The sequence below is a fragment of the Triturus cristatus genome, chromosome 7 (genome assembly GCF_964204655.1).
Source record: "Triturus cristatus chromosome 7, aTriCri1.1, whole genome shotgun sequence".
Taxonomy (NCBI): Eukaryota; Metazoa; Chordata; class Amphibia; order Caudata; family Salamandridae; genus Triturus; species Triturus cristatus.
This window is the reverse complement of record NC_140590.1, coordinates 34,050,849-34,122,937: the sequence shown is the minus strand read 5'-3', so window position 1 is coordinate 34,122,937 and position 72,089 is coordinate 34,050,849.

Genomic DNA, 72,089 nt, shown 5'->3' with positions numbered 1-72,089 from the left:
CTGCAGAATTCAGAATGCAGCACATATAGAAAGAGGAACAAACGAGGAGAGATTAAGATAGACCTCCTCGTTACGCCTCACCTGGGGAGGTGTAAGATGTTGAAGCATTCAAAGCTTTACAAGTCTTGTAAATATGGGAATGAATCAAGAACCACAGGAGTTCAGTAGGAACACCCACCACAATGCCCACTGAACGCCTCCCTAGCACCGAGAGAGGCAGCACGGTTATTTGAGCTGCGTTGCAGTACTCCAATGGCTTTGTGTGGCTTAATAAATTTGACATAAAGGCTTGTGTCACTGTGGAAATGTGGATTTCCCTGATCAGTTATGTCCCCTATCTTGGACCCCAACGGTTCCATATGCATGTTACAAGTACATGTATGTTCTCTCCAGTTCCAGTTTCGAAGACGCAAACACATGTGCGTCCACCGTCAACATGTCCTCTGTCAGATCCGCCATCAATGGGCTGGATATTCGCTTCCTAAGTAGGAAAGGCCACCGACTTTATATGGCTCAGTTACTCCATTTTTACAGTTCAGGCGAAGTAGGCCCGATTCTGTCCTCAAAGCCTTTCCCTGCTCTCTGTCTCTGACAAGCGTCAGCTTGAGCTCGCATCTGTATCCATGAACTTTGTCCTATTTCCTGTGCAGCTAACGGTGCCTGCCTCGGCCAGTTTTCGCCTGCCTGCCAAGAAGCTGTATTTCACCTTCAAATTATCTCCTTTGCTCTTCAGCCGATGCATTCCTGTCTAGTGATTTAGGTAAACATTTCCTTTAGCTCTCGAGCAAAGGGCTGTCCCCCTGCAAGTAATTCATAGTCCAGCTGCCATGGAAAGTTTTCTGCCTCTTGCATTTTACATAGACACTTAGACGCTTGTGCACGCACATACAGTCAGTATAGAATAGATTCTGTTCGAAAGTCCTTCAGTCCTTCCTTGTGGATAACATAGTTCTTTAAACATAGGATGTTAGATATGATTTGGGATTAGGTTGACTTGACCCCCTAGACTTTTCGTCTCCACATGTAGAGTTAATGTCAAGCCCCCTTCACCCCCTAGTTACACGTCAATTACACGTCATGCTGCTGCGCGCGCATCTATGCCAAGTATTATCTTATAGAACCACCTATATATGATAACTCTAACCAATTATGTTTCTTTTTATTCCTTATTACGCCTAGTTTCGTTTACGTAATTACTATGTCACTTTTCATATCAATTGTTACGCCTCCTACATTCATTTCATTGTAATGTACTTACTATAAAAATGCATGTCTGTCAATAAAGTATCGTACTTCACTTCCTGAACCTTTTCGGTGACGGAACCTGAAGGCCGCGACTCGAGTCGGCCATTTTGGAATAAAGCCCATTCAGAAACCTCTTATACCACGGATTCTGCCTCTTATTATTCTGAGCTATTTGTTTAAAGTTCCAGTATGAAATTCAGTTCGGTAAAGAAGATTTTATTTACCACATAATGGTGCCCGAATAGGGACACTTTCTCATCTCACGCGCCGGCGGTGCGTTGCAGGCCCGGTCTCCTGCCACAGCTGGACGGACCATAACGCGTACCAGCAGGATTTCCTGTAGCTCCCTCCGGTCAAGCGGGTGCGACTGAGGCTGCGATCAACCCAGACGAGGCGGTGAGAAGCGCGAAGTATCCCGACCAGAGCCTAGCTGAGAGAGCAAGATCCGAGGTATACAGAGGCCCACCAGGTTTCCGAAGTCCCGATGTCCAGAGGGTCCGATGTCCGAAATCGAGTTCAGTTTCCGAGGCCTTTCGTTGTGAGCTACTCGGTGAGTACCATCGCCGGGGAGGCGTGTTGACGTGCACATAGGTTGTGCCGGTCAAGACGGATTTGGGTACACAAATCCGGTCTGCACTGTTTAGCAGTGTATATGTACGGTTTAGCCGTATATCAAGTATTCCGAAGTATCTAGTTATTGTCAAGAATTCTGCTTGGTGATTAGTTATGCAGACTGTCATCATTGTTGGTCATTTTTAAAATGTTTAGTGTTTTATTTTTAATGTGTTAAAATGTCCTGCATATTGTGGTATGAATGATTGTTTTATTGTGCTTTGTTCATTATTGTGTTTTTCGTACTAAGTGTGTTCAAGACTAAGTATCAGATCAGTTGTGTTCAAGAGTAAGTACCAGATTAGTTGTCAATATGCCGCTCTTTTCGAAGTTAAGACAGATCACTACTAGAAAAGGGGTGCTTGAAGAGGCAGTTCCTATTCCTCCTAGGGACACTCCAGGGCATTTTATGTACCACAAACATGGCTTAGACGCCATATTATTCCTAGATCTATGGGTGGACTACACCAAAGAGTTACCAGAGAATCAGAGATGGCCCGTAGCTGGGACCTGGGATGCAGACTGTATCATGAAAGTAGAAGAAGAGTTGTGGAAGAGGAAAGCCAGACAGTCACAGAAAGACGCTATTGAATTATGGCGTAAAGAATCGCATAGGCGCACCGAAAAGGCGCTAAGACAGGAAGAGAGAAGTAAAGAAAGTGCAAATAAGGTTCGAGAGAAGCAGTTGATTGAAGAAGGTACACGAGTACAAGCAGAACAAACAGAGAGACAAAGAAATGCCCTTATGAAAGGGATGTATCCCCTTCTGGCCGAAGGATTGCCCCAAGCCACTGCGGCCATACCAAAGGACTTGCCACCCCCATTGTTTCCAATAAAGGTACATCCTACAGGACATCCTAGAACGGCAGAAGATATTTTTCTTTCCTCATATTTAGATGATACAGTTCCCGAATATGCTAACCCCGCACCACATAGACCGGCTGCTGGGGGGGTTCAACGACAAGAGCAGGTATCTGTCCCGGTACCACAGCAAGCTCCGACACAAGTTACGACACAAGCTTCGGCAAGCACATCTGCTTCCGCGTCTGTCCCCGCAACTGATTCTACAGCCGTGTCTACACCTATAGTGGCTGTAGCACGTTCAACGAATCCTTTCACGTCTGACACCTCAGAGCGGGCTACTGGAGGTGCTACTAGCCTTCATTTCACGCCACCCCGAGGGAGTAAATTTTCTTTCCAAGAATCAGTACATGCACGTACGCCCAAACTTATAAATAACCGTACGCTTAAGGATCTTATGGTAGATTGCAGATATGACCCGGTGCCTGGTAAAGAGGATGAAATGATTATAACATCATTACGTATTAGACGAGCTGCGTCGTTTTTAGGAAGGCTACCAGGAATGGCCGCGCATTTAGATAACATATATCATTTTGTCCAAACAGGAAAAGATCCTGAATGCATTAACAGAGCTATGGAGTATCAGAAAGTAGAGATACAGGGAGAATTGTTACGTTTTTTTGTAAATTGTGTGATCAGAAATCAAGACCGACCAGGGGTAGACCCGGAAATAATGCAAACTCTTACTAAATGGAGTCAGAATATATCCGATGGAAAACATGATAGACAGGGAAGTATAGTGGCCATGTGCCGAAAAATCAGGAAAGAAGTAGAACACATACATGCAGAGAGATTGGAAACAGACGAGTTCGAGCAGGATGAAGAGTCCGAATTAGGAGATTCAGGAAGACAGCCAGACACCATAGCCTATGTGGGCAGAGGAAGGTCCTGTAATAATACCGGAGGTTTTTCTGATCCGATACACTCTATACGTCCAACAATAATAAATATGAAATCTCCCGAGCGTTTGTTTCAAGCCGCAGATAAAATACTCCGGGAACGAAGGGGTTACCACCTCCTCGATTCTATGGACGAACAAGAATTAGCAAGGGCAGCTGTTCATTGGATGGACAGTCCCGGTAAATATGGTGATGTAACAGTCGCACACGCGTTTTTGAACCTCAGTCCAGACGAACAACGTTTAGCTGGGATTTATATGATCCAGCAACTTCTTATACAATATAAGAGCCAACATGCTGATCCTGGTCCCTTACCCGATATGTTAACCGAACTACTCACGAATAGATGGAGAGGTTCCAGTAACAAGTTAATCAAAGAAATACTAATGTCACGTAAACAGTACGTTCTTTTTGTAAACGCGGATCCTTTCTCGATCCCCAGCAAAGAAGGAACACCGTACTACATGGATAGACAGAATCCCTTACGAGAAGTGCACCCAATAAAGGGCGATGACAATGAGTTTCATCGTGTATTTGTCTACACACCCATATCAAAAATGGAATTATTAGAAATGAAGAAAGTAGTACCCAGTCATGACAAAGACCCAGCGGGTTTCCACCGAGAAATTAAAGACATGTTACTCATGGGAGAGTACACCTTTCCTGATATCATGACGATACTAAAGGTGCTTTTGCCTGCTGGCATTTATGAAAAACTGAAAGAAAAAGAGTGGGAAGTGGGAGACCAAAAGATAGATTGGTCAGCATTAGCAGAAGAAGAAAGGGCCCGAGCTGCAGGTTCAGGGCTCGGGGATAAAGTTAAACTGTTACCAGGTTTACTAGTACAGGTACTACCACGTTTATTAACTACTAAAAAGGAAGATTGGGGTGCAATCACAGCCTGCAAACAAAAGCAAGATGAAGACACAAGTGATTATTATGCCCGTTTTGAAAAATGTTTTGGTATAAACAGTGGTATAAAAGCAAGTAGTGACTCATATCCACATTTATTTGTGACAAAATTGGTGGAAAATGCATTGCCTCCAGTGAAGAATAGAATATTAAAATTCGAGAGTACTTGGCAAAGTAACACTCCGTCACAAATGCTACAAATGTTACAGTATCATCACAATAGAATTAGGGATGAACAAGAACACGAGCATAGACGCATGAAGGATACTAAAATGAAAATGCTAGTTTCTCAGACAGTACCAGCGGATGGTCACAAAAAGGGTGTGACACATTCAGGAGAATCTGCAGTTCCTGTAAAAGGAACCTGCAATTACTGTAAACAGCCAGGCCATTATGTACACGATTGTCAAGTCCTGAAACGTAATATAGCTACAGGTATTGCAAAAGAGAGACCACGATTAGTTAGACAAGATCAGAATGAACCAGGAGCTATGCAGCATGGACAGTCCATGCCAGTTCAGCAACAGTCTATGCCAGCCGCACAACAGCCCATACAGTTTGTGCCAGCTGCACCACCGTTGCCTGCTGCTGCCACACAAGTAACTTCACGACAAATGTATCAGACCGCACAGTATGAATACCCTGAGTATCAACGTTACGCATGAACCAGCCTAGAGAGGGAAGTTGACTTACCCCTTATCGAGATTCCAGTAGACCAAGAAGGACCTTATGTACATAGCGAATTATTAGGTCAAGACAGAAAATTCCTACTCGATACAGGGGCAAGTCGAACAACCATAAAACGTAGTGAAGTTCCAGGGGCACCCCTCTCAGGCTCTCAAAATGTTTCCCTTGGTTTTTCAGGAAAGCCTATTGTTAATGAAGTAACACAGCCACTTCCGCTTACGATTGGTCCCTTGACACGAACTACTGATTTATTGCTTACCAAATCATGTCCAGAAAACTTGTTAGGTATAAAGACATTGAAAGCCCTAGGGGCTATTATCTGTTGTTCTCCGGAAGGAGTAAGATTGTTTTTACGTGATTTTAAAGGTCACTATGTATCCAGAGACATGGATTCCCGACTACAGAACTTACCAGCGCATCTATGGGCACAAGGCCCTACTGATGTTGGTTGCATGAACATTACACCATATCGAGTCACATTAAAGCAAGGAGTGGTATTGCCACGAATGCGGCAATACAAGTTACCACAAGATGCTGTAGCGGCTTTACTGAAAATAATTGACGAACTTGTTGCCCAAGGAGTGGTTGTGGAAACCAACTCCAATGTATGTAATTCACCGATAATTCCGATTCTTAAACGAACTGATCCTATGGCCCCGCCAGTATATCGATTAGTTATTGATTTGCGTGAATTAAACAAATGCATTGTGCCACAATTTCCTGTGGTTCCTGATATCTCATCATTATTGACAGCTATTGATTCTCAAGCCACATTCTTTACTGTAATTGATCTCAAGAATGCCTTTTTCAGCGTCCCAATAGATCCGGAAAGCCAATATTTATTCGGATTTAGTTTGAATGGACGAAGCTTTAAATTCACCCGCGCTCCTCAAGGATTTACAGAAAGCCCCAGCATCTATAGCCAAGCACTGAAGCGAGAACTTGACAGTATACACATGCCAGTTGACACAGCACTGCTTCAATATGTCGATGATCTGCTGATCACCGCCCGAAGCGAACCCGAATGTGAAAAAGCTTCACTGACAGTTTTACATTTTCTAGCCGACAAAGGGCACAAGGTGTCTCCTTCTAAGCTGCAATTCTGTGTCCAGCGAGTTATCTATCTCGGTCACTCGCTGTCCAAGGAGGGAAGGCAGCTTACACCCGACCGCATCCAGTTAATTGCAAACATGCCAATACCCGAGACACAAAAGGAAGTGCGGGCTTTCATAGGCCTCACTTCATACTGTAGGCAGTGGATCCCTCAATATGCATTTCTAGCGAAGCCACTCATTCAGTTGACAACACAGGAGGCAGCCACGTCGACTGTCCTCCCTTGGACTCAGGAACACACACTAGCTTTTGAAAGCTTGAAGAAAGCCCTATGTCAAGCACCTGTTCTAGCGACACCATGTTACAGCAAACATTTTACAGGCAGCTTACACCCGACCGCATCCAGTTAATTGCAAACATGCCAATACCCGAGACACAAAAGGAAGTGCGGGCTTTCATAGGCCTCACTTCATACTGTAGGCAGTGGATCCCTCAATATGCATTTCTAGCGAAGCCACTCATTCAGTTGACAACACAGGAGGCAGCCACGTCGACTGTCCTCCCTTGGACTCAGGAACACACACTAGCTTTTGAAAGCTTGAAGAAAGCCCTATGTCAAGCACCTGTTCTAGCGACACCATGTTACAGCAAACATTTTACACTTTTTGTTACAGAGCGTGCAGGTACTGCCTTGTCAGTACTCACTCAAGAACAAGCGGAATCATGTAAGCCTTGTGCTTATTTCTCCAGTACATTGGATCCCGTAGCTCAGGCTTTGCCTGCGTGTCTGAAATCAGTGGCAGCAACAGCTTTAGCAATCAGACAAAGCGATGCCATAGTGTTAGGACATTCATTGATAGTACAAGTACCACATGCAGTAGAGGTTCTTGTGAATCGAACGCAAACACAACACTTGACCATAGCAAGACTTACTGGTTATGAACTGACATTGTTTCAGCCCCATATAGAAATCAGACGTTGTAATACACTGAATCCTGCTACACTTTTACCCGTGAGTGGAACAGATCCACTAGCTCATGATTGTGTTGAAGTTATTGAAATAAAGACAAAACCCAGACAAGACTTAACAGACGTTCCATTGTTAGATCCAGACCTGACGTTGTATGTAGATGGTTCGTGCATGAGAACAAGTACAGGAAATTTAGTTGCCGCATACGCAGTCACTACTGACACCGAAGTTATTGAAACAAACTGTATAGATACTTTGTCAGCCCAAGCAGCAGAGCTTATTGCTCTAACCCAAGCCTGTATTCAAGCCACAGACAAGAAAGTCAACATATATACTGATTCACGTTATGCATTCGGAGTCGTACATGACTTCGGGGTGCTTTGGAGAGAGAGGGGTTATTTAACTTCTCATGGAACCCATATTCAGCACGGGTCCCTCATTCATGCTTTGTTAGACGCAATTCATTTACCGACTGCAATATCGATTATGAAATGCAAAGCACACACGAAGGTCACTGATATCATTTCACAAGGCAATGATTTAGCTGACAGAACAGCTAAACAGACTGCTCAGACTCGTACATCCGACATGACAAAGCCAATAGTTCAGACACCAACACAGTGTATGACGATTAAGGATCCCGCACTTGACGTAATTGACATACAGACACATGCCACAGAGGAAGAAATAAAGAAGTGGACTGAACTAGGAGGGATCCAGACAGATCAAGGATGGATGACGAAGGAGAAATCTGTGTGGTTTCTCCCTGATTCCATGGTTCAAGCCATTATAGCTACAGTTCACAGTCCAGCACATTTAGGAGAGAAGGCTATGTTAGACAGCATTCAGCACATTTGGTTTAACAAACATTTACGAGCAGCAGCTAAACAAAAGGTTCGTACCTGTATGATATGTTGTCAGTTTAATCCAGGAAAGAGTGTCCCCGTAGAGCAGGGTGGATTTCAGCCTCCTGATCATCCTTTTGAAGTCCTCCAGATGGATTATATTCAGATGGAACGTTGTCGAGGATTCAAATATGTTCTCGTAGTTGTCTGCGCTCTCTCCCGTTGGACAGAGGCGTACCCTGTATCAGATTACACTGCCCCGACTACTGCCAAGCAGCTAGTTCGAGAATTCTTCCCACGGTACGGTTTACCACGTGTTGTATATTCAGATAACGGCCAACCTTTCTCATCCGAATTAATGAAACATGTTTCACTCTTGCTAGGATATGAGTGGAAATTCCATTGTGTCCGACACCCCGAGGCAGCAGGTCTCGTGGAACGACATAATCAACTTTTGAAAATCAGATTGTCTAAAATATGTCAGGAAAAAGGTGTTGACTGGATAGTAGCCTTACCAGTTGCACTATTTTATATGAGAATGGTAGCACACTCTCGAACAGGGCTATCCCCGTATGAGGTGGTCTTTGGCAGACCACCGAATATGTGGGGGACGCCTATACCACGTAAAATAACTGATGTTGACTGTAATATGCTGACAGATTACCTGGCTTCCTTGATGTCTGCACTACAATCTTGTCGTTCACAGGTAGTCGCAGCCTTTCCTGACAACACTGAGGTGAAACCCCATGACGTGGTTCCCGGTGATTTTGTGCTCGTCAGGAATTTTGATCGGAAAACCCAGCTGGAGCCCAGGTGGAAACTTCCTAAGCTGGTCCTGCTGACAACCAGAACAGCCGTGAAGATCGAAGGGAGAAAGGGCTGGGTTCACTCCAGCCACATCAAGAAATTTCATGGACTTCCTCCTGACACGAACAGTCCTCCCCGTGTGTCTTCCCCCATTGACTCAAAGCTACCTTTGGCTGAGGCCAGTAGCACCGAACTCTATAAGCAAAAACTCAGGTACAGACCTAAACTGTCGGACGATTTGATTGTTTAAGTCCTCTCCAAGGTGAAGCGGTTGAATCTGTCCCGACATGTATCCCTTAGGTCTGAATCATGCAGAGTCCAGAACCATAATGAAACGACATGCTTACTGTAAAGTACTGCGTAGCCACTGTATTGTGACTTTATTAATTTTGTTTTTCTTGAGTCTTATAATAGTTACTGCAAGTATATTGTTGCATATGTATTATCCTGTTTCCAGACGTGCTTTCAATATAACTGATGAACATTCTTTTAGTGACTTACCCCCACATGAGTTGTCCTATAGACTTGCGCTGCGTAATAACACTTTCATTAGTATGTTACATCATTCTCATCAGACTAGTAATGCCACAAATTGTTGGGTGTGTGGTCGACTCCCTCCCTATCAGAATAACAAAGGAGTTCTGCCTTTCTTTCCACATCCGTTCACATATAATGGCACCTGTGGAGCATGGTTTAGTTTATTGAATTCCATAGATTCAAACACAGCAGTTTATCAACACCATTGGATATGGGGAAATCTGAATATAGTGTTATACAAAGTCTGTCACCCTGACAAGGAGGGTCACCCCAGTAGAACAGGAACTGATCTAGAAAATGAAGTGTATAGATTAGGTAATTTTACACCTAATCTCATGATTCTGAATGTCGAATCCGAAGTTGAGCTAATTTTGCCCACCATGTCAGTATTCCCAGTTAAAGGTGAATTATGTGTAAGAAAAGTTGGTTCCATACATATGGGCCATAGCAAATGTGTTACTACAGTAGAATATAGTGATCAAGGTAAATCTTCATTTAGAGCTTCTCGCCATTCCTACTTTATATGTGGTCAGACGGCATATATGCGTCTACCTCTAGATTGGGATGGTACCTGTTACATTGCATTCCTTCTGCCACCTGTTTTCTTAGCTCCTCCTGATTATTATCGAAATACTCCTTTAGTACACAATAGAGAGCGAAGAGATCTCCCAGTTGTCGATTATACTGAGACGGCATGGGACAAGTATGTAGATTTCAATAAAGGTATTTTTCCATATATAGGTACAATTTCAAATAGTAAGCTGATACGTAGACTAACCAAGACTCTTGAAGCTGTAGTGAATGAGACTATAGCCGCCCTAGGCAATCTGACAGAGGAACAATCAGTGATGAGGATTGTTGTCCTTCAAAATCGTCTTGTCCTTGACGTCATCCTGGCCGATAGGGGCGGAGCTTGTAGGGTCATCGGATCCAGCTGCTGCGTATTCATACCAGAAAATTCGCCATCTGTATATAAAGCTATAACACGCCTTCATAAGATTGTGAGCCAGATACACGAGGATCCAGGCACTTGGACTTGGTCCGGGTGGTTTTGGAGTCTGATATCAGCCTGGGGATGGAGAGTTCTATCCTTCTTAGGTATTGGCCTTCTTATACTATTCAGTTGCTGCTTATGCCTGCAATGTGGACCAGCGATTTGTGGTTTGTGTGCCACATCGTGTATTCCGCATCAAGGTTTTCGTTCAAGATCCCGGAAGAAGAAAGAAGAAGAAATGATGCTCCATGAGCAAATCGATAGATTAATGAAGATTGATGTTTCTTGACGGGCAAGTAGGGGACAAGGAGGGAATGTGGAAATGTGGATTTCCCTGATCAGTTATGTCCCCTATCTTGGACCCCAACGGTTCCATATGCATGTTACAAGTACATGTATGTTCTCTCCAGTTCCAGTTTCGAAGACGCAAACACATGTGCGTCCACCGTCAACATGTCCTCTGTCAGATCCGCCATCAATGGGCTGGATATTCGCTTCCTAAGTAGGAAAGGCCACCGACTTTATATGGCTCAGTTACTCCATTTTTACAGTTCAGGCGAAGTAGGCCCGATTCTGTCCTCAAAGCCTTTCCCTGCTCTCTGTCTCTGACAAGCGTCAGCTTGAGCTCGCATCTGTATCCATGAACTTTGTCCTATTTCCTGTGCAGCTAACGGTGCCTGCCTCGGCCAGTTTTCGCCTGCCTGCCAAGAAGCTGTATTTCACCTTCAAATTATCTCCTTTGCTCTTCAGCCGATGCATTCCTGTCTAGTGATTTAGGTAAACATTTCCTTTAGCTCTCGAGCAAAGGGCTGTCCCCCTGCAAGTAATTCATAGTCCAGCTGCCATGGAAAGTTTTCTGCCTCTTGCATTTTACATAGACACTTAGACGCTTGTGCACGCACATACAGTCAGTATAGAATAGATTCTGTTCGAAAGTCCTTCAGTCCTTCCTTGTGGATAACATAGTTCTTTAAACATAGGATGTTAGATATGATTTGGGATTAGGTTGACTTGACCCCCTAGACTTTTCGTCTCCACATGTAGAGTTAATGTCAAGCCCCCTTCACCCCCTAGTTACACGTCAATTACACGTCATGCTGCTGCGCGCGCATCTATGCCAAGTATTATCTTATAGAACCACCTATATATGATAACTCTAACCAATTATGTTTCTTTTTATTCCTTATTACGCCTAGTTTCGTTTACGTAATTACTATGTCACTTTTCATATCAATTGTTACGCCTCCTACATTCATTTCATTGTAATGTACTTACTATAAAAATGCATGTCTGTCAATAAAGTATCGTACTTCACTTCCTGAACCTTTTCGGTGACGGAACCTGAAGGCCGCGACTCGAGTCGGCCATTTTGGAATAAAGCCCATTCAGAAACCTCTTATACCACGGATTCTGCCTCTTATTATTCTGAGCTATTTGTTTAAAGTTCCAGTATGAAATTCAGTTCGGTAAAGAAGATTTTATTTACCACATCACGCATGTACTACTTTGCGTGGTGCAAACGTGATGCAACACTCACATTAATTTGCCCCTGAGTACTTTAGGCTAATCATTTATTCATGTAAGTTCAATGTAGGCTTTCATCTCTACACCCCATGAAGGTAGGGAATGGAGCCTCATTTACAAGCGTATAGTTACTGTTTGTAACTTTTCACAATTAGCAGAAAATCTTCACTACTGGCGCAGAGATCTCCCTATGTGAAAGTATAGGGGATAGTTTAATAGTTTATAAAAGTTTAAAAATAATTAGTAAAAATATTTTAAATATAAATAATAGTGTCAGGAAATTTTACATATTTAATTTACATGTACAACAAAATAAAAAATAAAAAATACTACAGCACCATAAAATTAATTTTAAATTGACTATGTAATTCATTTAAATATATTAAATATCATTTAAATTATTTGTTATAAGCTTCATTAACAAAAATACCTAAAGTAAAATTTGTATATTTCATTATTATATATTATAAATAGACAATAAAGAAATAATTGTTTTTATGTATAAATTGTTTAACATTTAAGAACAATAACATATGTTTTTGAGAAGATCAAATAAAGTCTTATATTTTAACATTATTTCTTATGGGTTGTATTTTAAGTGCCTACTATCAATATTTTAAATGTGAGGCTGTTGCAGTGACAATGGTTGGCCAGAATACATTTAGTACTAGTGTAATCCTTTTGACTGTAGTATCTTTAGAAGTGCAGCATGTGAATAGCGATGGGCTTACTCTTTTGTGGGTGGGTGTATGCTCCTTCCAAGACCCCTCCTTAGCCCTTCCTGAATCCCTCCTTGATCCTCCCAAAGACCCTCTCTTCTAGTAGTAAGTATTCACCAGTTTCCAGCCACTGCCTCCGTCTCCTTCACATTTACTACTAAAAAACAGACGTAAGAGCGCGGAGATCTCTCCACAGAAAGGATAGAAGAGGCAGAGGCGGCGCCTGCTCATGAAGGGTTGAGACTCGTATTTTGTAGAACGTGAGCAGAACTACTAAATATACTACAAAATGCAGTTTGTGAATAGGCCCCATCCTGGGTGATTTACGCTTGGGCCGGTGGTTTTACATATTCACAAACAGTATTGCGCTGAGGTTAGCACTGATGAAAATGCTGAACGACTCACTAATCGTGCACACGTCTGTTTGGAACAGCCGCGTAGCACCAGCTTTTAGTTGTCTGTCACTCTGAGCAACAGGCAAAAAAGTGGAGCAATAAATAAAGAATCATGCAGCAAAGCTGCTCCACACATTGCTCTGCACCTTTTACTCATTTCTGTAAACTGAGTACAAACAAAAATCCGGTGTCAAATGCAATTGTTATTAAAGCCGGGCTGCTATTACAGGTTGTATGTGACCCTGATGCTGCTCAGCACGCTGGCCTTTCTGCAGTGGACTCCATATAATTGCACGTGGCAGTGGACGGTGCAATATCTGCACAGAGACCCTCACAATCAAGAAGTGCACTGGTGCCAGTGGCGTAGCATTAGCCCCCGCAGACACCGCTGCCCCCACAGCCTCCGCGGTGTGGGGGTCTCTGAGTTCCAGGGGGCCTCCTGCTGCCCAATGTGCGGGCAGCGGGCTCCTAGCCTGAGAACTCCTGACTGGGTCCACGGCGTGGGGGTCCCCTTCATGGTTCAGAGCATGAGGGGCCCCTCCATAGTCCAGAACGTGGGGGGCCCCTCAATGCACTTTGCATTGGACCCCCTCAAGTTGCGTTAAGCCACTGATTGCTGCTGCACAATCTCCCACATTAGTTGCTCATTTCATTCCATGGACGCAGACAGAGGTTCAACTGGGCCTGATCAATGGGGAACCACTTGACCATGCTTATTTTTAATTTTACAAAAACAGTTTCCCTAAATGGTGTTTAAAAAAGTCCCTGAATGGTTAACTTCCACTTTGAGGTGCCTCCACTCATCTGGTCTCCAATGCCAGGAAGCCAAGGGAGGGACATAGACCTAAATAAGAAGCATGCCTCCTCATCAGGGCGCGTGCTACATGAAAGAAATGCAAATGTGTGCCAGGGGCTGATCTCCAAATACAAAGCATGCTTGGGAGCCATTAGACCCTTTAAATGATGGGTTCACTCAAAGCTTGAAGCTGAAAAGAGTTTTTTAGAAGTAATGTAAGGGTGTTCCCAGCTGAGTTCTCAAGTGCCTCCTTTCAATGACACTTACAGACAATGTCTGTACTTGGTACAGTCCAATGGCATATTACTAAAATATATTCTTTGATAGTACTTGCTTTATCTTAAATGCTAGGGGCCATATGTATGCACATCTAGTCACAAAATACTGGTCTCAAATTGCCAGTAGATTTTCCACTAGTAATGATTTGAAGGAACCGATCCACGTACTAATATGTCAGTTCTTAAAAGTAAGAAATGTAGTCGATGGCAATCTGACCTATTTTTGGAATATTAATGCCGGGGGGGTGGGTGGCGGGGGTCTCAAATTTCAACTCACTATGATTGGAGGCCGCCGCCGGGATGGTGGCCTGCTGGAGCCAGCAGGCCATCATGTATGTGACCGCCTGCATATACAGTATAGCCTTTTGTAAAGTGCAGCATGTTTTCCTTAAAGGAAAAAAGTTCACCACTTTGTTGCATTCGCATACATTTTACGACTGTATTACCACCTCTTTTGAGGTGTCAGAGAAATGTCAATGTTTTGCGACTAGAATTTGGTCTCAAAGCAATGATACACTAGACACGGATTCAGTATATGAAAGAGAGGTATACAACACTCCCCTTCCGGATACTGAATTGGTATCCATTTGGAATCCAGGAGTCGGAAAATCTTTCACTATCATATATTATGTAGATAATGCCATTTTTAAGTAATTAATTTTGCGCTCACAGTCCTTTGTGTCACAGGTTGGGACTCATTGTGCTATAAATTCACCAATCACTATTCCCCACTGCACCCACCACAATTGAATTATGTGACTCTTTGGTTACACACACAGACAGCAGATGAGATACCAATAACCAACTGAGGTTTTATAAGGTAAAAGACTGCACTACTCACCAATCAAACTTGTATTTATTTAAATGCAGTTATCTGAATGTGAAAGACCAATAAACCTCCATTGTACTTAGGCTCGATGGCCTCATACTTTGTAGGTACAGCCTACAAACAACTCACACTATCTGGCTGTAAAATACCTATTTTGGGGTTACCAAGAACAGACAGAGAGGTTTAGAGTCGGCTCATTGCTGCCCATTGGTTGTCTTTATTGCCATTCTCATTTGCTTCCTTATTATTTGATGGCTTCTCTGTCTATGTTGTGTTTTATGTCCACTGGAACATAGCCTCTACAGCATCCTCTTGACTGGCTGGCTTGTGTTCTTCCACTGCTCACTTTTAGGGAACTACTTTTTTCTTTTTGTTAAAGCGTTCCATAGGACCTGATATCATGGGTAGGACTTGTGCCCAGCAATGACTTACAGTTCAAACACCTTGGATGGTAGTCTGCCAAACGTTTTCCCTGTATATTTCCTATTTTACCGAATCTGTTTTTGTTGTCTTTAGGGCTCTGTGCACTTTACCACTGCTAACCAGTGCTAACGTGCTTGTGCTCCTTCCTTAAAACATGGTAAAATTGACCTAATTGTCACATTTAATTTACTGGTATGTCCCTAGTAAATGGTACCACATGTACTCAGATCCTATAAAGTAAATGTTACTGGTGGGCCTGCAGCATTAATTGTGCCGCCCACTAAAGAGGCCCATTAAAACATGACTCAGGCCTGCCACTGCAGCCTGTAGAGCTGTCTAAAACTGACATTTCGACCTAGCAACATAAGCTTTTTGCCTGGCCTACACATTTAACTTAAATATCACCCCTACATTAGGCCCTAGGGCAGGATTCATGTTTTTTTAAAAAATTAGGACATGTGGGTTTAAGTTTTAAATGTCCGAACAATGACAAGCTTCTAAAGTCGTTGTCAACAGTTGTCAGGTTACCTCTCCCAATGGCTATCACTGGGTTACCTTATTACATTTAATAAAGTACAACTTCAGGATGGGAGCAGGTAGGAAAATACTTATTTGACTCTCTTGAAATCATCTTTTTTTTAAAACAGATTTTATTGAAGGTTTTGTTGACAGTACATCTTACATCCATTTGCATCAACATTGCCTATGGCCAATTTGCAGTTCGAGCATACCATCATAAAACCTAATATAGACATCTACTACAATAGCAACTTTTACACCCCTCATGAGTTGATCCCGCCATGCGAAGAAGAAGTATAGAGAACTATCACATTGCTGGCCGCTTGTTTACGATCTTTCTGGGGATCTTCAGAAATTAATTTGTATTTGCATTCTGAAAAAAATATTATTTGGAAAATGTATTAAAACACTAGGAAATAATATTTTAATCTTAATAAAGATGATTTATAGAAATTAGTTTTAATTGACTAATCATTATTGTGAGAAAACAATCTTATGTTTACCGATAGGTGGCACTGTGCAAGTGAGGCAGTTGCTGCGGCTTCACTGTAGCCTGTGCAGTAACCCCAGTGATTAATAACACACTGATTACAAAATGATGGACACCCGCCTATATACTGTTTTAGTGGTAGAACCCAAACTAATTTTAAAAAATGTGATGTTAATACTGATTTTTCCTCTTTAACACCACCAACTGAACTTATAATTCTCGCACCAGAGACCCTGCAATCTAGAATGGATTTCTATGCAAATTGAAACTGCAATACACTTGAGATTGTGTATTGAAAAACGTGGCCAGGCGTTCTAGGACGGTGATTTAAACCCAGTCCAACTGTTTAATGTATTAAGCTTCCCTATGTCACCATTTTGAATACTCTTCTTCACCACCTTACACTTGAGCACCCTTACTTCATGCACGTTCCCTCTGGAGCAACCTCCCCTGCAAAATTGATAACGTACATTTAATACTGTCTGATTGTTTCACCATTTGACATGAAAATAAAATGCATGGTGATTTACATTATGGTTTGTTGCACTTCCTTGTTTTGTTGTAAATAATGTATTAAGTACTATGAGAGATTACTTTGTTCCTAAGAATGCTCATAAAATTATTGGCTGAATATACCAAATAGGGATATCGATTTATGTCTTTTCAAATTAAGGTCTACGACCAGTGTGTTTTTGTATGGTATCTGTATCCAACCTGTATGCCATCACGGTCAGCCTCAACTCGTGACTCTGCCCCGGTCTTGTGCGACCACATACCCACGGTTGGAGCTTTGTTATTTTTGGTGTAATTTTTCCCTGAAAAATGGAAAAACTAATCATATCTCTGGTTCTACTGATTAAATTGGTGTGGAATTTCTCTTGTGTGTATTTTCACTTTATTATTATTTATATGATGTGTAAATACCTTACACGTTGCCTCTACATTAATTCTGACTGCTTTTGAGGTACCAGTGGGTTAAGCACAGGTTATTTTAGTGACTTTTTGTGGTTCACCCTGTCGTGGGTAGTGTTTAATATTTGAGAGGGGCTTCTAGCCCCTCAACTAATACCCCGATTTTTGCAATGTGTTTTACAGCTCTCTCCCTGTTCTGCTTCTCTTTCCTCCCAAAAATACCAGTGCCTCCTTTGCTCTGTTTGCGCTCTCTCTCTGTCTCTCGCTTGGCTGCTCACTCTCTTGCTTGTGTACATCTTCCGCCACACTCCTTACACTATGGATTTCTGGATCCCTGTGTGTTTCTCCTTCTGCCCTGCTGTCTCTCTTGCGTTCTTCTTCCACTGCCCTGTGTTGTTCGGTTTCTCATTACACCTCCCACTTCTTTTTACAACCCCTTTCTCCGATGTCCCCCACCTCTGCAGTCCTTTATTTAAATATACTTTTCAAAATATTTTTATGGGAAAGCCAGGCAATAAATTGCTGCTAGCCCTCTACAAAAGCACTTTTTCACACTCGCGTTTGTTTTTTTCCGCATTAAGTGGCACCCACTATCTTTCGGTCAATAAAAAATAACTGCCCCAGCGTCATTGTTTGGTGGGCATGTGTGATGAGGCAGGCGTGCACTAGCAGAATGACATGCTTACCATCAATGGACATGCTGATACTGATTAGCATCGCAAAAAGTATTGCCAGAAGCAGTGGGCCCCAAAGACGAGACCAATTGGTTTTGCCAATGCTTGTTTTTAAGCATTTCCATAGGCACAGAGGCATGCTGATTCTGGCTCCAGGGTGTGTGAAGAGGAAGTGGCAAGAACACGTGCTGTGGTCAGAGAGCTTCTCGTGAGATAAGGCACTGCGTCCTCACACGCAGGACAGGCGTGGCGTGAAATTGGCTATAATAAACCCCAAGAGACCGGCTCATGCACGAGCTGTCAATGTTTCTGCAGTGGTTTGCAGGGATGATGAAACTCCTGTTACACGAAGGCCCAGTCCTTCATGCGCTCACCCTGTCAGGACCTGTCCCTCCAGCAAAGCTGGAATTAATTACAGAGCGTGTGAACTGAGTTAATGTTTAAACCACTTCTCACCCATGCCATAGCAAACATGGTGTGGTACCACACACAGTGTGTGTGTCTAGTGTTGGCAGCTTTCAGATTTAAAAGACCAGTAGTGTTAGCAAATAGCAATATTTCACGGGTTGATGAGGACAGTAAGACCTCCTCAGCGCCTGGGTTGGGCTTTGGCCTCTAAAAGAACACATTGGTCACCCACTGCGGTAACTCCCCTCAGAGACTTTGGAAGAAGTTATGTCTGTTGTAGGCTACTTCCAGTCAGCTTCCCACAGTGATCCCTTTCCTATGCTGCTCCTGCAGGCCTTCGGGCCACCCATTGTGCATCATCTTTGGGAGCCGTTAGGTATGGTCTGGGCTACCTCCAGTCAGCTTCTCCCAATGATCCCTTTCCTGTGATGGTCCTTCAAGCCTTCGGGCCCGCCATCATGCATCATGTTTGGGAGAAGTTAAGACTGGACCTAGGCTACCTCCAGTCAGCTTCTCTCAGTGGTTCCTTTCCTGTGATGGTCTTGCAGGCCTTCGGACCAGCCATCTTGCATCGTCTTTGTGAGTAGTTAAGACTGGTCTAGGCTACCTCCGGTCAGCTTCTCCCAATGATTCCTTCCCTGTGATGGTCCTACAAGCCTTCAAGCCAGCCATCTTGCAGCCTTTTGTGGGAAGTTGATGCCACTTTTACTCATGTGCCGCACCAGAGGTCTGCAAAAGAGCAGCTGACAACCCGGCCATCAAATACCCAAATGTTGAGCCAAAAGATCTTAAAAACCATAGGCACAATAATATTTTACCCCAAACCAGTTGACACCATGAAACAGGAGGTTAGACAATTGGATGGCCATTCCAGGAGCACTAGATTGGTCTCAGGCATGGTCTGCAGCCAGTTGTAGCAGGAAGTCATCCCTCCTAACCCTCATGAGAGTTCCTGAGAAGTAGCGGATACTGATTACTGATGAGCAGGCTGGCTTGGGCTTTCAGACCTTTCAGCGGCTTTCAATGCGATTGATTTGATCTTTTCATTTTAAAACGTTTCTGTTCGCGCATGGCTCCCAGTGGCTACTGAAGTTTGATTGTCATTCACAGTCAGTATTAGTCGCTGTGGGTGCGGCTCACTCGCCCGAAGCTGGAAAGCCTCTAACTTTTTTAGGCTGAAGTGAGGTCATTGTCATTAGTGGTGACACCCTGGCTGGACCTTTACCACTTCGCCTGATATTTTGGGCTTTCTTACAGACCAACCCCTTCAACAAAAAGTCCTACGGTGGTTGCCAGCCAGTAATTCAGTTTCAGTGCCCAAATTCACAAAGTTTTGTCATTTTTCTTCTTGACAATGCGTGTTCTCCAACCTGCAAATATGTGAAAATATGGCTGCCACCCAGCTCGTGGCATGGGAAATGCGGAGATGTTTCAGCTGCGCGCCGATCCTTGAATTGGCTCCAAGTTATACGGGGCATGGACTGCAAGGAGCTCGGCTTCATCCACTGGACATTCTACCACTCTGGCCCTCTTCCTTTCTGATCTGGTGATGCCTTATGTGACTGTCCAGCACTGGAAGACATGGGTATAGACTATCAAAGGGATGATGAAGATAAGGATAAACAGCAGGTAGGAAAGGGGGGAGCCCAGGGAGCTAGGAGGCACAAAGTGAGTACAATCCAAGGAAGAAGCAGGCGGCTCAGGAAGGACAATGAATGTCTATGAACAGAGCAGATCCAATGGAATGAATGTTGTTGACCATAGGACGCTGGCAAAGCTGGTGAGGTGGTCCAAGAGATCTAGAAACATCATTAAGTCATGACCTGAGGTTTCTCAAAGGCAAGAGGTCGAGTAAAAGATGGTGGCTCAGCAGGAGTGGTTGCATAGTTTCCAAACCAAGATATGAACTGTCAGGAACCTAATGTTTTCTGAGTGTGACTAAGGGTAATCTAGACTAAAATGGGAACTGGAGACTTCACTGTAGCAGTGCGTGCACATAGAGAGACTCATGCTCACTTTGTGTAGCATCAGTATGATAAAAACATGCGCAGTTATATCAAGAATGAGGACAAAAACACCAAGGAGGTTGGAAGAAAGAGTTTCTCCCCAAAAGGGACCTTTAACTTGGATAACATCACAAGACTAAAATGTAAATTAGGAAAATAAGTAGCATTTCACCTGACCATTGGAAGCCATTCCTAAATTATCATGAGGAGACCTCAAATGCCAGCAAGAATCAGGCAAGAGGCCCTACTAATGCCCAGGGATAGCTGGGATACGAGGAATGCAAACAGAGCCTGCTGCCCAAATGCACCACCTTCCCCTACAGTTTCACCCGGGATTTCTGAGAACATAAAGGAAGATGATGGTGGAGATCTCCTAGAGATGATACTTCTCCCGGGAAATGGACAAGGGCCCTAGTAGGTGCACAGGCGGGGTGTATCGGCATGGGGGTAGTGCAGGGAGGAGGGCTGCAGAAGGATGAAGCACAAACAGGCGCAGCAAGTGCAGTGAGCACCGGCACCGTGAGTGGGAGGACGAAGCGACTCCATTGTCATCTAGGAGTAGAAATAAACCTTGATGTATCATTACTAGTGAGAGGCTCAGGCAGAGACCAGAAGAAAGGTTAGTATCCAGAAGTAGGGTTAGTAGGAGTCAACCACCCACAGCCACAAGCGAGGAGGAGGCGAGTGAGGACAACGCAGATGAAATCCCACGCTGGGGCCCTTTTGTCACTAGTCCGATGCAGGTGGATGGGGGGTCGGGAGATGATTGTCCATGTTTCGTGGTCACGATCCGATCTCTTCAGCACAATCTAACAATCCTCCAAGATTAGAATCCCTAAATCCCAAGAATTCAAGGAGGCACCACAGGAAGCCATGCAATGCTGCAATCTCACTGGTCTTTTATCAAAGCAGCTCTTCAGGGTTGTGATGTCTGCTGAGGTTAGGGACCAGCTGACAATGAAAGCCAATGCTCCACATGTGTACAGATGTTGAGGGGTGGCCATGGCTTACAGACAGCTAGAGATGATCTGGTTAACTCAGGAAGAAAAATAAACAGACACTGGTCCTGAGACTGCCTCTGATGCCACGGTGACTGCATGGTACATGGGCTGCTCCCTGAAGGACAGGACCAGTTGCATTCCATCTGTCAAACTAGGCTTGTCCAAATTAGTCACAGAAGGAAGCCATTGTTTAGAAAAGATGGAGAGAAAGAATCAACAGAAAGCAAACGTTGGGGCTGATCTGTCATTTGGTGGATAGGGAATCTGTTTGTCAGGGTATTTGGCTGCAAAAGCAACAGAGTGTCCTGTGCGTAAACTCCCTGTCTGCCCACTTGATTCAAAGATGGGCAGATCCTAGGCTTTCTGTAAGGGGGGCCCTCGTTGGATCGGTCGATGGAAAGCTTACTCCCAAGGCTCGATGGAGTGGGAACTGTCAGAGTAAAGTCATCACCCTGTCAACTCTAGAGGAATTGGGGCGTTTTTTCAATTCTAGCTGTTACTGCCAGGAAAAGCCTTACAGTGAAAGACAGGAAAAAGCAATAATGACCAACATATCCTGGGAGAAAACTCACAGGTTCTGGGGGCATTCATTGTTTGTTTTTATATTAGATACAAACGCCAGTTTTCGTTTCAAGATACAGAGAGGAACGCTGGGTTTCTGGGCATCTTTGATGGGCAGAGCACCTTTGCAACTTAATGTCTTCCACTGTCCCAACAGACACTGCACGGCTGATCCCACAGTAAATAAAGTCCCTCTGTCTGCCCAAAGCCAATCCTTGCAGCAGCAGAAGTAAGAGTGCAGGGTGGGAGGAGGCGTGGCGATGGTAAGAGTAAGGGGTCAAGGGAGCGAAGGGGGTCAGTTTTTACTCCACCAGAAAACTCCTTCTCTCTCTAGGTCACTAGAGGAAGGACTGCCTGACGCATCCCCAGGTACCGCAAGAGCGACCCAAGGAACCCAGCTTTCCAATTCCTTCTCCGCCTCCTCTACCTACTAGGACAAGGCAGGAGAAACTGGCTGTGGACACTTATTTCAAGTAGATCAAAAGGGGCTGTAACCCTCATCTGTTCAGGATGGCAGGTCCAGCCCTGTCTGTTCATACTGAAGCCTTGAAAGGCTCTAATTTCCTTTCTTCTCTCAGACAAAACCAGTTCATCCAGCTTTACTAAACACTGCATGAAAATACTGCTGTTTGCTCTGTTTATATCCTTAAGCCGCGCACTGCTCAGTTCCTTACCCCTGGTAAACGTTTAGAACAAGATCTGTTGCACACAGTGAGCTGTAGGTGTACTGTAAACCTTAAGGCGCTCACGTGGATGTTTCTGTTGAAACTGAAAATGCGGATTCGGTTTCCTCGGGTTGACGCCCCCCCCCCTCTGGTGTGTTTGAAGCTCTGATCCTTCCATAGATGCATCTGCTGTCTTGGAGCAGGCTCCCGTTCCCTGCTGGTTCTGACATGCCAGCTGAGTGGGATCCATCCTCATTATTAACTGATGAAGATATCTCTGGGCCCCTTGAAAAGTCTTCCTCAGGAGCTCCAAAGTCACCTCCGATCAGAAGTTGAAAGAATCAGGTTGATTCTCGGATTGCTCATTTGAGGTGAAGCTGAACCTGTAACTGCCACTGCTAAGCAGCCATGAAAAGCAAACATTAAGAACAACCACCCTCCCAGCATTAAAAGCCCCTGTGGTCCTTATAAGTCACCTGTGATAATCCTTCTCCTCTTGGCACCAGTTCCAAAACTTCATGAAAAAAGAGTGACCCAGCCATGGCAGAAACTGCAAACACCAAAAGACTCCCATCAGAACACTCTCTTGATTTACTGTCTCTCTGTTTAGGAAAAAGACACTTAAACACAAACTAGTCATATTAGTGGACATAACATAAGTACCAACACCTCAGTCCACACAGCCACGGGTGAGACGGGAGAGATGATGTTCAGCCTCTGTGTCTTTAATAAAATCCAGACTCTTCTTACACAGATGCTTGGGGAATCTGCCTTTTATGACACCAGTGCAGGCTGCCATGATGCATGTTCAAAGCCCCACAAGAAACAGGAAACATGCTCCAATGGGCTCAAATAAAAGGTATCAATGTTCCCACTGAGCCTCTCTCAAGATATCTTCCAAATGTTCCCCCGAAAGGAAGACTTTACTCGCCTTTGGCGACCTCCCTTTGGGGCTTATTTGCGGGACTTTGGCATAGGGCAGGGCAGCAAGTTGTCTTACGGCGCGGCCCTACGCCTGAGTGAAAGGGCAAGAATGCATCGTATTTATGCAATACAGTACACTCCAGTCCTTACCCCCTGAGCTGGTGCCGTTTCAACAACCTAGCGCAGACACAGGCAACCGTGCACCATGGTGCACGAGTGCCTCTGCCATGTGCAGGAAGAGAAACCTTCCTACTCAAAAGGAATCCATAGAGGGGTTTCCTCTTCCTGTGTGTGCTGCAGAATACAGCACACATACAAAGAGGAGAAAATGAGGAGAAATAAACATATTTCACCTCATTACACCTCACCTCGGGAGACGTACGTAATTGGCGCTTGGACAGGTTTACATGATTTTGTAAATCTGGGACAGCGTCAAAATCCATGGGTGTTGAGTGGGAAAACCCACCGCAACGCCCAAGGAACACCTCCCAGGTGCAGAGTGAGGAGACGCAGCGGTTTGTGCTGCGTCGCCCTACTCATGCTTTGTGAGGGCACTTAAAGCCACACAGAGTGGCTTTACGTGGCTTCATAAATCAGATTGAGAGTCCTGCGTCACGCATATACCACTTTATTTGGTAAAAAAGTGATGCAAGTCTCCATAAATAAGCCTCTAAGTGTGCATTAAAGTGACTCAAACCCATGCCATCTTTACTCAAAATCATCCTGACCCATCTTGCAATCTTAGTAGGACAGAGTGACGCGCACAATTCACATAGGAAAGTGGAACTTGAAAAAAAACATTCCCAGATAGGTGGGAGAACAGCTATGTGGAGGACATATTGAAAGCTTAATTTACAAGGACGTCAATGTGCTTGCTCATATCTCAATAAGAACAGAATTTGAAATAAGGAAGTGCCCAGCCGCCTTCCCCATGACAACTTCTGCGAAAGCTTAGCGCTTATCTGGACCATTTATAACCACAAAAAACTGTTAGTAACTGAGTCTGTTTTGTTAAAGCATACAGTAGTGGAGAACAGCGGTATTGCTCTTAACAAGAATAACATCTTAGGCAGAACTGACATGTTTGCAATATTTCACTATCGATAGGCCTCATTTATTGATCCAGTACAAGAATGCGGCGCACCCCTGCGTTTCGGCTAGCACTGGCGCTAAAGACGCTGCCTAGCACCAGCGCAGGCACCCTAGCGCCATGTTGCATGGGGGCCTGCGTTGCAGGGTTGATTGTTTATGTGCAGGAAAGGACGCCTTCCTGTGCATAAAGAATCTTGAAGGGTGGTTTGCTGTTTCTATGCGTGCTGCACAACTCAGCACACATGGAAAGAGCAAAATACGAGGAGGAATGAAACATTTCTCCTCGTATCGCCTGCTTCAGACCAGGTTTTCCCTGGTGATATTTTTGGTGCTGCCACATACCTTGTAAAAATGGGGAAGCGTCAAAAATAAATGGGTGTTGCAGAGGAACGCTCACCACAACACCATTGCCTACCCCTTTCACACGTAGTATAGTGTGAAAGGGTGCCTTATTTACAAGGAAGCATTAAGCCACATTAAGTGACTTAACACAGCCTTGGAATATGACAAGAACTTAACACCACCAGAACATTGGAAAAAGTGACGTTCTGGTGGTGGTAACTCCTTGTAGATATAACCCAAAGTTAGAAATCTACGCGAGGGCCATTGTTCAAGTAACCAAAAAATGAATATGACAATCACATAGAACTGTCCTTAGGTTTAGGCGGCCTGCACAAACAGAAGCCCGTTCATCCAAAGAGCTAGTCTCAGCCCTTCATCTTTCATCGTCATCAAAATACGAGTGGAAAAATACAGTGCAAAAAGTAACTCATTGCTAATGATTCCATTGCTTCAGGCATTGTTGCTGACAGATTACTTTCATGCTAATTTGTGGTGGTGACTACTGCCCACTAGCTTACAGTAACCGGAAAGTTGTGTAGTGTTGTCAGCAGTTTCTGCTCCTCATTCTGTTATTCCTCTCTTGTATTAAAAAGCAGCACTTCAGATGGACTCACACCACTTCTCCTTCAGAAAACCCACCGTACATAAGTACACTTACCGCCGCCACCGTAGAAGATGGAACAAAGTCACCGAAGACCATCTCACTTCCGCCCTCACCAGTACCCCACCACTGCCGCCGCCTGACGCCAACACCGTGACATGCAACCTCCACCGCTGGATCATGGCCTGCACCAACGCCCTTGCCACCCTCAAGAAAGCCAGAGGGTAACACACCTAGAAAGCAAGCTGGTTCACCACTGCACTCCAAGAATCCAAGTGCTCCTGCAGACGCCTCAAAAAGAAATGGAGGAACAACAAATCCCCAGAAGCAAGCACTCCCTACAGAGCAGACCACCTCATCAAATCCACAAAAATGAACTTCCTCCAAGACATAATCCTCACCAATGCCCACAACTCCAAGAAACTCTTCCCCATCATCAAGGAGTTCACCAATACCTGCAGTGAAACAAAAGACGTCATTCCCTCCCATGTGCTCTGCAACCAACTCAGCACCTTTTCTCACCTCAAGATTAAGACGATCTACGACAGCTTCGACAACCAAGACCTCTGCACCACTCCTGCTCCCACCCCTAGCGACACCACCCAACAGGCCTTGCTCATCTGGACCCCGCTCATGACAGAAAACACCTTAAAGACCATGATGAGCATCCACTCTGGAAGCACCCTCAGACCCTTGCACACCCCACATCTTCCATGTTGGACCCGGCCTCGTGGCGTGGTCCCGAACCCTCCTACCAGACTAAAACGGGGGCTACCCGAACCCTTCGGGGTCCCCCTGGATTGTACCCCGCTACCCTTGAGCCGTCGCGGCACGACCCGCCCCCGGCCTTGGTCCCCGCGAAGCCCTGACCTCAAGGCGCCAAGACCTGACCGGAGGGGGTCGAGTGGCCACTCCACAGATTCCGGAGGAGGAGAGTTTCGATGGGGCCTCCAGCCGTCCCCCGACGCCTGGTTGCGATCGCCCTCCGGCCTCCCTGGGCGCTGGCTCCACCCCCCGCTGGGTGTCTGGACGCTCTTCTCCCGGCCCCTCCGACCTCCCCAGGTGCGAGGGTCCGGACATCAAAGGGCTCCAGTCCTATATCTGGGGCAGCCCAAAACCAGGACGGCAGTTGTATCCTGGAGTCGAGAGCCCTGCTGATCGGATCGCGGCTGACCCTACGGAGAGAGACTCATTGCCTGGAACTTGGAACTCGAGCCCTGCTGACTGCGTCGCGGCTCCCCCTTGCTGAGAAGAAGACCCTCACGGAACATCGGAGCCCTGCTGACCTCGTCGCGGCTCGACCTCACAGAAGTAACCATCGGAGCCCTGCTGACCTCGTCGCGGCTCGACCTTGCAGAAGTAACCATCGGAGCCCTGCTGACCTCGTCGCGGCTCGACCTCGCAGAAGTAACCATCAGAGCCCTGCTGACCTCGTCGCGGCTCGACCTCACCGAGGCAACCCTCCGAGCCCTGCGGACGACGCCCCGGCTCCCGGAAACCCCCCCAGCTCGAGGATTGAGAGCTGGGCGCAGAGTGTACCAGGCTGGTACTGAGACTGTCCCGCTACCCCGTCCCTGAACGACCCTGAGACTCTTTGGGATCCCTCGATCCACCTGTAAATATTGCCACAGAAACCTGCCTTTTGCATACCCATAAAGACTTGTGAGAATTGATACCCTTGTTGTGTCCCTTTGTGGTGGTGAGGTTGCTTGGCTGGTATGATCATAGGAGAAGGACCTCGCCCAGGAGGCTTCTCAGCGGCGCTCGGCTACTTTCCTACGGAACGGTGGCTCTCGGGGTGGTCAGTCCGACACCCTCTGATTCCCCAGAGAGCGCCCTTCTAACATTGGTGGCCAGTGGTGCGATCCGAGCCCGACGCAAATCGTACAGCGAGTAACTCACCCACTACCTACCCAGACACAGAGTAACCATGAGCAACCAAGAGACCACTCCAACCGCGGAGTTCCAACAAGAACGGTTGGAGGAAGATACCCATAAGGAGCTAAAACAGTTTTGTAAAGACAAGGGCATCACGACCACCGGATTAAACAAAAAAGAGGACCTGCAAAAAGCCCTAAAGGCCTGGGTAGAGTCCGAAGCGGCCTCCCCCCAAACCGTAGAAAACCCGGTGCCAAACGTGCACCGGCAACCAACCGCAGCCCCGGCAGATGGTTGAAGAACCAGCATGGAGACCGGCCTCTCCCCGGAAGAGATACGAGAACGGGAGAGGGTCAGGACCCACGAGTTGGAGCTCGCCCGACTCCGCCTGGACGGCGAACTCCTACTAGCCGAAAATAAATTGGCCCCAGAGCAATTGACATTGTTCTGCATTCTGTCCATCAATTGTTGTTTTTGCACTAGAGCAACTGCGGCTGCAAGAAGAAATAGAGGAGAAAAAGCGGCACCGAGAACTGGAGGAGAGGAGACTAACCCTCGAGCATGAGCGGGGCCTCAAAGAACTTGAAATTAAGTCCAAGAATGGGGAGACCGGCACCCCCGGAAACAGGGACACCCCCCCCACCGGCCGAGGCGAAGGTGCATATCCCCAAGGATGTCGTCAAAGAGTACTACAAGAACGACAACATCCAACAATGGTTCAAGGCCTACGAGGTCGCCATGACCGCCCTCAGGTACCCCAAAAAGATTGGGGTGCCGGCCTATGGGGACGGTTCCTCAGCGAAGGCAGAGACACCCTGCTACAGCTCCCAGACGTGGTGATGACCTCTTATGACCATATGAAGGAGGCCCTGCTCACCCGCTATGGTCTCACCTCAGAGATGTACCGCCAGCGCTTCCGGGAGTGCAAGAAGCTCCCCGGTACCACCTGGGTGGAATACGTAGACTTTTTCAGCAGAGCCCTGGAAGGTTGGATCAAGGGCAGCAAGGTCACCTCCTACGAACAGCTGTTCGACCTCATTGTATGGGAACACCTCTCCAATAACTGCTTAATCGAGCGGAGACAGCACCTCCTCGACAGCAAGCTGACCGAGCCACAGAAGCTGGCCACCGAGGCCGATCGATGGGTGAACACCCGGGTCCCTCGGAACTCGATGGGGGAGTACCAACGGAACACCACGGGGCCCCCCCGCCAGCGTGGTGGAGGAGGAGGATCGAACAGGAACAGAGACTTCCCAGCAGAGCCGCCCCGGAGTCCCCCCCGGGGACCGCCCCCGAACCGCACGTCCCCGACCCTCGCCCGAAGAGGGGCCCCCCTAGCCCGACTAGGACCTCGACCGACGGTAACGTGCTACAACTGCCAACAGCCAGGGCACTATGCCAGTGACCCAACCTGCCCCGTGAACCGACGAGCTGGGACCGACGAGCTGGGACCACCGGGCCAACCCCCGCCAGTTGGCGGCCGCTGCACTGGGGGAAGGGGGAGAAGAGGAAGAGAGCTACGACGCCGGGCCAACTGAGTGGGAACCCGCCGCCATGACCTTGGTATGCCTGGGCAGCCGGGAAATGGTACCCCGGGCTCCCATCCCGAGCAACACCCAGAAGTATCAACAGTGGGTCACCATTAATGGACACCGGGCCGAAGCCCTCCGCGACACCGGAGCCAGCGTGACAGCCGTCCGCTGCCACTTGGTGACCCCTGAACAGATCATGCCGAATGTACTATGCCCCGTCCGGTCGGCAGACAACACCGAGAGCTTGTGCCAGATGGCCCGGATCCCCTTCGAGTGGGGGTGAGTGTCGGGCATGCTGAAGGTGACCGTCCGCGACGACGCCCCCGTAGACTGCCTCCTTGGGAACGACCTGGAGAGTTCCCCCTGGGCCCACGTCGAGCGCCGCGAGCATCTGGGGATGCTGGGACTGCCCGAGTGGGCCTGCGCAACCACCCGGTCCACGACCGCCCGGGCCATCCGGCCGAGCGTAGCTGCTCCCCCCGAAGAGCCGGAGTGGCCCGAGCCACCACCTCCCTCCGTCGAAGAAGAAGCCGACGCCGAGTCCGGGCCGCCAGAACTCGCCCCGGACGAGGTCGCCGCGCTCGGCGACCTCCCCGAACTCGCCCAATGGTGCCAAGAAGGTGGCCCCACAAGGGAGCAGTTCCGCCAAGAACAGAAGACCTGCCCCTCCCTCAAGGGGACCCGACAGCAAGCAGCCGCCCAGGCCGCCGGAGATCAGACGGGGACCCACTGGGTCTATTGGGACAATGACCTCCTCTACAGCGAGCAGAAGACCGCAGAATTGGGGGCCAGCCGAGTGCTGGTGGTCCCCCTCCGATTCCGGGACTTCCTCCTCAATCTGGCGCATGATGTACCCCTCGCCGGGCACCTGGGGCAAGACAAAACATACAGCCGCCTGGTGACTCACTTCTACTGGCCCCGAATGCAGAAGGACGTGGACAATCATTGCCGAACCTGCCCGACCTGCCAAGCCAGCGGGAAGAGTGGGGGAAGGGTCAAAGCCCCTCTCCAGCCCTTTCCAATAGTAAACACCCCGTTCGAGCGAGTGGGGATCGACATCGTGGGGCCCCTGGACCCCCGAACCTCCCAAGGACATCGCTTCATCCTCGTCCTGGTCGATCATGCCACCCGATACCCCGAGGCCATCCCTCTCCGAACAGTGACGGCCCCCGTGGTGGGCCAGGCCTTGATGGGAATCTTCTCCAGAGTAGGGTTCCCCCGGGAGGTGGTGAGCAACCGAGGCACAAACTTTATCTCCAAGTATATGCGGTCCCTGTGGCAACAATGCGGGGTCACCTACAAGTTCACCACCCCGTACCACCCCCAGGGGAACGGACTAGTCGAACGATTTAACCGAACCTTGAAGGGAATGATCAAAGGCCTGGAGGAGCCCCTGAGACGCAAATGGGACGTCCTGCTGCCCTGCCTCCTGTTTGCCTATCGGGAAGTCCCGCAGGATTCTCTGGGGTTCAGCCCCTTCGAACTCTTGTACGGACACCCTGTCCGAGGCCCCCTCAGCCTGGTCAAAGAAGGCTGGGAGACCACCGTCCAAGATTCTCCCCCCGACGTCTACCGGTACCTCCTGACCCTGCGAAACCAAACCCGGAAATTCAGGGAACTGGCCAAAGCCAATCTCGAGGCCAGCCAGGAGGAAATGAAACGCTGGTATGACCAGAATGCCTCCTCCATCGAGTTCGAGCCAGGCCAGCAGGTCTGGGTCATGTCGCCCATCGACCCCTGTGCCCTCCAAGACAAGTGGACCGGGCCCTTAAAGGTGGTCGAGAAGAAGAGCCCCGTCACCTACCTGGTCGACCTGGAGTCCCCCAGGAACCCCCTCCGGGTCCTCCACGCCAACAGGCTCAAACCCCACTTTGCCCGAACGGAACTTAGCCTGCTGATGGCTACAGACGATGGGGCCGAAGACGACTCCGAGCCCCTGCCCGACCTCCTGAAAACCTCAGAAAAGGACGGCTCCGTAGAGGGAGTCATCCTCTCCGCCACCCTGACTCCAGAGCAGCGCCAAGATTGTCAAGGACTGCTGCATCACTTCGCTGCTCTCTTCTCCCTCACTCCCGGAGTCACCCGATGGTGCGTCCATGACGTCGACACCGGGGACAGCCCCCCCGTGCGACACCGAGCCTACCGGGTCCCCGAACGGGTGCGGGCCTGCATTCACGCCGAGGTCGCCAAGATGTTGGCCTTGGGGGTCATCGAACCCTCCGACAGTCCCTGGGCCAGCCCTGTGGTCCTGGTGCCGAAAGCTGCCGCCCCCGGCACCACCCCGGAGCTCCGGTTTTGCGTGGACTATCGGGGATTGAATGCCGTCACCAAAACCGATGCCCATCCCATTCCTCGGGCAGATGAACTGATCGACCGCCTAGGAGCAGCCCGCTACCTTAGCACCTTTGACCTCACCGCCGGATACTGGCAGATCGGGCTCACCGCAGGCGCCCAAGAGCGTTCCGCTTTCTCCACCCCCGATGGCCATTACCACTTCCGAGTGATGCCCTTCGGCATGAAAAATGCCCCGGCGACCTTCCAAAGACTAGTGAATAAGGTACTGGCCGGCCTAGAAGCGTTCAGCGCCGCCTACCTGGACGATATTGCGGTGTTCAGCAGCCACTGGCCGAGCACCTAAGGTACCTCGGGGAGGTCCTGACCGCCCTCCAAAGGGCAGGACTCACCGTAAAAGCCAGCAAGTGTCAGATAGGCCAAGGATCCGTAACCTATCTGGGACATCAAGTGGGGAGCGGGCATGTGGCTCCCCTCCAGCCAAAGATCGACGCCATCGTGGCCTGGGAGCCCCCAACCACCCAAACCGCTGTGAGGGCCTTCCTGGGACTCACGGGCTATTACAGGCGGTTCATTCAGAACTATGGAAGCATTGTGGGCCCCCTCACGGAGCTCACATCAAAGAAGCAACCAAAGAAGGTGCACTGGACGCCCCTCTGTCAGGCGGCCTTCGAGACCCTCAAGACAGCGATGTGTACCGCCCCCGTGCTACGAGCCCCCGACTACAGCAAAGAGTTTGTGGTACAGACGGATGCCTCGGAGTACGGAGTCGGGGCTGTCTTGTCCCAAGTGAACTCTGAGGGGATGGACCAGCCGGTGGCCTTCATCAGCCGGCGCCTGCTGGCCCGGGAGCAGAGATGGAGCACCATTGAACGAGAGGCCTTTGACGTGGTGTGGGCCCTCAAGAAACTCCGGCCCTACCTCTTCGGCACCCACTTTCGGGTCCAAACCGAGCACTGACCCTTGCGGTGGTTAATGCAGATGAGAGGTGAGAACCCGAAGTTGTTGCGATGGTCCATCTCTCTGCAGGGGATGGACTTCACTGTAGACCATCGGCCCGGCAATGACCACGCCAACGCCGACGGCCTGTCCCGCTTCTTCCGCCTCGGCGAGGAGACCACCCAAGACGATGGATGACTCTCCCTGCCTTCAGCTGGGGGGGACGCCTGTTGGACCCAGCCTCGTGGCGTGGTCCCGAACCCTCCTACCAGACTAAAACGGGGGCTACCCGAACCCTTCGGGGTCCCCCTGGATTGTACCCCGCTACCCTTCAGCCGTCGCGGCGCGACCCGCCCCCGGCCTCGGTCCCTGCGAAGCCCTGACCTCAAGGCGCCAAGACCTGACCGGAGGGGGTCGAGTGGCCACTCCACAGATTCCGGAGGAGGAGAGTTTCGATGGGGCCTCCAGCCGTCCCCCGACGCCTGGTTGCGATCGCCCTCTGGCCTCCCTGGGCGCTGGCTCCACCCCCTGCTGGGTGTCTGGACGCTCTTCTCCCGGCCCCTCCGACCTCCCCAGGCGCGAGGGTCCGGACATCAAAGGGCTCCAGACCTATATCTGGGGCAGCCCAAAACCAGGACGGCAGTTGTATCCTGGAGTCGAGAGCCCTGCTGATCGGATCGCGGCTGACCCTACGGAGAGAGACTCATTGCCTGGAACTTGGAACTCGAGCCCTGCTAACTGCGTCGCGGCTCCCCCTTGCTGAGAAGAAGACCCTCACGGAACATCGGAGCCCTGCTGACCTCGTCGCGGCTCGACCAAGCAGAAGTAACCATCGGAGCCCTGCTGACCTCGTCGCGGCTCGACCTCGCAGAAGTAACCATCGGAGCCCTGCTGACCTCGTCGCGGCTCGACCTCGCAGAAGTAACCATCAGAGCCCTGCTGACCTCGTCGCGGCTCGACCTCACCGAGGCAACCCTCCGAGCCCTGTTGACGACGCCCCGGCTCCCAGAAACTCCCCCAGCTCGAGGATTGAGAGCTGGGCGCAGGGTGTTCCCGTACCAGGCTGGAACTGAGACTGTCCCGCTACCCCGTCCCTGAACGACCCTGAGACTCTTTGGGATCCCTCGATCCACCTGTAAATATTGCCACAGAAACCTGCCTTTTGCATACCGATAAAGACTTGTAAGAATTGATATCCTTGTTGTGTCCCTTTGTGGTGGTGGGGTTGCTTGGCTGGTACGATCATAGGAGAAGGACCTCGCCCAGGAGGCTTCTCAGCGGCGCTCGGCTACTTTCCTATGGAACAGTGGCTCTCGGGGTGGTCAGTCCGACACCCTCTGATTCCCCAGAGAGCGCCCTTCTAACATTCCACAAAACCGCCCAGCCCGAACTATGCCAGACGATCTACTGCTCCCTTGAAACCGCCCCATTCCCCAACAACTGAAAACATGACGAAGTCAACCCCCTCCTGAAGAAACACTTTGCCGACCTGATGGATCTCAAGAACTTCAGGCCTGTCTCCCTGCTTTCATTCTCAGCCAAAGTCATTGAGAAAGCTGTCAACGCCCAGCTAGCAAACTTCATAGAAGCCAACAATGTCCTAGACCCCTCCCAATTCGGATTCCACAACAGCCCCAGCACCAAGAGCACCCAACTCGCTGCCACTAACGACATCCTCTTCCTCCTCAACCAGGGCCAAACGGCAACCCTCATCCTCCTGGACCTCTCAGTGGCCTTCAACACCATCCCCTACCGCACACTGACCACCAGACTACACGATGCCAGCATACGCAGAAAGGTCCTTGACAGGATATACTAATTTCTCACAGGCAGAACTCAGCGAGTCAGACTACCACCCTTCCTCTCGGACCCAACAGAGGTCAGATGTGGAGTGCCCCAGGGATTCTCCCTCAGCCCCACCCTCTTCAATTTCTACATGGTCCCCTTGGAACCATCATCAGAAACCACAGGCACAACATCATCTACTATGCCGACGACACTCAGCTCATCCTCTCTCTCACCAAATAACCCAACATCACCAGGTACAATTTCCAAGAAGGGATGAAAGTTGTCACCAAGTGGAAGAAGAAGAGCTGCCTGAAACTCAACTCTGAGCAAACAGAAGTCCTCATCCTTGGCTGCCCCCTTCTACCTGGGATGACACCTGGTGTCCCCCTGCCCTCTAAACCCCACCCACCCCAACAGACCACGCACAAAACCTCAGTATCATACTAGACCCATCGCTCATGATAAACCGCCAGATCAACGCCGTATCCTCAGCCTGTTACAACACCCTCCACACACTCCGAAAAACATTCAGATGGATCTCACTCGAATCCAGGAAAATGGTCATGCACGCCCTCATCAGCAGCAGACTGGACTACAGCAATCCTCTGTACGCCGGAATCAACAAGAAGCTACTTTGCAAGCTACTGACAATCCAGAACTCCGCAGCCAGACTGATCCGAAATATCCCTTGCCACCATAACATCACCCAACACCTCCACGATCTCCACTGGCTCCCCATCGAAAGAAGAATAACCCTTCAAGCTCCTCACTCATGCCTACAAGGCCCTCCACAACATTGGACCAGCATACCTAAATGACCACCTCTCCTTCCACGCACCCAAGAAACACCTCCGATCAGCTGACCTCTCTCCGGCCACCATCCTGCCTACCTACAAGCCCTGAAAGGGAGGAAAATCCTTCTTCTACCTCGCAGCCAAGGCCTGGAATGACCTCCCTCTCCACCTCCGACAAACTTTCCACACTGCTGCAGTTCAGGAAGGACCTCAAGACCTGGCTTTATGGATGATCCCAGCACTCAATGGAGCAGCGCCTTCACAAGCCCTAGCACCTTGAAACCCTCCCGGGTGAGTAGTTGCACTTTACAAACCCCTGATTGATTGATTGAGAGGGTGGAACCTGGCAACACAAGATGGCTGCTCTCTAAGTGAGCTCTAGAGGCCAGCAAATGATGCCGCCATCAATACAGTGCTTAATTATTGAAAAACTAAGTGCCATGGCACTTGTTGGAAGGCTGCTGCAGCCTGCATCACCTATACCCCGTCAGAACTGTCAATAACAGTGCCAACATAGCACCCAAACATTGACATCCTAAACGTTTGACAATTCAGGTGATTTCCGGCCCCACAAAGCTGTGGCCTAAAGGCTAGGGCAGCCGCTCTCGAATCTGGGGAACCAGGTTCGAGACTCAGCAACAACACTCAACATCCTGTGATTCTGGGCAAATCACTTAATCTCACTGCGCCTAACAAAAATGAATGTGTCTTTATGTAACACAACTGGTACTCATGTAAAGTGCTCTGATACCTTTGGCTCAAGTTTGCGCTATATAAAACGCCAGAAAAAAAAATGATATGCTGGTTTTATTTATTTTCACTGTGTATTGACTTAATAAACACAGTTGTTGTGTTCATCTCAATATTAAAAAAGACAATGCCACCATGTGGTGGGCTGTCACTAGAGCTGGTGATGACAATTAAGTGTCGGTGCCAAGCACCGGAAACCACAGGCGCAAACTAAGAACTGCATCAATATCCACGAGGCCTGATGGCGACCTGTAACCGATATGCATTACTGGTGACTGGTGAACCCTAGAATGGCACTGGAGACTGCGACAACAACCCCAAGAACAGTGGCTAGGCTAGGATTGCACGCTACCACCCTCTGCTGGTGAAGTTTGTAAAACCAGGGGACCACCTGGCCAGGCATCAGTGGGAGAAAAGGAGAGGAGACACATTGGAGAGACTGGACAGCGAGGGTGGACCACCTTGGGCCCTGAGAGGTAGAAAAAAGAGAGAACAACCTGGGAGACCACCCACGGACTGCACAGATGACAGCGGCATAGGGCAGAGGTCAGGGTAGAGGTAGAGGTCAGAGCGACACTGCTGGCCAGCTGGGTGGGAGAACACAGTCAGACCAGGAGACAGACCCCAATATAATCACCCACAGAAAAGGGTTGTGAACAATCGAAAGGAGACCAGCAACCCCTCCTGCACCCCCCCCCCTGAACAGAAGCGGAACAGACATCACTGAGGTGAAGGAAGAAATGTTATGGGGAGCAAAGAGGACCTTTACCAAACCCACTGACCTCTTAGAACCAATCAAGACCACTCTGGTGGAAACATTCACGACCTTGGCCTAACACAATGTGGACGTCCCATACAACATGGACGTCTAGAGAGGTGAGAGACATGACTGACTTCCTGGAGGCACAGATCCTGATGCGACTTGAGGAACCACTGGAATTCAAACAAGCATATGTCTAATGCAGCCTACAACATCTAACTACCCTCAGCCAATCATTGCTTCTCTACTAAGACACCAATGTGCGCGTCTGATACTTCAAATGGGGAAAAAACAGAATGGTCCTTTCCTTCTAGATGGAAACCTCTCCCCGTCTTGGATGACTACTCCTTGGAAACAAGCAATGTCAGGAGAAAGTTCCAAAATCGCCTGAGGGTGTGGGATGTTAAATATGGGTTACTACAACTGGTAAAGTTGATGGAAAGACCTTGAATGTATGGATCGATAGGAGAACCCGTAGATATTCCTTGACTTGCGCGACTCAACCTCCTGGGAAGTGACGCAACGATCATTGGCCACAGAAGTCAACCAACCCCGTTCCTCCGAGGAGAACAGATCTTCAAAGAAAGAAATGATAGAGGGCAAGAGATGATCGGGTGAGGAAAGCCTGAACCCAGTAGTAGATGCCCTCAGTGCGGGCAGGTTCAAATGATGGTCTTCGATGGAAGAAAGCTCTGGCACTAACGACGCTGACTTCGAATCTCACCCCTAAAAGAAAGAGTAACCAACAACAAGAAATAAAGATATTTCTCCTCGTTACACCTCCCCTGGGAAGTCGCAGCATTTCAGCACATTCCCAGGTCTACCAGTAAATCTGGTAAGTCTGGGAATGCATCATAATCCATGGGAGCTGCATGGAAACACCCACACGACGCCCATGGAACGCCTTCCCAGGGTAAAGTTACACAATGCTGCAATTTGGGCTGTGTTGTGTTACTGCTGATTTATCAAACCACTCAGGGCCACGCAAAGTGGCCTTTCGTCGCTTGATAAATCGCATTTTGGGGTTACATCGCACATGCTCTAAGTTGCATGTTGCACGAGTGAGGCAAGAGTACATAGTACCATAACCGGTGTGTGGTTTGGGCTGGATAATGAAATGGAGTAATAGCCTGTTGAGAAAAGATATGATATAAAATGCGCAGCGGCCAGTGTAGGTAAGGGAGGTAGGGCATGGCATGGTGGGGCGGGGGGGATGTCGACAGTCTACGGAATAGGATTGATTTATTTACTGCATTTTCCCTATTCCACCGGCCGCTGCTGATGATGTGTGCATAGGGAATGGGTTTTTTTCCACGAGGAAGGGGGTCCCTTTTAAACCTATATGTCTTATCAATGTAAGTTGTGACGCGAGTCACTCACAGAGAATTTCATACTTGCATTGTTAGTAACCAGACAGATCGTTACACATATCACGCATATCATGATAGGTGCATACAAGTGGAGACAAGACAGACCTCATAAGATAATTGTTCACCCAAACTACTAGGGCTGTGCGTGGGTAGGGTGATACCCTCGCACTGACTGCACCACCAACCGACCCACTTCACTGTGACTTACAAACAACTCACACATACAAGGAAACACCGGAGCCACAAAAGCACTAACATGGACCCCTCTGAATGTCGCGGATTGACCCACTTTATCGGGAGTAAAAAGATCCTGACCGCTTACAATCCCAGCCGGCAGACATCCCATAATTCAAGAGATGCACTTGAATACCACCGGACCGGCCAATCTAGGGCACGACTGAGTGGGGTCGGTCACCAGCAGCAGCTGCAGCGACGGAGACCGCACGGATACCGCAGCGCATAGCAACAGACTGAGTCGCGATCCAAAATTGGAAATCACTTACACACAAGAAAGCTCAATAATAACCCTGTGTGCCCCCGGAACGACATTTTGTATGATGTTCCGTGGCGCACAGGGCTTAGCCATATCTACAAGGTCACGTAAAGCCACCCTCCATGGTTTCGTAGATATGTAGTGAGGCAATGCAGAGCAAGTCGCTGCATTGCCTCACTGTACGATGGAGAGGCATGCCATGGACATTACAGTGGGTGTTCCTACGTAACATCCATGGCATTTGACACATTCCCACATTTACAACACGTTGTAAACCTGGGAATGCGTTAAAAGCCTATGCCTCCTCAGGAGAGGCAAAGGGGAGGCGCAATGAGGAAAAATATTATTTCTCCTCGTTTTTTCCTCTTTCATGTGTGCTGTATTCTGCAGCACACATACAAAGAGGAAACGGCCTCCATTGATTGTTTTTGTGCAGGAATGTTTGCCTTCCTGCACAAAAACAATCATCCCTACAATGCAGGCACCCTTGCACCATGGTGCAAAGGCGCTTGTGTTGGCGCATGGCAGCAAATTGAGCGTCAGTGCGACGCAAGAGGACTGGAATGCGCCATATCTGATAGATACAGCACATTTCTGCTCTTTTCCTTTGCCACAGGGCAGTTCAGTGGCACTGCCCTATGGCAAAATATTGTACATGAGGTCCTAGATTCGCAACAAATCCCAGATGGCAGAACGCTAAGTGGCTCGCAATGTTAACAAAGAGATTTATCTCAATACAATGCAGATCCAGGCCTACACTCCATCACTGGCCAGAGAGACAGCAGGACGGCTTCTAGCAGCTCGGATACAACATGAGAATCTCAGCCTGTGCGACCCTCAGTCAAAGACAAATGTCGCACGTTGCACACACACCTAGTAGGACAAGCATTTGCAATGCAATAGGTCTTGCATTTATGCGAGTTTAAGCTATGGACATTGCAAATGACAATGCCTTTTATTTTTGTTTTCGTTTTTTAAAACATAAATAAAAGGCATTGTCATTTATAATGCCTATAGCTTAAACTCGCGCAAATGCCAGACCTATTGCATTTCAAATGCTTGTTTTTTTAGGGTGTGACTACAGAGTAGACTTTAAAGGTTGTTTTGTTTTATTTCCTACATTCCATCTATTGCACAAAATCTCAGACACACAAAGGTTTTTATGGCACTGGGGGGGGGGCAGCTGCTGCACTCTGCACTCACTCAGCTGGAGTTTGAGGAAGAGGTTATTAGCAGGAATGAAAAGGAGAAGTACTTTTTTTGGAGGCGGATAACTCTGCTGTCTGAGCTAATGGCAAAATGACTGAAGCATGTTTTATTTCTGAATATCGTGGAAAGTAAACTAGTCTTTGGGAAGTATTTTCCTTTAAACTTCCACATTCCTTTTAAAGTCTGTTCAGATTTTCCTGAGTGAAAAGTATTTGAAAATAAACCATGCCATTTATAAAGACTGACCATATTGAATTCAGTGTGTAGTTTGGAGATTCCTTAATGTAGATGTTTGTTTTTCATCCAGTATTTTTAAACATTTTAATTGTACTTGTTTTTAAACCATGCTTTACAAACAAGCATATGCAAAAACCAATAGCTTGGCACACTCTTTATACAAGCTCAACCTATTGATTTTGACAATGCTTTTTCTCTGTGGCTTGTAATTTGCTGTATAGTTATGAGATCAGGGGAGCACTCCGGGTTTGAGGTATTTTTATCGAAATGTTGAGATTCAACTTATTCCAAAGGTGCTGCAGCTAAGCATGAGTTGTCCACTGATGCTGAGAATTTATGTAGTTATGAACAAGTCTGAACTTGTGTAAGCTGCGCACTGTTCACCTGGTGTTAGTTAACACCTCTTATTATACAAAATAGAACCACTCAAACAACATATTCAAGCAAATTGTATGACATTTACTTTTCAACAATATATTTGCTGTTGTTTTTAACAAGCATTGGTGGTAAATAAAGTTTTCCAAATAAAGTTCAAAAAAACATTCATCAGTTTTGCATGAATTCCATTATGTAATAAAAATATGTTAATCATTCACATAAATGCTTCTGTAGTTTACATGCCCAATGCATTTCAGAACCAAACGGTTCCTTCTTCAGGGGTCAATCTGCAAAAAATAATGAATAAACATTCCTGTCAGTTTCACTCTAATGGTGGCTCTTAAAATATATGCTATTGTGGTAATTTAAAATGCGTACCTGGATGGTCAGAAATTAGTGTACCTATGCGTTGCACTCTGAAAAAAACATGAATGAAAGGTGTGATGTGTTTGATAACGTAATGAGGGGTGTGTTGATGTGAGATATGGTCGGGAGGCTTACCTGCGTGTAAAGATGGGGAAAGCACTGTAAGGTACCTGAGTAATGTAAGCAAAAAATCGACATGGTAAAAAAAGGAACCCACTTAAACCGAAGACATAAATAACCGTGATGCTGGTTTCTAAAAATATAACGATCTTACCTCTAAGAGGTGAAGTTCCGGTGTGCTCTGAAAAAGCCAAATATATCGTACGTAAGCGCACGGTGTGCGAAAATACTAAAAGATAAGCATATGCTAAAACCGATGAGAGGCTTACCGATATTCTGGTACGATAACAGGGTGACTAGTTTCTGCCAACAGCGTGTATGTCGGTGAGCCGCGATACAAGCATATGAAGCCGAACGGCACAAAAAGTCACAAAAAAGTGAGAATGTATGTTATGTCTATCTGTGCTAGCTCATGTTATGTCATTTTATATCTGCTTAAAGTATTACCAAAGCCTTTGCATTTAGAATTAAAATATGCATTTTAAACGTGCAGCCAATTTGCATTCCAGTTTTTCTACTTTGCACATTTAGCCTGAGTGTTAAGTGGGCGTGGCCTCATTTTGAAGCTGGCATGGACTGGACAAGCGAGCTGCAGAGGTAGTGAAGTCAGCTCCAGGCCTCGTGCGTTCTTCCCATGAGAGGCGCCTGCGGGTTGTGTGTAACTTGAGTTTCAGTTCAACCAAGTCCTCTCCGCTTTGGGGAAAATGTATGAAAGTGGAGTAAAAATGAACTGAATTGAACATTATTTGCGCCAATGATTCTGAGAGAAATGTGATGATCCCTCGACATTGTGAATCGCGCTAATATTTCTGCAGCTTGTAATATTTTTACATTAAGCGTGTTTTGGGCTTCTATGAGCTTTCCAGGGAGTCTGTTTTCTCTCACAGACCTGGAGCTCTGTGTACTGAAGCATCTTAACTAGGAATCGAAAGGGGTCACGCGCTGCATCAGACTCCACACATGGCACCGGGTGCTGACAGTGAGGGACAGAGAGATCTCCAGGGGTTCTGACTAGGACTCGAAAGGGGTCCCGCGCTGGATCAGACTCCACACATGGCACCGGGTGCTGATGGTGAGGGAGAGAGACATCTCCAGGGGTTCTGACTAGGACTCGGAAGGGGTCACGCACTGGATCAGACTCCACACATGGCACCGGGTGCTGACGGTGAGGGACAGAGAGATCTCCAGGGGTTCTGACTAGGACTCGGAAGGGGTCACGCACTGGATCAGACTCCACACATGGCACCGGGTGCTGATGGTGAGGGAGAGAGACATCTCCAGGGGTTCTGACTAGGACTCGAAAGGGGTCCCGCACTGGATCAGACTCCACACATGGCACCGGGTGCTGATGGTGAGGGAGAGAGACATCTCCAGGGGTTCTGACTAGGACTCGAAAGGGGTCCCACACTGGATCAGACTCCACACATGGCACCGGGTGCTGATGGTGAGGGAGAGAGACATCTCCAGGGGTTCTGACTAGGACTCGAAAGGGGTCCCGCACTGGATCAGACTCCACACATGGCACGGGCTGCTGATGGTGAGGGAGAGAGAGATCTCCAAGGGTTCTGACTAGGATTCGAAAGGGGTCTCGTGCTGGATCAGACTCCACACATGTTACCGGGCGCTGACGGTGAGGGAGAGAGAGATCTCCAGGGGTTCTGACTAGGACTCGAAAAGGGTCACACGCTGGATCAGACTCCACACATGGCACGGGCTGCTGATGGTGAGGGAGAGAGAGATCTCCAGGGGTCTGATTAGGACTCGAAAGGAGTCACGCGCGGGATCAGGCTCCACACATGGCACCGGGGCTGCTGATGGTGAGGGAGAGAGACATCTCCAGGGGTTCTGACTAGGACTCGAAAGGGGTCACGCGCTGGATCAGACTCCACACATGGCACCGGGTGCTGATGGTGAGGGAGAGAGACATCTCCAGGGGTTCTGACTAGGACTCGAAAGGGGTCACGCGCTGGATCAGACTCCACACATGGCACCGGGTGCCGCACGCGCTGCATCAGACTCCACACATGGCACCGAGTGCTGACGGTGAGGGACAGAGAGATCTCCAGGGGCTCTGAACAGGACTCGAAAGGGGTCACGCGCTGGATCAGACTCCGCACATGGCACGGGGCGCTGATGGTGAGGGAGACAGTCATCTACAGGGGTTCTGACTAGGACTCGGAAGGGGTTACGCGCTGGATCAGACTCCACACATGGCACCGGGTGCTGACGGTGAGGGACAGAGAGATCTCCAGGGGTTCTGACTAGGACTCGAAAGGGGTCACGCACTGTTTCAGACTCCACACATGGCACCGGGTGCTGATGGTGAGGGAGAGAGAGATCTCCAGGGGTTCTGACTAGGACTCGAAAGGGGGCACGCACTGGATCAGACTCCACACATGGCACGGGCTGCTGATGGTGAGGGAGAGAGTCATCTCCAGGGGTTCTGACTAGGACTCGAAAGGGGTCACGCCCTGGATCAGCCTCCACACATGGCACCGGGTGCTGATGGTGAGGGAGAGAGACATCTCCAGGGGTTCTGACTAGGACTCGAAAGGGGTCACGCGCTGGATCAGACTCCACACATGGCACCGGATACCGCACGCGCTGCATCGGACTCCACACATGGCACCGGGTGCTGACGGTGAGGGAGAGAGAGACATCTCCAGAGGTTCTGACTAGGACTCGAAAGGGGTCACGCGCTGGATCAGACTCCACACATGGCACTGGGTGCTGATGGTGAGGGAGAGAGACATCTCCAGGGGTTCTGACTAGTACTCGATACGGGTCACGCGCTGGATCACACTCCACACATGGCACCGGGTGCTGACGGTGAGGGACAGAGAGATCTCCAGGGGTCTGATTAGGACTCAAAAGGGATCACGCGCGGGATCAGGCTCCACACATGGCACCGGGGCGCTGATGGTGAAGGAGAGAGTCATCTCCAGGGGTTCTGACTAGGACTCGAAAGGGGTCATCCGCTGGATCAGACTCCACACATGGCACCGGGCACTGATGGTGAGGGGGGAGAGAGAGATCTCCAGGGGTTCTGACTAGGACTCGAAAGGGGTCACGCACTGGATCAGACTCCACACATGGCACCGGGTGCTGACGGTGAGGGAGAGTGAGATCTCCACGGGTTCTGACTGGGGCTCGAAAGGGGTCACGCGCTGGATCAGACTCCACACAAGGAAACGGGTGCTGATGGTGAGGGAGAGAGACATCTCCAGGGGTTCTGACTAGGACTCGAAAGGGGTCACGCGCTGGGTCAGACTCCACACAACGCACCGGGTGCTGATGGTGAGGGAGAGAGACATCTCCAGGGGTTCTGACTAGGACTCGAAAGGGGTCACGCGCTGGATCAGAATCCACACATGGCACTGGGTGCTGATGGTGAGGGACAGAGAGATCTCCAGGGGTTCTGACTAGGATTCGAAAGGGGTCTCGCGCTGGATCAGACTCCACACATGTTACCGGGCGCTGACGGTGAGGGAGAGAGAGATCTCCAGGGGTTCTGACTAGGACTCTAAAGGGGTCCTGCATTGGATCAGACTCCACATGGCACCGGGTGCTGACGGTGTGGGAGAGAGACATCTCCAGGGATTCTGACTAGGACTCTAAAGGGGTCCCGCACTGGATCAGACTCCACACATGGCACCGGGTACTGATGGTGAGGGGGACAGAGAGATCTCCAGGGGTTCTGACTAGGACTCGAAAGGGGTCACGCGCTGGATCAGACTCCACACATGGCACTGGGTGCTGATGGTGAGGGACAGAGAGATCTCCAGGGGTTCTGACTAGGATTCGAAAGGGGTCTCGCGCTGGATCAGACTCCACACATGGCACCGGGTGCTGACGGTGAGGGAGAGACAGATCTCCAGGGGTTCTGACTAGGACTCGAAAGGGGTCCCGCACTGGATCAGACTCCACATGGCACCAGGTGCTGACGGTGAGGGAGAGAGACATCTCCAGGGGTTCTGACTAGGACTCTAAAGGGGTCCCGCACTGGATCAGACTCCACACATGGCACCGGGTGCTGATGGTGAGGGAGAGAGAGATCTCCAGGGGTTCTGACTAGGATTCGAAAGGGGTCTTGCGCTGGATCAGACTCCACACATGGCACCGGGTGCTGACGGTGAGGGAGAGAGAGATCTCCAGGGGTTCTGACTAGGACTCGAAAGGGGTCCCGCACTGGATCAGACTCCACATGGCACCAGGTGCTGACGGTGAGGGAGAGAGACATCTCCAGGGGTTCTGACTAGGACTCGAAAGGGGTCACGCCCTGGATCAGACTCCACACATGGCACCGGGTGCTGATGGTGAGGGAGAGAGACATCTCCAGGGGTTCTGACTAGGACTCGAAAGGGGTCACGCGCTGGATCAGACTCTACACATGGCACCGGATGCTGCACGCGCTGCATCGGACTCCACACATGGCACCGGGTGCTGACGGTGAGGGAGAGAGAGACATCTCCAGGGGTTCTGACTAGGACTCGAAAGGGGTCACGCGCTGGATCAGACTCCACACATGGCACTGGGTGCTGATGGTGAGGGAGAGAGACATCTCCAGGGGTTCTGACTAGTACTCGATACGGGTCACGCGCTGGATCACACTCCACACATGGCACCAGGTGCTGACGGTGAGGGACAGAGAGATCTCCAGGGGTCTGATTAGGACTCGAAAGGGGTCACGCTTGGGATCAGGCTCCACACATGGCACCGGGGCACTGATGGTGAAGGAGAGAGTCATCTCCAGGGGTTCTGACTAGGACTCAAAAGGGGTCACCCGCTGGATCAGACTCCACACATGGCACCGGGCACTGATGGTGAGGGGGGAGAGAGAGATCTCCAGGGGTTCTGACTAGGACTCGAAAGGGGTCACGCACTGGATCAGACTCCACACATGGCACCGGGTGCTGACGGTGATGGAGAGAGAGATCTTCAGGGGTTCTGACTAGGACTCGAAAGGGGTCACGCGCTCGATCAGACTCCACACATGGCACCGGGTGCCGCACGCGCTGCATCAGACTCCACACATGGCACCGGGTGCTGACGGTGAGGGAGAGAGAGATCTCCAGGGGTTCTGACTGGGGCTCGAAAGGGGTCACGCGCTGGATCAGACTCCACACGAGGCAACGGGTGCTGATGGTGAGGGAGAGAGACATCTCCAGGGGTTCTGACTAGGACTCGAAAGGGGTCACGCGCTGGATCAGAGTCCACACATGGCACTGGATGCTGATGGTGAGGGACAGAGAGATCTCCAGGGGTTCTGACTAGGATTCGAAAGGGGTCTCGCGCTGGATCAGACTCCACACATGTTACCGGGCGCTGACGGTGAGGGAGAGAGAGATCTCCAGGGGTTCTGACTAGGACTCTAAAGGGGTCCCGCATTGGATCAGACTCCACATGGCACCGGGTGCTGACGGTGTGGGAGAGAGACATCTCCAGGGATTCTGACTAGGACTCTAAAGGGGTCCCGCACTGGATCAGACTCCACACATGGCACCGGGTGCTGATGGTGAGGGGGACAGAGAGATCTCCAGGGGTTCTGACTAGGACTCGAAAGGGGTCACGCGCTGGATCAGACTCCACACATGGCACTAGGTGCTGATGGTGAGGGACAGAGAGATCTCCAGGGGTTCTGACGAGGATTCGAAGGGGTCTCGCGCTGGATCAGACTCCACACATGGCACCGGGTGCTGACGGTGAGGGAGAGAGAGCTCTCCAGGGGTTCTGACTAGGACTCGAAAGGGGTCCCGCACTGGATCAGACTCCACATGGCACCAGGTGCTGACGGTGAGGGAGAGAGACATCTCCAGGGGTTCTGACTAGGATTCTAAAGGGGTCCCGCACTGGATCAGACTCCACACATGGCACCGGGTGCTGATGGTGAGGGGGACAGAGAGATCTCCAGGGGTTCTGACTAGGACTCGAAAGGGGTCCTGCACTGGATCGGACTCCACACATGGCACCGGGTGCTGACGGTGAGGGACAGAGAGATCTCCAGGGGTTCTGACTAGGACTCTAAAGGGGTCCCGCACTGGATCAGACTCCACATGGCACCGGATGCTGATGGTGAGGGAGAGAGACATCTCCAGGGGTTCTGACTAGGACTTTAAAGGGGTCCCGCACTGGATCAGACTCCACACATGGCACCGGGTGCTGACGGTGAGGGGGGGAGAGAGATCTCCAGGGGTTCTGACTAGGACTCGAAAGGGGTCACGCTCTGGATCAGACTCCACACATGGCACCGGGTGCTGACGGTGAGGGACAGAGAGATCTCCAGGGTTTCTGACTAGGACTCGAAAGGGGTCACGCGCTGGATCAGACTCCGCACATGGCACCGGGTGCTGATGGTGAGGGACAGAGATCTCCAGAGGTTCTGACTAGGACTGGAAAGGGGTCCTGCGCTGGATCAGACTCCACACATGGCACCGGGTGATGACGGTGAGGGGGAGAGAGGGATCTCCAGGGGTTCTGACTAGGACTCGAAAGGGGTCACGCGCTGGATCAGACTCCACACATGGCACCGGGTGCTGACGGTGAGGGAGAGAGAGACATCTCCAGGGGTTCTGGGGCAGAGCGCGGCCTCACTCTGGACCCACACATTTGACCAATCAATGTCCGGATGCAGATATCAAAATGACTGTGACGTCTGGCCACGATGGTTCTTTTCGCTATGCTTTCCTCTTTTCTTGTAATGTTTTGCAATGTTTGCGATGTGATAACAGGTGGCACCAGAGTGGTAGGCAGTGGCGTAGCAAGGGGGTGGCAGGTGGGGCTGAGGTTCTGGACTTTTAAGAGTCCAGAGGTGTCAGGGAAACAACACCCAAAGACCCCTGAGTTCCTTCCTGACTTGGTGCACAAATGAAACAGAGACGCGGGCTTCTCGATGGTGGCGTCAGAGACCAAGATTTATTTACTGCAGGGACACAGAAGTCATAGGAACCACACAACGGCAGAATCTACGAGACTGTTCGATTTGCAAGAAGTGGGTTGCACCTTAAATACATAAAATATGCCTTCAGACAACATTACACGAATACTTTTCATGCCCAACCCGGTATCCCAAACAGACAATAAATATACACCAAACAATAATTAGTCGTAGGTTTTCAGTATTCGATCAAATCCCTTTGTCAGTTTCCCATTCTTTGACCGATCCTCCCCATCATAAAAATCGTATCCTCCCCATCGTAAAAGCCCAGAAGGAGAGGAGCAGAGCCAGGTGTGGGAGATAGAAATAGGGATGTTTATGGATCATAAACGGGCATGGCTACCGTCTTCGGCCTCTCAATCAGGACAATGGACACGAGAACCAGTATAGCAGGGCTGGCCTCAGGCAGGGGAGGCAGCTTGATTCTGCTTAGTCACGCAGCGTCAGCTTCCTCGGGCTCGGGCTTACGTGTCCTTAACAAGGTGATTCTGCCGGGGTCATTGCTCGTCCATTGACTATGTGAGGGCAAGAGACAAAATGGGTGCCGTATCTAAAATGGATGCCATGGCTTTACAACAGAATGCCCTATTTCTCAGTGAATTCGTGCTCGTAGCGCAGCGAAAACACTGTCATATATATAATGGATCATTTACGGTTCATTGGTACCAAAATCGTGTCAGTACTACGATACCGAATACACGGGTTCGGATCGCTGCAGAACCTCAGACCGTCCTTTTGCCCTTACATAGGCAATAACTCACTCTATGTCAGAGTCCATCTCTATGTTCATCAGGTCACTGATATGTTGCTGGAACATCATTCTATCCTGTGGCGTATCTCCAAGAACAGGTGGTCTTCTTACGCATGTCGAAACACAAAGGCCACATAAGGCAGGACCACACTGAACAATGAGACAGCACGAGAATAAAAATACCAACGCAACACCAGTGACTATCAGAACCTTCCATCCCCACGCAGATAACAGATTCCAGAACCATCCCATTAGTGACCAGTCACCTTCCTCTACATGAATAGAGTCAGAGATTTTGTGTAACTTAGAAATGGCCTTATATACCGTTGGTGCATTATCTGGGATAAAAACACAACAACTCGATTGGATCATCTTACATACCCCACCTCGATCTGCAAGTAATACATCAAGGACCATACGTTTCTGTAACGTCATGAGGCGATCCGCTTGAAGCTCAGCTGTCAGGTTGCTAAGGGCACCCGCAGTCTCGGTAATAGTGGATTCAACTACCCGTGTTAGTTGACGTAAGTTTCTACTGTTGGCCATAGGCCCCCAGAACGGAAGGAAACCTTTGAAGAAGTCTCCTGCTTCTTGGCCAGCGGTGTCTTCCTTATTGAAAACACCTCTCACAACTCTAGTTTTGTATGTATGTCGGAGGCAACAGTTGAGCGATATAACATGAGCCTGAAAAGTCAGCGGGCAGCCACGTATATGCTCTGTCTTTGCAAACAAAATAGGTGCCCTTAGCAGCTAAGAATGCAGGGGAAAACTGTGACGGGAAAACGTATGTCTCGGTACAGTCACTCTTCCCTAGCCGAGCTTTCGGATTCCTCCCATTTCCTTGCAGACAGACCTGACCTTGGTGGGGTACGACCCAGATCGGAGTCGAGCTTTTACGTTTGTTCTCACCCAAAGTAATGCCATATTCCGTAACGTTCCAACCCATGTAAACCCGCAATTCATCCTTGGGAATAAACGGAGTGTTATTGACTTCTCTAACCATGTCAGTAATTCCCTTTACCAAGGCTCTATTAGCGGAGTTATACTTAGTGGAACGTGGAGGTCGCGGGGGATAGGTCTCTAGAGCATAGGCGAACATGGTCTGAAATGCCCAGAATGATCCATTATAACTAAATGGCAGAACCAGATAAGGGATACCCTTGTCCATGGTATGTGGTATCAAACCACACACCCAGCAGTTCGTTGTGTTTACCACTAGTTGGTGTTGGTGCAAGAGCTGAATGAAAGTGTTATTTATAAACTCAGAGCGCCGAGCTTGCTCATGTGCAGGAAAAGGATGGAAAGAATGAACAGAAACAGTAGTCGGAGAAACAGAAACATGGGGAGATACCGTAGATGTAACAGGTGCAAAGATCAGTTGAATGCCAAAAATAATTCCGCCTACCAGAGTTATTAAAACAATCAGAAATGTCAGAGCACATTGCATTAGAAAACATTTGCTATATAATATTTCATACAGTTTTGTCTTGCGAGCATTTATGACGTTAGCCCGTCGCAGTTCAGGAAGCTCCATCTTCTACAACCGTTCGCAACGGATGGTTTGTACCGGTTAAAAATTGCCTCTGTCTACCCTGGGAGTTCCCAAGATAAACAGAAGAAACCGACCTTGTGTCTGGTTCCCTGCAAGTTAAAACAAGGCACACGTTACGACCCTACGGTAACCCAGATGGCAAGGTGAGAGAACAACACAAAAAAAAAAAAACACAAAAAATTATAGAGCAAACTTCCTGACTGAATGGAAATGTGATAAGATCAAAACAGTTTTCAAATAGAAAGGTAATTATGCAATGTTATTGGTTCATAGAATGAGAACGTAGGTTATATCTGTACTTTCCGGGTCTTGTCTGATCCTGAAATAGCTGGTCTACAGGTGCAGTAATGTTCGAATCCACAGGTGACAAATGTTCACTTTGTACAACACTCTGTTCAGGGTTCGAAGGAACAGTTCCTGGTGGGGTATCAGAGTTCTGCGTTTCAGTTCGTTTGTCCGTTATGTACTCTGCATCACTGAAGGGGATGAGCCTAGGAACAGGTTCTGTCTCGGATACACCAAATCCCTGTCTAACCCAGTTGTCGTAGGGGAGTAGGAGAGGGACACGCTTCGTATGGCTAGCGTGCACCCAGTTCTTTCTTCCAGCTAGGCGTACAGCAGTTCTTGTTGCCAGGAGCACCTGAAACGGTCCCACAAATCTTGGCTGGAGGTTCCGGGTTCGTTCAAAATTCCGCACCACCACTTGATCACCGGGTTTCAACGTGTGGCCTGGACTCTCTGGCAGTTTAGGCAAGGATTCAAATACCTGTTGATGAATAAGGCTCAATTTAGCAGTCAGGTCAAAAAGGTAATCGATCAACATTGGATATTCGATCTGTTTGAATTCCTTTGGCCTAGGGACTCCCCAAACATTAGCAGGACGACCAAACACAATCTCATATGGGCTAAGCCCTACTCGAGAGTGTACAGTCGCTCTGGTGGACAGTAAAGCTAAAGGCAGTGCGTCTGGCCACGATAGACCAGTGGAAGCTTGAATCTTAGCAAGTTTTAGCTTCAAGGTACCATTGTACCCTTCAACCAAGCTTGCTGACTGTGGGTGATTCGCACTGTGGAATTTCTGGGTGATTCCCAGACCCGCACACACACTCTTCATAACTTTCCCTACAAACTCACTTCCATTGTCCGACCATACAATCCGTGGCATACCATACCTGGGGAAGTACTCTTTGAGGAGGATTTTTGCAGTGGACATAGCAGTGTTGTCCTTTAACGGATACGCCTCAATCCATCTTGAAAAAGCACAGACTACCACTAGGACATATTTAAGATTATTACATCTGTCCATGTGGATAAAATCCAACTGAATCACTTCAAAGGGACAAGAAGGGGGAGCAAAGTGACCAACTGGGGTTGGGGTTCCCTTGCCAGGATTATGCATCAGGCATATCATGCAATTTTTCACCACTCTTTCCGCACACTTAGTAATTCCATCGTTCTTACATACTGGAGCTAACATCTTACATATCCCTTTCGAACTAATGTGTGCCGCTCCATGCGCCATCGTGACTACCGCAAGTACATACGCATCAGGTAACATCCAACGCTGCTGTTCAGACAAATCAACCCAACATCCACTTGAATTCATTCTACCCATTTTCTCCTTCCATTCATTCTTCTCATTTTCAGTTGCTTCATTCTGGATTGCCTTCACGCTTTCAATTGTATTCTCACACATTCCTGATTCAGCAATCCATCTCGCAGACGTTGCAACGTACATTCGACTCATCATGTTCTTGGCCGTCTCTTTGGCGACCTCATCAGCAAACGCATTCCCACGGCCAACATCATCCGTAATCTTTCGATGTGCACTGCACTTCACAATCGCAACTTCATTCGGTAAGGTCAGAGATTCCAACAGGTCATTGACTAACTGTCCATGTTGGATCTTAGTCCCATGGGACGTGAGAAAACCTCTTTCTTTCCACAGACGTCCAAAACTATGTGCTACGCCGAAGGCGTATTGGCTATCGGTAAACACATTCACTCTCTTTCCCTCAGCTAAAACACACGCTCTTGTTAATGCAATTAATTCTGCAGCTTGGGCAGAATTCTGACTTACTCTTGTGGTCTCAACAATCGTGCTCAAAGTCGTAACTGCATACGCGGCCGTCACATCACCATTCTGTAGTTTAAAGCATGACCCATCGACGTACAAAGTGCCATCTGGATCTAGTAACGGAGTATCTTTTAAATCAATCCTACCTTTTGTCTCTTCCTCAGTTCTAAAACAACAATCATGGGGCTCTGAATCACTCGACTCTTGAGTAGTCGGCAACAACGTTGCTGGATTCAATATGTTGCATCGCTTGATCTGAATGTGACTTGCCAAAAGCGTCAGCTCATAGCCTGATAGTCTAGCACTGGTGAGGTGCTGAGTTTTCGTTCGATTCATGAGTGTATCCACAGCATGTGGAACCATGACTACTAACATGTTGTTCATGACTAGTCCAGCAGACTGTCGAATAGACACTGCAGCTGCTGCTGTAGCTCTCAAACAACTTGGCAATGCTCTGGCTACCGGATCTAATGTGGATGAGAAATATGCACAAGGTCGCTGTTTGTCACCAAATTGTTGTGTTAAAACACTCAACGCACAACCTTCTCTTTCATGGACATATAAAGTAAACAGCTTACTGTAGTCAGGAGTACCCAACACAGGAGCTGAACACAGCGCATCACGTAAGTCGGAGAAGCTCTGTTGACATTCATCAGACCATGGCAAAGGGCTCGGAACACCTTTTCCAGTCAGGGCTACCAATGGTTTTGCCATGAGAGAAAAATTTGGGATCCATTGCCTGCAGTATGACGTAATACCTAAAAACGCACGTACTTCTCTCTGTGTGCTTGGTACAGTCATCTGCGAAATTGCTTTGATTCTCTCTGGGGTCAACCTTCTTCCCTCCTTTGACAAAAGATGACCTAAGTAGGGCACTTCTTGGCAACAATATTGCAGTTTAGAAGGTGAAACCTTGTGATGTAAGTCTGATAAATGACGTAATAAAGAAATTGTAGCTGTTTTGCAAGTTTCCTTGTCATCAGCAGCCAGTAAAAGGTCATCTACGTATTGGATCAGGGCAACACCAGGAGGAAGTACAAGAGCATCTAATTGACTTTTTAATGCTTGGCTGTAAATTGAAGGGCTCTCACAATAACCTTGTGGAGCGCGCTTAAACCTGAAACTGCGACCACCTAAGGAGAAACCAAAAATGTCTCTACTTTCCTCGGCTATCGGGATGCTGAAAAAGGCATTCTTCAAGTCTATCACTGTAAACCATGAGGCCGATGCAGGAATCAACGTCAATAATGCAGTGATATCTGGTACCACAGGAAACTGTGGAATCACTATTTTGTTAACCTCTCTGAGGTCAATCACAAATCTGTAGATTGGAGGTTTGGAAGGGTCAGTGCGTTTCAAAATCGGCAGAACAGGACTATTGCAGACATTTCCTCTAGTTTCCTCTATCACATCTTTCTGTATCAAGTCTTTCACGATCAGTAAAAGTGCACGTTCACCTTCATTCGAAATCCGATATTGTGGGATTCGTGGGAATCTAACATTCGCTTTCAGACTCACCACATAAGGGGGAATTTTCAAAAGACCTACATCGTTGGGACCAGTTGCCCAAAGAGTATCAGGGAGAGAACGCAGCTCCGGTGGGAGTTTATCCATCGACATGTACATTGGAGAAATGACTCTCTTACCCAATGTGAGCTGTACTCCCGAAGGAGAACAGTACAGTGTCGCATGCAGGCGTTTCAACAGATCCAAACCAAGCAGATTCTCATTACAACCGGTTGTTAGAATAAGGGGTGCTTCCAGTTCGCATGGCCCAACAGAAATTGACAAAGGTACTAGAAACAGGATTGTGAACAGGGGCGCCTGAGAAACCTACTGAAGTGTTCGTTAAGCCAGACAAAGGTGCGCCAGGGAGTTTCGCATGCATAATTGAACTTTTTGCCGCACCAGTATCCAACAGAAACGGATCGACCACGCCTGATGTAACTACTGCGACATAAGGTCCACTCTGATCAACTGGAACTGATACTACTCCCTCTCTTTGCCTGTGGCTGTCCTAGTACTCGCTTTTCTGAATCTCTTCATTATTTTCATAGTAATCCTCAACATGATACTGTGGAGATCTACCTGGTTGCGTAGATTGTACATTTCGCTGATCGAAATAATTTGATGGGCGATCAGCCTGTGGAGTCATTGTACCACGTCCTCTACCTCTAGGAGCTTGCATAAACCCACCACTACCTCTATGAGCTGGGACACCACTGGTTTGTGTGTGCAGTACTGGACACTCGTTCTTATAATGGCCCTCCTTTTTACAATAGGCACACTGATTCCATGCTAACTGTTGTCGGGGAAAACCATAATTAAATCTTTGGGACGTCCCTTGCTGGAATTGTGGCTGTTGCTGAAACTGAGGTCGCTGCTGTGAATCTGACTGAACTGTGCGAGGTGGGTATGCCTGTTGCAAAAGAACTTTAGTTTTTAAATCCTTTGTCTTCTTTTCTGACTTTTCCCTCTCTTCTTTCTCTCTATTCTCGTAATACTGAGCAGTTGCAAGTATCTGTGCTGTCGTCGACACTGCCCATGCACTCTCAGAATCTTTTAATTTGTTACTAAGCTCAGGCAGTAAATTAAACACAAACTTGTCGACAAACAACCTCTGACCTCCTTCAGTACTCATATCTTGCCCACTATGGTCTACGAAGGTCTCTTCAAATCTAGTGAAGAAGTCAGAGACGCTTTCGTCCTTCTTGTGCTTGCATGCTGATAATTTGTCCCAGTTGACCCGTAACGCTGGCATCAGCGTTTTCATCAGATTAATTATTCTGCCAGGTAAAGCAGCAATCAGTGGCTCAGGTTTAGCACCAACAACTTGTTGCGCGTCTGCCGCTACAATAGCTGGCCAATCACCTCCTAAGGCGACTGGGTGGTTCTCTTGCCGAATCTTGGCCCATGTAGGCTGTGGCACTACATTGCCAAATAGCATTTCGATGTCTGCCAAATTCATGACACACGCTTGAACCGACTGCGTTAACTCTTTATAGTAACCAGCAGGATTCTTACGCGGGTCCGGCAATGCCTGTTTTACTGCTAACACTTCTGCCCGCTTCCAAGGGATGTGTATCCACACTCTATGGAAATGCGCCGGAGCAGCTGCAATGCCATGAGCCGCATCAGCTTGAACTGCTTCGCGCCATATCGGTGGAACTTCCCTCATCGGATACTGACCTCGTCTCTTCCTCGTAATCGGAGAACCATCAGAACCCATTGCAGGCCGAGAAGGAGAATCATCCCTATAAGCTAAAATCAGTTCTAACGCTTCCCTTACTTCTGAACCTATCACCATTCCTGCGGCGAACTTTTGCTGAATATTTATCAAATCAGAGGGGACGGAATCTGAGTCATCATCATCCCATTCCTCACGCAAAAGAGAACACATCACGTCAAAGACATAACGCTGAGTTGGTTCATTCCATTGCATAAATGTATCTGACACTCTTCGTGCATCATACTTCGCAGCTTTCGACATCCACCTGAGAGCTGTCGAATCCAACATTTCTCGTTCCTGAGGACCTGGAAACTGGCTACGTCTCTGTGTAGAGTCAGAAACGGGGGTCCCAATTAAAGACCGGTAGAGAGGAGTTAGGATATTAGTTACAGAGTCGGTTATTTTCCGACGAACAGAAAGCGGAGTCAGAATGTTTACAGAGTTCGGGAACAGGGAAGCTGGAGCAGATGAAATGGTAAGGGTGGGAGTAGCAGGTAAAGCAGTTTGCGAAACGACAGGCAAAGGCGGAATAGGCAACCCAGAAAGAGGGGGTGCCGAGGGAACATTTACCACAGGAAGGACAGGAGCTTGAATCAAAGGAAGTGGAGCAACTATTCCAGGCTGACCAGCAGCTGGCTGCACAACAGGTAGTAACTGTGGTGCTGTATTACCCTGTGCATACGGTGGAGGTGATCTCAACAGATAAGACAACAGAGGATCCTTTTCAGGGTCCTCTATCGGCTTAGCAGGACAAGATGGCAAGACAGGGTAGCATTTATCAATCGCCAAATTATGTTTTCTATTCGCTATCTCTATTGCTTTCTCAGTCTCATTGACATGCAACTGTCTAGCAGACTCCATTAATGTCAACCCTTTCTCTTTCTGTTCCGTCTTCATCTTCCTAATTTCTCTCTGTTTAGCTTCTTTACGCCATACGCGAAAAGATTCAAACATTGCCGGCCGGGCTTTCTTTTTAAACAACTTCATCTCTAGATTGTCGAGAATTTCGGTTTCAAAGCTACCATGCGGTGGCCAACTAAGGACACCATCTTTCCTGGTGTAACGGACCCATACTTCATTATAAGCGATAGGACCTACACCGTGTTTACAATAGAGCTCATATGTAGGAGTTCCAATTGGAGGAACCGAACACAGATCCTCCAACCGGGAATCCCCGTTGCAACCTAACCAGGACAGGAAACAATTACTACTGTTAGTCATTATAAACTAAGGACAGATTCCAACCAAAATGCGCAAAGAATTTAGGCCTACCAAATGAACTAATACCAAAACAAAGATTATCTTAACAAGAGCAACCAATGATAATCTACGAATTCAAAAACAAAACGTATCCAGAGAACAAAACAAGAGCAACCAAGCACAACCCACTTAATACTTAATTGAAATGTGGAAGACGTCACCAAGGAGAACCCGTCTACGTCTCGCCATACTAAGGTCTGCACCTCGGGTCCAAGACAGGGCGACAGTCAGGGCAACGGTCCTCTGTAGCCGTCTAGGAACGGGAACCCTCGTGGAAGAGATCGTCGGGCCACTTTTACGACATACAGGGATCGATGAAGCGGGGTACCTCCCTCCGGAATCTTCACACGAAACTCCTAGAAATTTTCAGGCTTTGGACCGGTACCAGATGACGTCGCCCCACGTTGGGCGCCAATTTGAGGTTCTGGACTTTTAAGAGTCCAGAGGTGTCAGGGAAACAACACCCAAAGACCCCTGAGTTCCTTCCTGTCTTGGTGCACAAATGAAACAGAGACGCGGGCTTCTCGATGGTGGCGTCAGAGACCAAGATTTATTTACTGCAGGGACACAGAAGTCATAGGAATCACACAACGGCAGAATCTACGAGACTGTTCGATTTGCAAGAAGTGGGTTGCACCTTAAATACATAAAATATGCCTTCAGGCAACATTACACGAATACTTTTCATGCCCAACCCGGTATCCCAAACAGACAATAAATATACACCAAACAATAATTAGTCGTAGGTTTTCAGTATTCGATCAAATCCCTTTGTCAGTTTCCCATTCTTTGACCGATCCTCCCCATCATAAAAATCGTATCCTCCCCATCGTAAAAGCCCAGAAGGAGAGGAGCAGAGCCAGGTGTGGGAGATAGAAAAGTAGGATAGGGATGTTTATGGATCATAAACGGGCATGGCTACCGTCTTCGGCCTCTCAATCAGGACAATGGACACGAGAACCAGTATAGCAGGGCTGGCCTCAGGCAGGGGAGGCAGCTTGATTCTGCTTAGTCACGCAGCGTCAGCTTCCTCGGGCTCGGGCTTACGTGTCCTTAACAAGGTGATTCTGCCGGGGTCATTGCTCGTCCATTGACTATGTGAGGGCAAGAGACAAAATGGGTGCCGTATCTAAAATGGATGCCATGGCTTTACAACAGAATGCCCTATTTCTCAGTGAATTCGTGCTCGTAGCGCAGCGAAAACACTGTCATATATATAATGGATCATTTACGGTTCATTGGTACCAAAATCGTGTCAGTACTACGATACCGAATACACGGGTTCGGATCGCTGCAGAAGCTCAGGGAGGAGGGGTTGCCCCAGCTGCACAATTTTTGGGGACAGAGGCCCTCCCCATGCTCTTACTTGGTGTTTCAGGGTGGCGATCGCCAGTCGCCGCTCTTCAGCCGCAGCGGGTGGAATTTGGAGGAATCTTGCCAGAACCGCTCCCCGCTCTTCAATGCGGCCGCCGTGGTGCCGCAAATATAGGAACCACCACGGGTGGTAGAAGGCAATGGGATCATAGACTGGCAGTTCACGTAGGAATGGGGGGAGTCCTGTGGCTGTGGTGGTGTGTGTAATCCACAGTATAGAGGGATCAGGCTCTCAAGAACTGTGCAGATGTGGGGAAGATGGGCAGGAGTGCCAGGATCCGAAGCTTAGACCCTTGAAGGATGAATGTGTGTGAGAAAAGGGAGGTGAGGAATGCACTGCATATTTGCCCATGCTGGCTGGTGATGCTGAGGTGCGTCAATAGAATCGAGGCAACAGTTGTCAGGTAAGGACCACATGCCAGTGACCGCCCCTAACCCTCCCCTGCACCCTTACAACCTCTTTTGTCTTGTTGCCAGCACCCTTTTGAGGGTCATGTGACGCCACTGGTGTTTTGGTCTATAAGGATGACTTACGTAGACCTGAACTGTCCCACCAATCAGGACCTCACCCGCTACGCATTACTAAATACGAAATATTAGCCATACCTGTAAGAAAAAAAAACGTGGTTAGACATCAAAAACCATTATGACGCGTACAAGCAAGATCACCAAATATTGTCATATGGCAATAACTGAAACTTTCCCAAAAAACTCCTCAAACACCCGAGTACTTTCCCCACCCGGTGCTTATTGTTCTGGGGCTGATGAGCAGGGGGGGTTACGAGGGAGCAGAATGCTGTGGTCGACTTCCTTCCTGCGAGGCAGCGAGCAAGTCAATAGAATCGAGGCAGCGACAGCGGAAATTCATGCGAACGGAGCACAAGGAGGTAATGCGCAAGTGACCACTGCGAAGTGGATCACGACATTTGTGTGCTAGAAGGGCATATAGGAGGAGCTAGATGAGATGCAAGCTCCAATACTGTGGAACAGTCTATCCCAAGACCCCTTCCTATACCAGCTGGGCATAGGAATCGCCGTGAGTAGGGTGACCACCGTCCATAAATTTCACGGACCATCCGTAATTTGGACTTCACGTCTGTTGTCCGTAAGGATCCTTTTTACGGATGCCTTTTGTCCCTAATTTTGGGTATTGCAGGGAACACCACTGTTCCCTGCATGAATGAACCTCAACTCCCTGATGGGGCCGCCTTGCACTCCTCCTCGGAGCACAAGAGTAGCCCCACCCCCCATTGTCATTCTCTATGCTGGCCGATTGTCACATACAGAATGACAAGGAGTCAGTCTGGGCTGTAAAGCAAGTGGTGGGCCTCCCCCAACCTCCATCTAGGGCAGGGCATTTTGTCAGACAGAAGAAATGTGCAAACTGGCCAATACTGCTACATGAGAATCCAGGTCAAGAAAAGAAGCTGGAGAAAGAAGTTAAAACAAGCATTGGCATAGCCAATAGGTCTTACTTTTGGGACCTTATAAGGTTTTAGCCATGCAACAGTTGCATAAATAAATACTTATAAGGTCCCAAAAGCGAGACCTATTGGCTATGCCAATGCTTGTTTCTGTTTATTACTGCTCTGTAGTAATGGCGGCACCCGTGCTTGAGCTTAAACATCTTAAGCTAAAGTCGGGTGCCGAGATTGCTTCAAAAGTAAAGAATTATCTATTTCTTTACTTTTGCAGCAATCTCAGCACCCGACTTTAGCCTAAGATTTTTAAGCTAAAGCACGGGCACCACCATTACTACATAGAAGTAATAAACAGAAAAAAACATGCATTGGCTCACGGAGAACATCAAAGCGGCGAAAGTGAAAGTGATCGCGATCAAACATCAATGCGGCCGCGAAAGTGATCGCGATCAAGCGCGTGCGCCCGCGCACATACACTGTAGCTCTAGGCTGGCCAAGGTAGCACTTTTTTGAGCCCTCACAAATAGTCTCGCCAGACCAGCGCGTGCGCTGGGTCAGGCGAGACCTAAAGAAGGGGCGAGAGTTCTTTCACAGTCTCGCCATTTTAGAACTGATGCGTTTTCAATATTATATTCAAGGAAGCCATGATTGCTACTTTTTTATTTTATGCAACTAACAACCATTGACAAAGCCAATAGTTCTGGCTTGTTGCAGGTGTAATGCTACTTGTTGTGTTATACATCTGAATACTATGACAGAAGAGGCAAAATACCAGTCCATACTATATTAAGCACAGATTGTTAGCTTAGGTGTTTTAATCCACGCCCTTAATTACATCAAACACCCCCTTTGGAGAGACCCCCCTGTTTTTTTTATCCCACTTAAAGCCCTGGAACCAACACCATGTCACAGTCACCTCATGGCCTGACACTATGCATTATGCATGAATCATGACTCCGATTGTCTATGTACAGGGGCATAGTGAGCCCACCCCCACCCCACCCCTTGGTTTAGGAACTACTGCAAGGGTGGAGTGCTTGATGGGTCTCTTCTGTGTGCAACTCTGCGGTCAAAGGCCCAGCTCATTATTAATATGAAAACGTGGGTGAGTGAGTAAGTGAAGGGATGGATGGGTGGATGGCTGGATAGATTAGTGAAAGGGTGAATGGATGAATGAAAGGGTGAATGGATGGATAATGAGAGAAAGGATTGATGGATGAGTGAGTGGAAGGATGGATGAAAGAAAAGGTAAAAAGATGGATGCATGGGTAGACTGGTAGATGGATGGGTAAAAGCAGTGCTTTTCTTTAAATGGGCCGTACTGTCCGGTACGGAGTACCGGCACTTTTTTATTTTGAGCGGGAGAGTACAGGCACTTCTCAAGAGAAATGCTATACTTTTAATTGGAGAGTACCGGCACTTCTCCGAAACAAGCAGGTACTCTGGTAAAGAGTACCTGCACCTCTATGTTTCCATTTGAATCACTGGGTAAAAGGGTGGGTGGATGAGTGAAAGGATGCATGGATGAGTGAAACAGGTGGATGATGGGCAAGTGAATGGGTGGATGGATGAAGAAAATTATGAATGGATTGAGAATTGATAAGTGAAAGGGTGAATGGATGGATAGATGAGTGAAAGGGCGGATGCAACGATGGGTGAGTGAGTGAAAGGGAAGGTAGGTGGGCAAAAGGATGGATAGATGAGGCATGTTATGTTACATAAATTTGTAATGCACACAGATACTCATGAGTGTCCCGGCCCGGTGCCTAGTGAGGTATGGAAAATAAAAATCAGGCAAAAAAATTTGTTTTTAATTTCCTTTTAAAAAACTACTGGGTCCTGAATGGACCACAGGACGAGAGGAGGGACATTCCAAGCAACTGCAGCCATCACAGCAAAGGAGCTGCCACCTAGCCTCTGATACTTGAAGCGGGGAATCTGGGCAAAGCGTAGAGACATCGATCGCAGAGCTTGCGAAGGAACGTAAAACGAGAAACGTCTCTGCAGATAGAGAGGACCGCACTCATGAAGAGCACGATGGGCCAAAACCAGTGATTTACATTCAACTCTGTCCACCACAGGAAGCCAATGGAGAGATCGCAGTTGATGGTGGACACTGTTCCTAGCCGAGATTCCCAATAACAGTCTAGCTGCCGTATTCTGAACCACCTGTAGCTTTTTCAACAGGTAGCCCAGAATACCAACATAAAGAGCGTTGGCATAATCACGTTGCAACAGAATCAGTGCACACGTAACCGTTTCCCTCGCCGCCTGATGTAGAAGAGGAAAGAATTTTCTGAGAGTTTTAAGAAGGCAGAAACAGCAGCTAGCCAACTTCTTAATGTGTGTCTAGAAAGAGCGACTCTCATCAAACCATACCCCCAGGTTTTTAACGGGTTTCCCTGTGATGGTGGGCATTGGACGCTTGGGAGGCCAAAGCTGCTCTCGGAAATTTGGGGGGAATTTACCAAAAAGCAGGATCTCGGACTTCTCTTCATTACACTTGAGCTGTGCATCCGCCAGCCATTTAAAAATAGAGGCTAAACAATGTTGAACCAAAAAAACAGAGTCTGCATCTTTGTCCCAGGTAAAAAGCAGCTGGATATCGTCTGCATAGGCCATTACCTTAGCCTCTAGCTCCTCTGCCAGATCTATCAGAGGATTGACATAGATATTAAAAAGCAGGGGGCTAAGGGAGGATCCCTGAGGGACTCCAGTTGTCACTGACTGAGGGGAAGAGGATGATGGTGGAAGCCAGATCTGCTCGGCCCGCCCCTCCAAGAAGGACCTAATCCAGCCCCAAACACCCCCCGACATGCCAATCCCAGCCAGTCGCGCTAAAAGAAGTGTGTGCGGGACCGTGTCGAATGCCGCCGAGAGGTCCAGCAGAATTAATGCGGCTCTCCCGCCGGCGTCCAGACACTCCCGAATGGCCTCCGACACCTCAAACAGAACTGACTCTGTACTATGAGACGCCCGAAACCCTGATTGAGCTGGGTGCAAGAGCACCTCTCTTTCCACTAAATCTGTAAGCTTTTTATTAACCACCTTCTCACACACCTTGGCCAAATCCGGAAGGAGGGAGATAGGCTGGTAATTCCCTGGGTGAAGGGGGTCCAAAGATGGCTTTTTCAGGAGTGGCAGGATCTTAGCCTGCTTCCAAACCTGTGGTACAACAGCTTTCTGGAGAGACATATTAATAATGATGTTCACTTCTATGTTCGTGCTCTTTGCCACTGCTGCCAGAAGCCTGGCAGGACAGGGGTCAGAGAGTGATCCAGACTTGAGACCCTTAAGAATTTTGAGAGATTCCAAATGATCGACGGGCCTCAATACAGACAGTATATGAGCAGGATCGGCAGACTGAGACCCCAGAAATCCCCCAATGCTGATGTCACAGGATGTGAACGCCGCCTGAATAGTCCGAATTTTAACCCGAAAGAAGCAGGAAAGAGTGATACACCAGGCAGGTGAAGATGGAGCCACACTCGCTTGGGCCAAAGGGGACGTGAAGCTCTGAACAATGGCAAAAATGTATTTGGAGTTGTTGTTGGCTGATTCAATACGGGCTGCGTAGAATTGTCCTTTAGGCAACATAATAGCTTCATAGTATGTTTATTACTTATCTCTGAGATTCTGCTTGGCTGCCAGGCAGTAACCACTCTTGCGCCAAGCCGGCTCATAGATCTTACATTCATGCTTCGCAGCTTTAAGAGCTGTGTTAAACCAGGTGTGCCGATGTGGGGCCGCCATGGCTACTGCCTTAAAAACCCAGCTAGTGAACCCAGCCAAACACTCCTCAAGCTCCCCTGTCAGAGTAGGCCTAAAAGTTTCCAAGGCCAGACTGAGTTCAAGTGGGTCAATTTTCCCAAAAGCTGGTTTGCGGCTTGAGCGCGCTAATGACTCGGCATTTGACACTTTCCATGAAAAGTAATTTATAAAATGATCCGACCATGAAACCGGGCAAGGATCCCTCAGTAGAATGGGGAAGTTGGTACAAAGGGGGTCAAGTATGTGGCCGGCCTGATGAGTGGGAAGGCTGACATGCTGATCAAGTTGCGTGAAATGTAGTATGTCCAACAGGTCATGCGCATCCTTAGTGTCTGCTTGATCCAGATGGATATTAAGTTCACTCAAAACCATATAGTGGGAAAATCTTACCGCCCTGGAGATTACAGCATCCCCACATGCCTGAAAGAACGAACCCACCGGGCCAGGGGGCCTATAGATCAAAGAGCCTCCCAGGGTAAAATGTGCTGAGAAGTGGATGCTAAAATCAAGCGCCTCGCTCCCTCCCCATGAAGTAGGTGAGTGAAGGAGTGAAAGGGTGGATGGAAGAGTGATAGGGTCAATGGATGGATTCATGAGTGGATGAGTAGATGGATGGCTGGACAGAAGGATGTCTAAGTTTAAGGGTCGATGGAGAGAGAAAGGGAGGATGGATGGATGACTGAAAGGGTGAATGAGTGGAAGGATGAGTGACTAGGTGGATGGATGAGTAAGTGAAAGGATGGCTGGATGGGTGAAAGGCTAAAAGGCTGGATGGATGAGTGAGTGGCTGGATGGGTGGAAGAGTGGATGGATAAGTGTACCAATGGATAAGGGTGAAAGGGTGGATGGATAGATGGATAATGGATGGATGAGTGAAAGGGTGGATGAAGGGATGGATGAGTGAAATGATAGATGGAAGGATACATGATGGATAGGTTTGCAAATGGTTGAATATGTTTGGATATGGCTGGGCTTACTTATATACTATTGCGCGACCTCCTCTGATGTGTCTGTAAAACTTACCTTTTGTCCCGAAGTTTTGCCCTGAATTTTGACCTCCTGTCCTGAATTTGTGTCCTGAATTTTGACCCTCTGTCCTGAGTTTTTACACTCACCGTCCTGTTTGCACCCATGCACGTTGGTCACCCTAGCTGTGAGCGTAGCTTCACTAAAGGTGAAGGTGCGCAGAACTTTATTGTTTTGGCATCGGCCATAACAGTCGATTTTAAAATACCATATGGACACATAAAATAAGGGCATGCCCTAAAACAATCAAAGTAAGGTAAATGCAATATAAGCACTAAAGTGCATAACAAAAGGACTCTACACTAACAACAGTCGTTCAATGCTAGAATTCATCACTACCCAACAGTCTTTTTTAGAATAAATTCAATATAATTTCTAGTATACGTAGCAGCAGCTGTGTACACTTATTGAAATCTCTCAATGCTGGAACCATCACTCCCAGCTAACTCTGAATACTCACTGTGAGTCCATCCTTAGTGGCTACTTTTGAAATGAGCCGCACAGACCAAACATACCCAGATACAAAAACTGTATTACATTGATATTCATTCTAATCTATAGAAGAGACTTAATGCATTAAAACATGCTCTTATGCGGAAAGAAAAATGTGGAATGAGACAATTATGTCGAGGAGAAAACGTTTTAGACAACAAACATAAAGTGCTTTATTGTATCGCCTCTGCTTTCTAAATTCAATCCCAACTGTGACATCTCCATTGGTGGTTCTTGTGCACCCTGGTGGCACCAGACCGACTCTACCACAGCTGGCGGAGATAGAGGTGGGAGTGCTCTGTGGCCAGACATGCCTGCAAATCCAACCTCCACCACAGACACTCACTCCAACCTGTGCATGAACTGTGACTTCCATCCTTACATTTCCAAGAGAAGGCTGTTGAAACGTTGTGCTTCTCACACGGTGCCTTGCCACAATTTCAGTTATGTTGTAACTCCACATGTCAACACTGAAAGGAGTCTACTGAACTCTTTGAGGTCGCGCCCGGGAGTCTTGGCCAACACTGTCAACTGGAAACTCCCGCAACTTCCACAGACGGCCCTTGCATCACACATGTGAACCGGATGAACCCGCCCTCTTCATTCATTGCGTCACACTCGTTGGAATCATGAACCCTGTGACACACAACTCATGCAGACACTTACCTACCCCCACACACACACACAAAAATACAAACACATACACCAACACACGTGTATGCACACACACACTCATACACATGCTACCGCATATATTCACCCACACATACACATAAAAATACAAACTGGTACACAAACACACACACACACACCTATATGCATGCATTCACATGTATCCACTCACATGTACACACACAAATACAAACAAATACACCAACACACATGGACACACACATCCATAGAAATGCATACACATATATCCACCTACATATACACATACAAATACAAACAGGTACACAAACACACACACACCAATATCAATGCATTCACATGTATCCACTCACATATACACACATAAATACAAACACATACACAAACACACACACCCATACACATGCATACACATATATCCACTCACATGTACATACACAAGTACAAACACATACACCAACACAGGTGTATGCACACACACTCATACACATGCTTCCACATATATCCATCCAGATATACACATACAAATAAAAACAGGTACACAAAAACACACACACCTATCTATATACATGCATTCACATGTATCCACTCATATATACACACACAAATACAAACACATACACCAACACACGTGCACACACACATCCATAGAATCGCGTACACATATATCCACCCACATATACACACACAAATGCAAACACATACACAAACACACACACCCATACACATGCATACACATATATCCACTCACATGTACACACACACAAATACAAAAACATACACCAGCACATGTGCACACACACACACACATCCATAGAAATGCATACAAATATATTCACTCACATGTACAAACACACAAATACAAACACACTCACATTTTTACACATGCATACACATATATCTTATCATATAAATACAAACACAAATACAAGCCCATACAATAACAAACACGCACACACAGAGACACACATCAGTAGAAACACATAAACACATATATCCACATACATATACACACACACAAATACAAATGTATACACCCACACAAGTGTACACACACACACCCATACACATGAATACACATATATCCACCCACACATACACACACAGACACACACCCATATGCATGCATACACATATATCCACTCACATATACACACACAAATACAAACACACACCAACAAACACAAACCTACTTGCACCCATACACACACATACACATATATCCACCCCCACATACACACACAAATACAAACACACACACACCTATATCCATGCATACACATATATCCACTCACATATACACACAAATACAAACACATACACAAACACACATGTACACACACCCACCCATACAGACGCAGACAGATATATTCACCCACACACACAAATACAAACACACACACACACACCTATATTCATGCATATACATATATCCACTCACATACATACACACACAAATTCAAACACATACACTAACACAGGCGCATATGAACATCAATACACATATATCCACCTCACATACACACACAATACAATCTGGGCTGTAAAGCAAGTGGTGGGCCTCCCCCAACCTCCATCTAGGGCAGGGCATTTTGTCAGACAGAAAAAATGTGCAAACTGGCCAATACTGCTACATGAGAATCCAGGTCAAGAAAAGAAGCTGGAGAAAGAAGTTAAAACAAACATTGGCATAACCAATAGGTCTCGCTTTTGGGACCTTATAAGGTTTTAGCCATGCAACAGTTGCATAAATAAATACTTATAAGGTCCCAAAAGCGAGACCTATTGGCTATGCCAATGCTTGTTTCTGTTTATTACTGCTCTGTAGTAATGGCGTCACCCGTGCTTTAGCTTAAACATCCTAAGCTAAAGTCGGGTGCCGAGATTGCTTCAAAAGTAAAGAATTGTCTATTTCTTTCCTTTTGCAGCAATCTCAGCACCCGACTTTAGCCTAAGATGTTTAAGCTAAAGCACGGGTGCCACCATTACTACATTGAAGTAATAAACAGAAAAAAACATGCATTGGCTCACGGAGAACATCAAAGCGGCGAAAGTGAAAGTGATCGCGATCAAACATCAAAACGGCCGCGAAAGTGATCGCGATCAAGCGCGTGCGTGCGCCCGCGCACATACACTGTAGCTCTAGGCTGGCCAAGGTAGCACTTTTTTGAGCCCTCACAAAAAGTCTCGCCAGACCAGCGCGTGCGCTGGGTCAGGCAAGACCTAAAGAAGGGGCAAGAGTTCTTTCACAGTCTCGCCATTTTAGAACTGATGCATTTTCAATATTATATTCAAGGAAGCCATGATTGCTACTTTTTTATTTTATGCAACTAACAACCATTGACAAAGCCAAAGCCAATAGTTCTGGCTTGTTGCAGGTGTAATGCTACTTGTTGTGTTATACATCTGAATACTATGACAGAAGAGGCAAAATACCAGTCCATACTATACTAAGCACAGATTGTTAGCTTAGGTGTTTTAATCCACGCCGTTAATTACATCAAACACCCCCTTTGGAGAGACGCCCCCCCCCCCTTTTTTTATCCCACTTAAAGCCCTGGAACCAACACCATGTCACAGTCACCTCATGGCCTGACACTATGCATCATGCATGAATCATGACTCCGATTGTCTATGTACAGGGGCATAGTGAGCCACCCCCACCCCTTGGTTTAGGAACTACTGCAAGGGTGGAGTGCTTGATGGGTCTCTTCTGTGTGCAACTCTGCGGTCAAAGGCCCAGCTCATTATTAATATGAAAACGTGGGTGAGTGAGTAAGTGAAGGGATGGATGGGTGGATGGCTGGATAGATTAGTGAAAGGGTGAATGGGTGAATGAAAGGGTGAATGGATGGATAATGAGAGAAAGGATTGATGGATGAGTGAGTGAGTGGAAGGATGGATGAAAGAAAAGGTAAAAAGATGGGTGCATGGGTAGACCGGTAGATGGATGGGTAAAAGCAGTGCTTTAAAGGGGCCGTACTGTCCGGTACGGAGTACCGGCACTTTTTTATTTTGAGCGGGAGAGTACAGGCTCTTCTCAAGAGAAATGCTATACTTTTAATTGGAGAGTACCGGCACTTCTCCGAAACAAGCCACCACTCTGGTAAAGAGTACCTGCACCTCTATTTTTCCATTTGAAGCACTGGGTAAAAGGGTGGGTGGATGAGTGAAAGGATGGATGGATGAGTGAAACAGGTGGATGATGGGCAAGTGAATGGGTGGATGGATGAAGGAAATTATAAATGAATTGAGAATTGATAAGTGAAAGTGTGAATGGATGGATAGATGAGTGAAAGGGCGGATGCAACGATGGGTGAGTGATTGAAAGGGAAGGTAGGTGGGCAAAAGGATGGATAGATGAGGTATGTTATGTTACATAAATTTGTAATGCACACAGATACTCATGAGTGTCCCGGCCCGGTGCCTAGTGAGGTATGGAAAATAAAAATCAGGCAAAAGTTTTTTTTTTATTTCCTTTTAAAAAACTACTGGGTCCTGAATGGACCACATGAAGAGAGGAGGGACATTCCAAGCAACTGCAGCCATCACAGCAAAGGAGCTGCCACCTAGCCTCTGACACTTGAAGCAGGGAATCTGGGCAAAGCGTAGAGACATGGATCGCAGAGCTTGCGAAGGAACGTAAAACGAGAAACGTCTCTGCAGATAGAGAGGACCGCACCCGTGAAGAGCACGATGGGCCAACACCAGTGATTTACATTCAACTCTGTCCACCATGGGAAGCCAATGGAGAGATCGCAGTTGGTGGTGGACACTGTTCCTAGCCGAGATTCCCAATAACAGTCTAGCTGCCGTATTCTGAACCACCTGTAGCTTTTTCAACAGGTAGCCCGGAATACCAACATAAAGGGCGTTGGCATAATCACGTTGCAACAGAATCAGTGCACACGTAACCGTTTCCCTCGCCGCCTGAGGTAGAAGAGGAAAGAATTTTCTGAGAGTTTTAAGAAGGCAGAAACAGCAGCCAGACAACTTCTTAATGTGTGTCGAGAAAGAGCGACTCTCATCAAACCATACCCCCAGGTTTTTAAAGGGTTTCCCTGTGGTGGTGGGCATTGGACGCTTGGGAGGCCAAAGCTGCTCTCGGAAATTGGGGGGGAATTTACCAAAAAGCAGGATCTCGGACTTCTCTTCATTTCACTTGAGCTGTGCATCCGCCAGCCATTTAAAAATAGAGGCTAAACAATGTTGAACCAAAGAAACAGAGTCTGCATCTTTGTCCCAGGTAAAAAGCAGCTGGGTATCGTCTGCATAGGCCATTACCTTAGCCTCTAGCTCCTCTGCCAGATCTATCAGAGGAGTGACATACATATGAAAAAGCAGGGGGCTAAGGGAGGATCCCTGAGGGACTCCAGTTGTCACTGACTGAGGGGAGGGGGAGGACAGTGCAAGACAGATCTGCTCGACCCACCCCTTCCAAGAAGGACCTAAGCCAGCCCCAAACGGCCCCCGACACGCCAATCCCAGCCAGTCGCACTAAAAGAAGTGCGTGTGGGACCATGTCGGACGCCACCGAGAGGTCCAGCAGAATTAATGCGGCTCTCCCGCCGGCGTCCAGACACTCCCGGATGGCCTCCGACACCTCCACCAGAACTGACTCTGTACTATGAGACGCCCGAAACCCTGATTGAGCTGGGTGCAAGAGCACCTCTCTTTCCACGAAATCTGTAAGCTTTTTATTAACCACCTTCTCACACACCTTGGCCAAAGCCGGAAGGAGGGAGATAGGCTGGTAATTCCCTGGTTTAAGGGGGTCCAAAGATGGCTTTTTCAGGAGTGGCAGGATCTTAGCCTGCTTCCAAACCTGTGGTACAACAGCTTTCTGGAGAGACATATTAATAATGATGTTCACTTCTATATTCGTGCTCTTTGCCACTGCTGCCAGAAGTCTGGCAGGACAGGGGTCCGAGGGCGATCCAGACTTGAGACCCTTAAGGATTTTGAGAGATTCCAAATGATCGACCGGCCTCAATACAAACAGTATATGAGCAGGATCGGCATACTGAGACCCCAGAAATCCCACAATGCTGATGTCACAGGATGTGAACGCCGCCTGAATAGTCCGAATTTTAACCCGAAAGAAGCAGGAAAGAGTGTTACACCAGGCAGGTGAAGATGGAGCCACACTCGCTTGGGCCAAAGGGTACGTGAAGCTCTGAACAATGGCAAAAATGTATTTGGAGTTGTTGTTGGCTGATTCAATATGGGCTGCGTAGAATTGTCCTTCAGGCAACGTAATAGCTTCATAGTACGTTTTTTTCTTATCTCTGAGCTTCTGCTTGGCTGCCAGGCAGTAACCACTCTTGCGCCAAGCCGGCTCATAGATCTTACATTCATGCTTCGCAGCTTTAAGAGCTGTGTTAAACCAAGTGTGCCGATGTGGGGCCACCGTGGCTACTGCCTTAAAAACCCAGCTAGTGAACCCAGCCAAACACTCCTCAAGCTCCCCTGTCAGAGTAGGCCTAAAAGTTTCCAAGGCCAGACTGAGTTCAAGTGGGTCAATTTTCCCAAAAGCTGGTTTGCGGCTTGAGCGCGCTAATGACTCGGCATTTTACACTTTCCATGAAAAGTAATTTATAAAATGATCAGACCATGAAACCGGGCAAGGATCCCTCAGTAGAATGGGGAAGTTGGTACAAAGGGGGTCAAGGATGTGGCCGGCCTGATGAGTGGGAAGGCTGACATGCTGATCAAGTTGCGTCAAATGTAGTATGTCCAACAGGTCATGCGCATCCTTAGTGTCTGCTTGATCCAGATGGATATTAAGTTCACTCAAAACCATATAGTGGGAAAATCTTACCGCCCTGGAGATTACAGCATCCCCACATGCCTGAAAGAACGAACCCACCGGGCCAGGGGACCTACAGATCAAAGAGCCTACCAGGGTAAAATGTGCTGAGAAGTGGATGCTAAAATAAAGCGCCTCGCACCCTCCCCACGAAGTAGGTGAGTGAAGGAGTGAAAGGGTGGATGGATGAGTGATAGGGTCAATGGATGGATTCATGAGTGGATAAGTAGATGAATGGCTGGACAGAAGGATGTCTAAGTGTAAGGGTCGATGGAGAGAGAAAGGGAGGATGGATGGATGACTGAACGGGTGAATGAGTGGAAGGATGAGTGACTAGGTGGATGGATGAGTAAGTGAAAGGATGGCTGGATGGGTGAAAGGCTAAAAGGCTGGATGGATGAGTGGGTGGCTGGATGGGTGGAAAAGTGGATGGATAAGTGTACCAATGGATAAGGGTGAAAGGGTGGATGGATGGATGGATGGATGGATGGATGGATGGATGGATGGATAATGGATGGATGAGTGAAAGGGTGGATGGAGGGATGGATGAGCGAAAAGATAGACGGAAAGATACAGGATGGATAGGTTTGCAAATGGTTGAATATGTTTGAATATGGCTGGGCTTACTTACATACTATTGCGCGACCTCCTCTGATGTGTCTGTAAAACTTACCTTTTGTCCCGAAGGTTTGTCCTGAATTTTGACCTCCTGTCCTGAATTTGTGTCCTGAATTTTGACCCTCTGTCCTGAGTTTTTACACTCACCGTCCTGTTTGCACCCATGCAAGTTGGTCACCCTAGCTGTGAGCGTAGCTTCACTAAAGGTGAAGGTGCGCAGAACTTTATTGTTTTGGCATCGGCCATAACAGTCGATTTTAAAATACCATATGGACACATAAAATAAGGGCATGCCCTAAAACAATCAAAGTAAGGTAAATGCAATATAAGCACTAAAGTGCATAACAAAAGGACTCTACACTAATAACAGTCGTTCAATGCTAGAATTCATCACTACCCAACAGTCTTTTTTAGAATAAATTCAATATAATTTCTAGTATACGTAGCAGCAGCTGTGTACACTTATTGAAATCTCTCAATGCTGGAACCATCACTCCCAGCTAACTCTGAATACTCACTGTGAGTCCATCCTTATTGGCTACTTTTGAAATGAGCCGCACAGACCAAACATACCCAGATACAAAAACTGTATTACATTGATATCCATTCTAATCTATAGAAGAGACTTAATGCATTA